The 72089-nt window shown below is 36.7% G+C and overlaps 3 protein-coding genes across 7 annotated transcripts; all 3 read left to right on the top strand.

Moving 5' to 3' along the window:
- The first annotated feature begins 13356 nt into the window (after positions 1-13356).
- Positions 13357-17672, top strand: CARD16 (caspase recruitment domain family member 16). 4 transcript variants are annotated; one of them, XM_010367038.2, is made up of 4 exons: positions 13366-13446; positions 14083-14349; positions 15517-15579; positions 17347-17501. In XM_010367038.2, the coding sequence occupies exons 1-3, from the start codon at positions 13440-13442 to the stop codon at positions 15534-15536; spliced, it is 294 nt and encodes a 97-aa protein (XP_010365340.1). In that variant the 5' UTR covers positions 13366-13439; the 3' UTR covers positions 15537-15579; positions 17347-17501. The 4 variants fall into 4 exon arrangements, with proteins under 4 accessions (XP_030773990.1, XP_010365340.1, XP_030773989.1 ...); XM_030918130.1 differs by lacking the exon at positions 15517-15579 and having other exon boundaries at positions 13357-13446; positions 13889-14349; positions 17347-17672; XM_030918129.1 differs by lacking the exon at positions 15517-15579 and having other exon boundaries at positions 13855-14349; positions 17347-17672.
- A 6318-nt stretch (positions 17673-23990) lies between these two features.
- CASP1 (caspase 1) lies at positions 23991-33989 on the top strand. The gene is made up of 10 exons (XM_010367037.2): positions 23991-24129; positions 24769-25035; positions 26113-26175; positions 27976-28091; positions 28662-28835; positions 29265-29499; positions 29891-30034; positions 32516-32625; positions 33129-33259; positions 33896-33989. The coding sequence occupies exons 1-9, from the start codon at positions 24123-24125 to the stop codon at positions 33225-33227; spliced, it is 1215 nt and encodes a 404-aa protein (XP_010365339.2). The 5' UTR covers positions 23991-24122; the 3' UTR covers positions 33228-33259; positions 33896-33989.
- A 2188-nt stretch (positions 33990-36177) lies between these two features.
- Positions 36178-64535, top strand: CASP5 (caspase 5). 2 transcript variants are annotated; one of them, XM_030917210.1, is made up of 10 exons: positions 36178-36368; positions 44301-44552; positions 46018-46269; positions 54842-54951; positions 56076-56249; positions 57806-58040; positions 59296-59439; positions 60843-60952; positions 62491-62593; positions 63986-64535. In XM_030917210.1, exons 1-9 carry the CDS (start codon positions 36362-36364, stop codon positions 62587-62589), a joined length of 1383 nt encoding a protein of 460 aa, XP_030773070.1. In that variant the 5' UTR covers positions 36178-36361; the 3' UTR covers positions 62590-62593; positions 63986-64535. The 2 variants fall into 2 exon arrangements, with proteins under 2 accessions (XP_030773070.1, XP_010365337.1); XM_010367035.2 differs by lacking the exon at positions 44301-44552 and having other exon boundaries at positions 36335-36368.
- Positions 64536-72089: the final 7554 nt, after the last annotated feature.

Here is a 72089-nt window from a genome sequence, read left to right as displayed (position 1 = left end):
GAGTTTGGAGATTTACCAAAGAACTAAAAACAGAACTATCATGTAATCAAGCAATCCCATTACTGGCTAAATTCCCAAAGGAAAATGTACTGTACTATCAATAAGACACATGCTTTCAGATGTTTGTCACAGCACTATCCACCACAGCAAAATCATAGAATCAACCCAGGTACCCATCAGTAGTGGATTGGAAAAAAAAATTGAATTGTGTTATATATCTACCATGGAATAGTACATAGACATATAAATGCAAATCTTGTTCTTTGCAGCAACATGGATGCAACTGGAGCCCATTACCATAAGCAAATTAACACAGAAACAGAAAACCAAGTACCACATGATCTGATTTATAAGTGGTAGCTAAATAGTAGGCATGTATGGACATAAAGATGGAAATAATAGACACAGGGAGCTACTAGAGGAAGGAGTGAAGGAGGTGGGCAAGAGCTGAAAAACTACATACTGGGTGCTATTCTCACTACCTCGGTGAAGGGTTAAATCATACCCCAAACCTCAGCATCACATAATACACTCTTTTAACATACCTGCATGTGTACCCCTGAATCTAAAAAAAAAAACAATTGAAATGAAAAAAACAAACAATGAAATATAAACTATTTGGTTAATTCTTATGGGAAAATGCAAGGAGCCTAGTTAAATTTTACTCATTCAGGACATGTGTTTTAGAAAAGCTGAGATAGAAAAACCAACCGATCAGGAGAAGAAAAGGATGAATAGAAGAAGGTTTGGGGGCCATGAAAAGAGAAAAGAAAAGGGGAAACCAGGCTGGGGTGTCAACCCACTGAAAGATGTTTTGTCATTTGCACTTTTTTCCCCCATGGGAAGAAACTAGAGTTCAGGACTAGAAAGCCAATTTGCTGACTGTAAGACACTTCCAGTCAATGAACCTGGAAGTTCTGAGCAGCAGCTTTACAATCTGTAATTACATGCTCCCTCTCTGCCCAGCAATAAGAAATACCTGGTGACTTCTATTTCTGGGTCTGAGGCACTTTCCGGTGCTGTGCAAAGAGACAGAGGCTGTTAACTATGGCTGGTGAGTCACGGGTCTTTTTCTGACTGGAAGCTGGGGAGTTAAGTCTTAGAAAACCCTTGATTTATTGCGTGTGTGACAGGCAGACATACTAAAAGGAAATGAGCCAATAGGGTGTATGTTGAATATTTCTCTTCTTGGTTGTGCACAGTTTGAATCACTGGACCTTGCGTAGAGACACTGAAGGAGAGTATGTTCTCTAGATGTTTTCAAGTCAGAAAAAAAGTAATTCCTTTCTTTCAGCTTCCAGTAATCAAAGAGAGAGTAAGGAAAGACAGAGTAAGTTATTTGTGTGAGAAAACTCCAGAAGTTTCTAAATGCACTCTGAAATCTTCTCTGCTTCCTCTTGATTTCAAATTCTGCTTCCTGGTTACATCAGGCATCCTCAAGCCTTTGTGCTCCAGATCACAAACCTTCTTCCCAGAATCAGATCTGAGAGCCTCTGTGTTCTCAAGGCATTGTCATCTCTTGCCTGGAATTATATTTTTGGTGTGATTAAAGTGATTCCATTTATTCCCACCTTTCTACGTAGCCCTGATACAAACAACTCTAATTTCTTGTTTTGCTATCATAGATTTTTAACTGGCCTCCCACTCTCCAAAACTCAGCCCTCAAAACCAGTTTTCACACTACTTGCAGGCCAACTGTCTCATATATAGAAGCTGAAAAAGCCTAAGAGTTGGAGTCCTGAGCTACTTAGACATTTAGTGTTCCAGCAGGGCATATTGCTTCTTTGGCTTCATTCTCCTCATTGGAAAAAGAAAAAGTTGGAATAGATCCGTGGTTTCCGCACCTTATAACATATGGGGATAATCCATAGACATATAAAGAAATCAGGTGACTACCCGTTTCTGACCCTGAATAGCTAAATCTTAAATACACTATAGAAATGTATTAACTTTTAAAGATGTGCAGACAACTCTTATGAAACTAGTTTGGCATTGGTTTTTCTGCAGGTTAACATTATTAGGAAAGTTGATCAGTTAACTCTCACTTCTCACATGCTAGGAATCTATTAATGTAATTTTCTTACTCAGGAACATGCAATGGCTCCCTATTGCCTTTTTAAAAATATATAAACTTTCAGATAGGTGTTTCTATCTATCAAAACATACTTACATTTTTCCAGTAATCCCTCTAAGGCGTAATTTCAGGTTCCTAAGAAAAAAAGCAAATATTTACTATATTTACTTCACTCGTATTTTTTTCCTTATTCCTTTGATTCTCCCTGTAGTTTAATTATCTCAGGGTTTATCTCTTACCTCACAACATTCAACTTAATCTCCTAAAATGCAGGGGGTTTTTTTTTATTTCTCTTCTTTATGATACTAATAAAGCATTTATCCAGGGAGGAGTAAGTCATATTCATAGCCATGGATATCTCTTTGGCTGGGAAGGCTGACTTCACTGGCCACTGGACTGGAGTCAGAAGATCATTAGATAATACTTAGGAGAAATCAAAAGGCACTAATAAAAAAAAAAAAAGTAAAATGGTTCAATAATTATAAACAACGACATGCAGTTGGTCTTTGTTAACTAAAACTTCTGAAAAACAGTATCCTATATATAATGTCTAAGGGCATTTCACCACTTTGTCTGGAACCAAAACTGTGGTCTTGATACATTTTGTCCTCTAAATTTTTCCATTCATTTTCATTATCCTGCAAACTTCAATTCAGTGATTATTACAATAACAAAATATTATCAGTAACAACTTTAAAAAAATACTGTATGACGGGTATTTCATGAACTCTTTCTGAATGAATACTTGAAACCAGTCAATTAAGTTTTTGCTATTATTTCCATTTTATAGTTGAAGAAGATATCTAGAAAAGGACTACAAATTTTTCTTTTGGTCAAATGTCTTTTGAGAAGAGTGACTCTAACCTGACTCTCAAACTCAACACTCTAACTTTAAGTCAGTGTTCTACAAACCTCTTCAAATGGTGGCGTTGTCTCTGATCACTCCCACTTCATTACATACTGCATACTTCCACTTACAGTAGTATTCTTTCTAAAGCACAGCTCCACTAGCTTCCTGGTTACATCAGGCACCATCACGCTTTGTGCTTCTTCCTGCAATGCTCCCTGCTGGGAGACCAGCCCCCAGTTTTCGAAGAGGAAAATTCCTACTAGCTCTTCAAGTCTCAGTGCCAAGCCCTCCCTCATCTGGACAGCTATCTTCCACCTGAGACACACTTTGCTCATGCTTTTCTTCAGCATCTGCTCCATTTAAATTCTTATTTTTTTTACAATTTTACTTATATGTATATCTATCTTTCCACTTGACTCTCAGTTTGAATGTGTAGGCACATGTTTCCAAAATGGTACCCCCATCGCTAGCATAGTACCTTTCACAAACTAATGCTCACTAAATATTTCTGAATAAATAGGAGAATGAATATGCCTTCTCTCTGCTTGAAACTTTCAATGTGTGCTTAATGCCTGTTACAAGAAATCAGACTTGCTTAGTTTTTATTAAGTATTCTTCAAGAGTGGGGCCATACTTAAATTTTATTCATTTGTTTCTACATTCACTCAGCTAGTGATTCAGTAGATAATTATTAGACTTATCTTGAAGGCCAGAAGTAATGTAGGCCTAGTTTATGGCCACCTGTCCTCACAGAGCATACAATCTAATGGTGGATGCTGAGAAGTAGGCCGGAAATCACAATTAAAAGTAAAAAAAGTATGCTACCCTAAAAAGAAACAAGGTCACCTAAGGGCATGTACCTCTGGCACTATCTCCTTTCAAAGACTCAGAGAAGATTGCGTGAAAAAGTGCCATCTAATCTTAGACTTCGAGAGTAAACAGAAAGCAGTAGGAAAACAGGAAGGAATGAGAAGGTGGGGGCTGGAAATATAGAGATCTGTAAGTAGGGGATTCCTAGAAATTAAATGATAGGGCAGAATATTTAGAATGTAATGAGCAAGGTGGGGACAGTATCAGAAGGTGAGGCTGAATAAGAAGGCCTAGGTTAGAATAAGCTGATTCTAGAGAGATTCCTATTTCATTAGACAACAGGTAAGACTCAAAATGAAATTTTTGTCTAAACTCCTGATTTCCACATTTTTTTGTGTTGCACTTCCTGGCTAATAGAAACTCTCTCTGGGCAGCAATCTGCACTATAATATTTACAATTTTGTAATACAATTATCTATTTTTTTTTTTTTTTTTTTTTTTTTTTTGAGACAGAGTCTTGCTCTGTCGTCCAGGCTGGAGTGCAGTGGCATGATCTCTGCTCACTGCAAGCTCTGCCTCCCAGGTTCACGCCATTCTCCTGTCTCAGGCTCCCGAGTAGCTGGGACTACAGGCGCCCACCACCACACCCAGCTAATTTTTTGTGTTTTTGGTAGAGACAGGGTTTCACCGTGTTAGCCAGGATGATCTCGATCTGCTGACTTCGTGATCTGCGCTCCTCGGCCTCCCAAAGTGCTGGGATTACAGGCGTGACCCACTGCACCCAGCCAAAATTATCTATATCTATATCTATCTATCTATCTATATATATATATATATATATATATATATATATATATAGAGAGAGAGAGAGAGAGAGAGAGAGAGAGAGAGAGAGATGCATAAAGGTCATTAAAAGATGACTATTAACTTAGGAAATTCTCCAAACCTGTAAACAGGAAAACATACCCCCAGACCAGGAATATATCAGGACCCTGGATGTCTTCACATTGGCAGAACTTTCTGAAATGAAAAGGAGGAATATGTGTCACTGTTTAATCTATGAAAAAATATATGCTTAGAAGGTTTGGTTTCCTTGCACACTCTTACAACTTTTTGCATCCCCAGAGATCAGGTTTTTAATCATATACTTTAGCAAGATATTTATTCTAAAATATCATTAAAAATGAATGGAAACAAATGATTGAAATAGAAAAAATACATGAAATATAACAAAACAATATAATTTGTATACAGGATAATAATACTTTACTTGTAGTTCCCATGTCTTGATTGGGTCATGTAACCAAACATAAATACTATGCCTGTCCATTCCTTTCATGAAAAGAAACCTTGTTATTGTATCTTAGTAACTTTTCTTCTAATTTGTATACATAAATCCTTTTTTCTTTTGGTGAAAGAAGGCTCAAGAGTCTCCCAGTTTCTTGCACAATATCAGTCAAAAGAGATTAATATTATATTTCACAAGGGGATAGATCAGAATGACTATTACAAACTTATCCACAAGAGATGTATTATTTTCTCACATTATAAAACACAAGGTGAAAAACTTAGTGTTGGTTTTCAGCACTCTGGAGGCAAGATGTCCACATTTATGTCAGAATCTCATACAAATATTTGTCCCTTTGACCTTGGACACAGTACTATTGTCACTAGACAACATTTCTTCCTTGAATAGCTGGTTTCACAGTTTGTTGAAAGATATCTGAAGCCTATTTCTTCTATAAAAGTTAATAATTCACTTAAAGTTTGCTTTAAAAATATCAGGATGATACAGAATTCAATATTCTGTTAAGGGTTTGGTGTATATATGTATCTGTATATGGTATGGAGTACGAAGGGACTATCATTCCAAAATGGGATGTGGTCCCAACCAGGTTTGTAGCCACATGTACCTATTAAGTACTTAACTTGTGGCTAGTGACACATGTTGAGAGCAATGTTTTGTATATATTATAATAAATATATTATTGAATTTAATTATACCTTTTGTAAATGTGACATTACAAAATTTAATATTGCACGTGGAACTCACATTGTATTTCAAATAGACAGCACTCCGAACAGGTATTTATTTAGTACACTCTTGCCCAGACACAATGGAAAGTCCACATGGATGAATGAGTTCCATACAGTAAAACCATCGGAAAAATCAAACTGATTTTCTGAATACAGGAAGGCCAAATGAAATCCTAAATAATCAAGATTTTTTTTCCAGAATGATCAGAATCTGTGATTGCATTTTGTGTGTGGGGGAGGTTAGAGGGAGATTTCTGCTTTCTTTATCAGGGAATTTCCTTTTCTTTCTCAGCATTTCCTTAAGCTGGAAGTTAAGCACAGCTATAATCTCTACATGCAAGGAAGTCTTGTTCCTAGGGTTTCTCATTCTCTCTCTGTCAACCTTCTTAGGTGATAACCTGGGTCACAGAGGCAGAAGGCATCATTCGTATTTTGTGATATCCCACAGCTCTTCCGTAAATCAAAGCTGGACCACCTGAGTCAGCAGAATCTACAAATACTCTCAAGCTTTGCCCCTGGAAGAATTCTTAAGACTGTGAAGAAAAACCTGGAGAGGTGCTGTGCTCTGTTCATGAAACGGACACAAAGAGAGAAACAATTGCTTTCATTAAATGCACTATTTTTAATGGGGTCTTGCTCTTTTGCCCGGCCTATAGTGCCATGGTGTGATCATAGCTGACTGCTATCTTGAACACATGGGCTCAAGAGATTCTGCAGCCTCAGCCTCTCAAGTAGCTAGGACGACAGATGCATACCACCATGCCAGACTGATCATTTTAATTCTTGTAGAGACATAGTATCACTATGTTGCCCAAACTGATTTCTAAATACTGGCTTCATGAGATCCACTGCCTTCACTTCCCAAAGCACTGAGATTACAGGCTGGAGCCACAGTGGCAGCTATAAATGCACAAATACTTAAAGCACTAAATGACTGGGGGTGAATGACAGATAAAGCTTTTTTATCATAGAAGCTTTCAGCAAGACTTCAAACAGATACCAATGCTCATTCAACCGATGATAAAATGTAGATTCATCATTTGTTTCATTTGATTCTTGCATGTATTTGAGATTTATTATAATTTCAGCTATAGCCACAGAATAAAAATAGTTACATGATAACATAGCTGAGTAATAATTCTTTGTACTCTGGTTGAAAAACCTAGATGTGAAGCATATTTGAAAAATATAATTAAAGCTTTAAAAAATTATAAGTTGATATTTTTTAAATAGTATAAATATAATATGGAAGGCAAACAACCTCTGCTATATTCATTTTTACTGGAGCCAATGACGTCTCTCAGTTTTTATGAAATTTGATTTGAACCTGAATATAAGAAATGTTTGAGTAGATGCAGAAGAAAAAGAATAAAAAAGGGAGTAGGAACTATTCTAGTTTCCTTAAGATTCTTGAGTAATCATTCCAGATATGTCCTGGTTCTGGCTCTGGGCTCCAGAGAGAGGAAGGCAGTGTCTTTTGATAGAGGTTAGGGAGGATGGTAGCTACATGAGGTTCTAAAAAAGCAAAATTGTGAGGCATATGGAGATTGAAAAGAGACTTAGGTAATCAAAGTGACTTCAACTCCATCTCCTGCAGATAGATCCAATAAAAAAAAAGAAAGGGCCGCAGACACCTGGCTCTCATTATATGCAATACAAAGTTTGACCATCTGACTCTAAGAAATGGGGCTCACTTTGACATCATGGGGATGAAGGAGCTATTTCAGGACCTGGGCTACCTCTGCCCCATACCTGATATTAGATATGTGATTATATGTGTAATTAACTTAGCTACAGAGTTTTATCAGTGAGGAGAGTTAATCCTAGCAACTTTGTATTATAGTAAGAACTACATGACATGATATATGTAGAAAACTAACCATAGTTCTGTTCATACTTAAATTGCTCGATAAAGATGATGATGGCAAGAATGATAGTGGTGATAATAATGATACAAATTGGTTGACCATGAAACAGGAGGAGTCAGGGACTTGATTGTAGGTATTATTTGGAAAGTATTTCCAAAAGCAGAAGTAAGGGAGTGGGGAAGGGAGATGAAAGGAAGATAATATTCCTTAAAAATGCAATAATGAATTCATTACTGCTCTGAGAAACCGGGTTCCAATCTTTCTTCAGGACCCTCTACAATTATGTAGATTCTACCTTACTAGAAGGTGGGGAATTAGAAACATTCATCAACTGACTAATGCCATTCATTGGTTGAAATTAGCCCCCAGGAGCAGGTCCTCCCTCTCCCAAAATTCTGGACCCACATCTGCACGGCTAAACAGCCCTCAGTCCTTTGATGAACATCTCCCATCTTCAAAGCAGAAAGAACCTGAGGCACAGTGGCTTGATGTGTGAAAACAACCACATGAGGGGCAGTACCCACTACAGCAGCACCAAAGTCAGGCAGGCTGAAATGATGTGTCATGTAATGACAATGATTTTTCTCAGTTCCATAGTGAAAATTAACATCACATACTACATTGCTTATGAAACTTATGTTGCATTATGTATCCCTTAAATTTCCTTTCCTTTCTTAATCAATATAGTTGTTGCATCCTTTTACCCTCCCTTCTCCCTTGAAATAGATACATTTACTCACTGTTTTGAAATCCTTGTGGAAAAATGCTATTGCTTTTCCTTACGAAAAATTTTCTCTTATGTAACTTAGATTTTCCTAGCATTACAGACATGTGAAGAATCATATTGAGATAATAGGTAACATTACATTTGTGCTGTTCAATAGGTACTATTGGTTTGCGGACATTAAATTTATACAATTGTAGATTCGCGACTGTATATGCGGGTCAGTACCTCTAAGTATTTCATTGTTGAAAGGTCAACGGTACATCTCTGTATCTTCCACCTTATATACATTTTCGCAGATTTGTGTGTCTGCCTTTTAATCTGTCCATTATTAAATATAACTAATTTTTGTATTTATACATGCTCTATTTTTATTGTTTCTCAAATTATTGCTTATTATAGAATAATTACTTTTGCTCCCTTTATTTACATCCTTCTATATTTGATATAGAATGATTTCATTCTATATTTGATCTTTGATTGGTCCAACATCTCAATGTCCTTCAAGATCTAAATTTACAGTCTCTTTTTTTCTGCTGATATATCCTTATAGTGGCTTGCCTTCTAGTGTATTTTTGTACTTCATCTCTCAGTCTAGTTTTTATTTTGAGTGGATTGAAGGAGAAGAATGGCTTCTGTTTCTGCTGCTAGGCAACACACCACATCCAAGACCATGTCTATCCCTCCTTAGAGATTTGAGTCTATCTGGCTCCAAGATGAGACTTTCTAACTTGTAGAGGTTCCATGGTTCTGTTATTTTCTATCTTGTTGGTATAGAAATCTGACACAAGGAGATCACACCCCTTCTGGCCACCTTCCTGTCCGTGCAAGGTTTTTACTGCTTCATCCTAGTTCCTTCCTACTCTTGTGCAAAGTCTTTCTATAGTCAGCACCAACTCCCAGACATTCTTATCCCTTCTTCTGTCCCCAACACTCAGTCCACTCACGACCCAGCTCCTGCTTCATATGGGACCAGCAATGCCTCCAAGAACATGTCCTATTAAATTCTGGATGTGGTGGTGCATGGAGTCTCAAGGGGGAGGCTCAGGATGAGATTTTGATTTCATAATCTGGGGTTATTCCAAGTACCAATATTTTTAAATGGTTTGACTGGTGAAACCAATATAGATGAAGTATCTATTACAGGGCCTGGGCCTTGTGAAGCACTCAATATGAAATAGTTACTTTAGAAGCATGTTAACATGACTCTCTTACCTAGGAAGCTGCAATAGTTTCCTATTGCCCATCTCATCAGTTTAAATACTTTAGTGAGGCTGTTATAAATTATCATTGTTTAGATGCATTTAACTCAGAATTTATTTCCCACTGACACAAACAAGCACCTTTTATCTACTTATCTACTTTAGATTTCCCAGTGTAGTGCCCAGCTGAAGAGCAGCACATCATATAGAGCAAGTAATGAGTGAGGTGGTGGGCTGGCTTCTCACCCAGTTCTTCAACTGGTGCTTACCAAGGCATTAAAACGATTTTTTTTACCTGATCTTCTTACCATAAAATGAAATTAATGCTTATTCAACATACTGAAGTAAAATATATGAAAAATTTAGAAGTACTTAACCAAAAAGTACATTTTTACATGACCTTGCTTCTGCTCTATAGGTTATGACTACCATAAATGAGAGGTACTGTGACATGATCTCTACACCTGCCATTGCATCCTAGAAGGTAAGAATGATTAGGAGGTCCCTCCTATACATGAGAACACAGGGGCTGAGAGATGTTAAATAACTTGTCCAAAATCTAATAGCTCATAAACAGAAGTTAACCTCAGAACCATTAGATATCCAAGTCCACACTGATAAGCTGTGCAGAAAAGAGGAAGGTTTTAGATAAAGAAAACACAAAACAACATGTTATAGTTGATCAGTGCTCTAAGTTGTATCACTCAAAATGTGCTGATAGTCCAAAAATATAAATAAGAAGAGGAGCTGGATAAGATGAAAGAGTGTATGATGTTCTAAGGTTTGGAAATGGGATGGCCAAAACCCAAGCACGGGAATTTTCTGTCTTCTGTGGCAGAGATTCTTATAGTACCTACTCTGTCATTTAAAATAATATTGCTTCCCAGACTTCACACTGAGAGAAGGATTTTAAATCAATATGCACATTTTAAATATTACTTCTAGTAGAATTGCTACATTTGTTTATTTTAAGATAATTTTCCTTATGTAATGCTATTTTCTGGATACATATTTCAGTCAATAAATTGGTTCCTGTAAGTTATCTCCCCTCTGTCTACCTATTGCCATCCAATGTGGGTGGTGGGTAATTACAGTTCAGTCACTATAAGAAGTGCTTCCTCTTACCAGAACTATGACTAATTTGTGGAGCTTGAGTGTGTCCTGAAATCAAGACATAAAATCAAGAAAATCAAGAAAACCAAGAAAAAAATTTTTTTTTCCAAATCAGTCTGTTATTACTACCACTGACCTTTTTCATTTCAAATTTTAATGTTATTTTAGTGTAATTTACAACAAATAAAATGTACCCCTTTTAAGAATATAAATTGATTATTAATTACATGAGGATATTTAGTATAATATCCCATTTAATAGACAAACCAATATTGTCACCCCAAAAAGTTTTGTCATGCCCTTTGTTCTCAATTTCCTTCCATTTCCTCCTCTGATAAGTAGTGACTGAATTTCTACAACTATACATTAGTTTTTTCTAATCTAGAACTTTATATAATTGGAGTCACAGGGTATGTGTTCCTTCCTATATGGCTTCTTTCACTCATAATGAAAGTATAAATTTTCCATTCATGTTATTGCATATATTAGTAATTTTTTCCCTTTTATGACTGAATAGTATTTCAGTGTATGTGTCTAGCACAAATTGTTTACTTATGCTCCCAAATTGGATATTGAGTTGTTTCCAGTTTTTGACATCTTCCTTTTTGAGGAAATAGGGGGCCTTGCACTCTCATGGCTCAATGTTTACATTCCCAGGACATTAGGCTCAAGGTTCATGATTCTACATCCCCATACATATGGTCTAATCATTGTTTCTGTGTCCTGGATGTCACTTTGGCATGCTTCAACTCAGTGGTTCTTGGCTCTGACTGGAGGGGAGAAACCCTTGTGTGAAACCCTTAGGTAGCAGAGAAAATAAATGAGTCAGTACATAAATTTAAAAGTAAATAAACTAAAGAGAAGTGGTGTACAGACAATGTCTGCTTTCTTCCATGTTACAATTCCTTCCAGTGGCAAGGAGCCCAAGATTTTGTTGCAATCAGATTAGGTCATCGGCAGAGTAAAGATAAAAACACCATGAAAAACACCTTAGATTAAAAGCCATGACATTGTCTTCCTACACAGTCGGTTCTACTTAACCAATGACATTTAACTCTTAGCCTAGAGCACAGGAAGTAAAACTGGTACCCCAGTCAAACCGTAAATATTTTTGTAAATCTGGTCGTTATCCTCCAAAGATAATAACATAACAGCCCAAGAAAATTTTCGGTTAAAAAAAAGATGAATGAAATGTACCATGTGCATTTTGCTATTAGTCCATCTTCCATCAAGTTTATTCATGAAATAAATTAGCCTCATTGAGTTTATTTCTGGGATAATCAATTGAGCATGTACTGACAAAGGCAGAGACCTCTTCTGGCCTTCCCTGGCTACCTCTGTGTACAATTTGCATGAGTCCTGCAATACTTTGTCTCCCACTTCTCCAATTAATTTCTTATTCTTCTCATTGCTTGGCATATTGTATCATTCTAAATATTCCAGTTACATATTGCATACCAGATTTCATGTTTATCTTTCCCTCTTGAATGTTAGAGCAAGGGGTAAAGGATCATAATATGTTTTGACTGAACCCCTGACACCGAGAACCATGTTGTCCACATATATTTGCTAAATGAATGACTGGAGGCACTGCGTGAGGATTCTAACAAAAGATAAACTTAGCTAGATAATCTGCAAATAATCATCCTTGATTATTTTTCTAAACTGAAATGTTTGTATTAATTATAGTAATATCCCTCATTATCTGCTTACCATTTGCCTGGCAATGTTCCATTCATTTTTCACATTTTATCTCAAAGCTACTCAAAACTGTGTAGGTATGTGTATGTACTATTAACAATATTATTTTACAGACAGAGGAATCAATGTATAAAGAATTTCAATATCTTGCCCAGGAAGGTGAGTTTAACATGTTAGGTTCAACATTCTGAGTTCAGAGTCTATGCTTTGGGCCTCTATGACGCAATGTCCTTCAAAAGAAAGCCATCCAAGATGAGTGAGTGGCTCATGGCTCATGCCTGTAATCCCTGCTCTTTGGAAGGCCAAGATGGGAGGATCGCTTGAGTGCTGGAATTCAAAATCAGCCAAGGAAACATAGGCAGAATCCATCTCAACAAAAAATACAAAAATTAACCAGCCCTGATGGTGCTTGCCTGTAGTTTTTAACTACTCAGGAAACTGAAGTGGGAGAATCATCTCAGCCTAGGGAGGTAGAGGCTGCAGTGAGCCATGGGCATGCCACTGCATTCCAGTCTGGGCAACAGAGTGACACCATGTATGAGAAAACAAAACAAAACAAAAAGCCATCAGGAAAGGAAGAACATTAAATAAGAAAGACTTTAATTTTGGTGAAAAATGTTTGCATTTCTTAAAGCAAAATTGCTTCACAGGAATATATATTTCCTACAAGCTTTCCCCAAAGCTGTGAGGTGCGGTCAAGGGAACAGTGGTTCACATTCTGCAAAGGTTGTGTTAATTTTTTTCCGTCAAGTTTTTGAATGAACGGGAAACTCTTCACTGTGTGAATTTAACCCTATACATACTTTCTCAATCCTGTCTTAATCTCTAAGCCCTATTCTCCTCCTACCCTGATCTATCCAAGGGCTGGTGAAAAAAAATTCCCATTGATACACTCTCTGATGCAGACTACAATTCTGATTCTTTCTCTGGGAGGAAAAATAAAGATATGCATATGCATGTGCAGTGGGTGTTTTCCAGTATGTGCACACACCCTGCCAAAAAGGAAGGCCAAGCATACTTTCAGTTTCAGCCCACACAAGAAGGGCAGGAGAGAAGAGCCATGGCTGGTGAGTCTTTTACTGTTCCAAGAACAGGTTGCTGGGAAGAAAGAGTTTTGGAAGGTGCTGGCTCTTCTGGAAACCATAGTTAGTATCTGTGGAAGTTTAGGTGAGCAGAAGTGAGGAAAAGAGGGGAGAGGGAAGAGAGGGAGGAAAGAAGGAGCTAGAAGATTCTAGCAGCCTTTAGAAAGGAAAGGCAAGCCCAGAAAGGAACTGAGGCTTTAGGGGCAGCCTGCTGTCATTTTACAATCTAAATTAAACTCTTACTTACATGTTGAAAGTCTGACAGAGGGTACAGAATTGGCACAGGAGGAGTACTAGCAGCAGGGGTTCCTAAATGGGCTATTTCTGCTTCATTACTTTATTATTCAAAGTTAAATAAACAAGGGACATAAGAGGATGATCTTCACTTTCCAGGGACTAATGTGGAAATGGTAAACTCAATCTTCAGGCCACTCCATGCACATGTATGGAGACTACTGAGGGAAACAAGTAGGACAGTGATACAGTAAGAAGATGGATTACCCAACTGTGAGGAGGGGGACCTTCCACTGATGAAATCTAAATGAGTTCACTTTCTGTTGATTACATGAGAGGAATATGAGGCTGTTTTCATGAAGTGAGAAATCCTTGTGCTCCAAACAGACAAGGTCCTGAAGGAGAAGAGAAAGCTGTTTATCCATTCCACGGGTGAAGGTACAATAAATGGTTTACTGGATGAATTATTACAGACAAGCGTGCTGAACCAGGAAGAGATGGAGAAAATAAAACGTGAAAATCCTACAGTTATGGATAAGGCCCGAGCTGTGATTGACTCTGTTATTCGCAAAGGGGCACAGGCATCCCAAATTTTCATTACATACATTTGTGAAGAAGACAGGTACCTGGCAGGGACACTGGGACTTTCAGCAGGTAAGGGTCAGTGACACATTCAAGTTCACCTAGGGCCTGTCTTCATGCCTAACATTTTTTTTTTTTTTTTTTTTTTTTTTTTTGAGGCGGAGTCTCGCTCTGTCGCCCGGACTGGAGTGCAGTGGCCGGATCTCAGCTCACTGCAAACCCCGCCTCCCGGGTTTGCGCCATTCTCCCGCCTCAGCCTCCCGAGTAGCTGGGACTACAGGCGCCCGCCACCTCGCCCGGCTAGTTTTTGTGTTTTTAGTAGAGACGGGGTTTCACTGTGTTAGCCAGGATGGTCTCGATCTCCTGACCTCGTGATCCGCCCGTCTCGGCCTCCCAAAGTGCTGGGATTACAGGCTTGAGCCACCGCGCCCGGCCCATGCCTAACATTTGATTTCTTTGCTAGTCATATTAATCTGCAGGCTATCTTCTTATCTCTGCCTTTCGGTCATATTTCTGTAGCAGGGGCCCTATTGCATGTGACTCTCCTTTGATTCTTTTCCTTCAGCCTCAGTGGCCCTCTTCTGATTAAAGTTCATTTTCTGTTCTAAGTACATGGTAGCTAATTTCCTAAAGGTCGTGAGAACTATCCAAAAAGCTTCTTACTATATATTCCAGTGTTCCTGGCAAGGCACAATATTTGTTGATTGATTTATTATTTTGTGTCCAGCGTGTCCCTAGGCACTTACGTAGTTGTTTGACATGAGTTTTAGGGTCTGTATTCAAGTACTTTTTATAAATTCTTTTCAAAATTTTGCCCTCTGAGAAGAATAAAGTATATTTAAGTGATGATGATACATTCAGGGAATACCTTCAATGATTACAGAAAAGTGAAGATTTCAACAGGACCCTTTCCTCCCGTTGCCCCCTTGCATTTTCTTTTGAGTGAGATCACCCACTTGCCTGTTACCAGGCTGCAGATCATACTGGGAGGCCTGGACTTCCACCACCTGCAGCCCTCCTGAGGCCTGATACAGTGCTCAGGAAATGAGCTTGTCCATTCTTATAATCCCTTCGACCTACAACATGGTGAGAATCGGAGTTTTGGTGCCCTTTAACATCATTTACCGTCATTTAGTCAAGGTTGTGCGAGGAATTTGTAGTGAGGAGTGGCTTACGCATTGCTGTAAAGTTTTCCAGAGATGATAAGTGGCTGTTTCAATGTTCTTCATCTTTTTATAGGTCCAATACCTGGAAATTAGCTTAGTACACAAGACTCCCAAGGAGTACTTTCTTTCTTCCCAGGTAATGTTGTTTTTAAATGAAGAGCGTTCTTGAACCCCAGCTTCCTTAACATTAATTTAGTAGAATGAGCCGTGCTTGAAGTGGCTATGGAGAATTCCCACAGATTTGCCATATAATTTTCTTTTTTAATCCATTCTGTTTTTGCAGAAGCCGTTTCCAAAGCTTTACTACTCATATTTATACTAACAAATTCTGAATTTGTATCTCAAATTCTGATTACCCAAATAAGTACCAAACTACATTATTTAAGCCTACTGAAATATTCCCCCACATCTCCCAAAGACACCTTTATCTAAACCATTTCAGAGCTGAACATGCCATTCTTCCCCACCCTGCTTCTCTTCCAGTTTTGTGTAACTTGGTTTTTGATGCCACCATCACCAGTTGTTCAAACTAGGAACCTGAAAGTCATCTTGGTCCCTTTCCTCTCGTGCACCTCCAATATTCAAGCCATGGCCAAGTTTTATGCATTCTTCTCTCAAATTTGGAAATGTCTCTCCATTCTTACTTCTATTATTTTATTAAAGAACTCTTATTCCTTAAGTGCCCCCCTTAAAATAAAAGAAACTTACATTTGAAAGCAATTTAGAGGCTAGAAATGCACATTTTTATCAAGTTCAAATATTACTCTACTGAATTTATTAAGGATGATTACCTGATGAATGTTTTCCTAAATGTTTCACAGCATGGGATACTCACTATATAACCAAATACTGCATTCTCAAAAATAACTCAAATGCATTTTTTTCAGTTTTTTTCCTATGGCTTTCACAAATCTTTACAAAGAAATCAAACATTTCTTCTACTAAATTATTATTTTATAGTTTTCTCCAACATAATCATTATAATTAGTTCTTCTCCATGTCCACACACTTCATGCTGCCTTTGTTTATCCGATTGCATAGCAGTATTTCAAATTTATTTGCAAAATTAAATATTATTATTTTGCCTTAATAATTTCTAAAAGATCCTCTGGATATTTAGAACACTCAGTTCTATCTTGAAATGAAGATCACATTAATTTCTTTAACAAGTGCATCACATTGTCAGATTGTGTTGATCTTGTGATGAAGTAAAAGCCTCAAAGATTTTCTCACATAAACTCTGTGAAAACATTTCCTCATACATTTGTGCAAGCAATGTTTAGTGCTATGAATCCATCTAGAGCACACCATGATTTTAGCATTCATCATTCTATTTTATATTTGTTCTAGTTTATGTATTCAATATTCTTGTCCTCCCATACATATACATTGTAGGAGGAGATGCTGAAGGATGGGAAAAAGGATCATTAAAAAAATGTTCCCTGTGTTTACCACTATGTCTATTAGGTAAATAAATAAAAGGATAAACACATCTTTTAAAAATTAATTAATGTTAATTAAGACTTGCTTCCGTTAAATTTTATCCTAGGGTTTGAATCTTTTGAAAACAAATCTTATTTTAACAGTTTTATATTACGGATTGACTGTTTCCTGAGTGCTTTATCATGCATGGCCTTGAAAAGTCTTCTCTCTATGTTTTTATCTAAAATGCTTGTAGAAATACTTATCCTCAAATATGAAAGTAGATACTCCCTGTAATGCATACCTAGAAATCTCTGGCTTGAAATGTGCTCCATTAGCAGCAAACACACTCAACTCTGTTAAAGATTAGATTAGGATTGTCCTCTAGGAATGTATTCCCTCTTTTGTAGCTTCATCCATAGGTGAGACTGTAAGAACAAAGAGGGATGCCACTGTTCATGATGTTCCTTGTCTCTTGCAGCTCCTCAGGCAGTGCAGGACAACCCAGCTATGTACACATCTTCAAGCGCAGAAGGCAGCATCAAGCTTTGCTTTCTAGAAGAACCTCAAAGGATATGGAAACAAAAGTCACAGAGGTGCCATGTTCAGAATATAATAATAAAGTGGAGTGAAAGATATACTTCAGGCAGTTCTGAAATTCAGTGGCTTTTTCTTAGAAGCAATTTTATTGAGCGGTTCTGGAGAATCATACTTCTGCTCCCCTTGCATAAAGGATTTCTGTATCCTAGAATCCCAGGTTTATGTAAAGAGTTACAAACTGGAACTCATAAATTATTGTAGTCTTCACCCAGTCTGTCTCTTGGAATTTATTTCCCACTGACACAAATGTCATTTATTTCCCAATGACACAAACAAGCCATTTTGTCTGCTCGTATAATCCAGATTTTCTAGTGTAGTGCCCAGCTGGAAAGAAGCACATCACATTGAATAAGTATTGAGGTGGACTCTGGCTTCTCATCCAATTCTTGTGCTTCTCATCCAAACTTGTGCTTATCAAGAATTCTCTTTGTTCCTATTCATAAAATGAAATTACTGTTTATTATTACATATTACATATTAAAATGAATTACATATTAAATTACATAATAATTAAATTAATTTATTTTAATTGAATTTAATAAATAATTAAATTAAATAATAATTAAATTACATAATAAATAAATTACATATTAAAATGAAGCATAAAAAAAATTTAGGAGCACTTTACCAAAAAGTGCATTTTAACATCACCTTGCTTCTGGGCTATAGCTTATGACTACTATATATGAGCGGTATAATGGCATGCTCTCTACACCTGGCATTGCATGTTAGAAGGTAAGAATGATTATGAGGCCCCTCCTATATACGAGATCACAGAGGATGGGAGATGTTAAATAACTTGTCTAAGATCTACACCTCATAAATAGAAGTTGACCCTAGGGCTATTAGATGCCAAAGTCCACACTGAAAAGCTGGGCAGAAAGAGAGAGGCTCTTAGACAAAGAAAAAATAGAATAGCATGTAATAGTTGATTAGTGCTGTAAGTTATATTACACAAAATGTGCTGATAGTCCAAAAACATAACTAAGAAGAGTTGGATAAACTGAAAGGGTCCATGAACTTCTACGGCTTGGAAATGGAATAGCCAAAACCCAAGCACAGGAATTTTCTGTCTTCTATGTCAGAGATTTGTCTAGTACCTACTCTGTCATTTAAAATGATATTGTTGCACAGACTTCACACTGACAAGATTTTATAACATTATGCACATTTAAAATACTACTTATAATAAAATTGCTACATTCATTTATTTTGAGATGATTTTACCTTTGTGATTATATTTTCAAGTACATATTTAAGTCAACAATTCGGTTCCTCTAAATGATATCCACTCTGTATACAATTCCCCATCCAACTTGGGTGGTTGGTAATTACAACTCAGGCACTATAAAAACCATTTCCTCTTACCAAAATTTTTACAGATTTGTGGAGTGTGTCCAGCCAGAAATCAAGAAAAAAAAATCTATTATTACAACCACTGACCATTTTTGCTTCAAAATTTTAATGTTATTTTTGTATAATTTACGTCAAAGAAAATGTACCCCCTTTAAGAATACAATTTCTCTGTTAAAGACACATGAATATTCTAGTATAATAACATCCCAATGAACAGGCAAACCGATTTCGTCACCCCAGAAAGTTTTGTCATGCCCATTGTTCTCAATCTCCTTCCACTTCCTCCTTAGATAAGGAGTGACTGAATTTCTATCACTATACATTAGTTTTTCCTAATCTAGAACTTTACATAATTGGAATCACAGGGTATGTGTTCCTTCCTCTATGGCTTCTTTCACTCATAATTGAAACATTTTTTTCATCCATGTTATTGCATATATTAGTAATTTTTCCCTTTTATGACTGAATAGCATTTCAGTGCATGTGCATAGCACAAATTGTTATTTTATGCTCCTGAATTGGATATTGGTTTGTTTCCAGTTTTTGACATCTTCATTTTTGAGGAAACAGTGGGGCCTTGGGATCCAGTGGCTCAATGTTTAGCTTTCCAGGATACGAGACTCAAGGTTCATGGCTCTACATTCCCAGATACATGGTCTAGTCATGGCTTCTGTTTCTGGGATGTCACTTTGACATGCTTCAACTCAGTGGTTCATGGCTCTGGCTGGGGGAGAAAACCTCAGGTGAAATACTTTAGTTAATAGAGAAAAAAAATGAATCATTTAAAAGTAAATGATTGGAAGATAAGTAATACACAGGCAATTTCTGCTTTCTTCCATGCTACAAATCATCCTAGTGGCAAGGAGCACAAGTTTGTGCTGCCATCTGATTAAGTCATTAGCAAAGTAAAGATAAAACACCATGAGAGGTTGGGCATAGTGGGTCACACCTATAATACCAGCACTTTGGGAGGCTGAGGTGGGCAGATTACGTGGTCAGGAGTTCAAGACTTTGGTGAACATAGTGAAACCCCGTCCCTAGTAAAAATACAAAAAATTAGACAGGTGTGGTGGTGTGTGCCTATAATCCCAGTTACTTGGGAGGCTGAGGCAGGAGAATCACATGAATCTGGGAGGTGGAGATGGCATCATTGCACTCCAGTGGGGTGACAGTACGAGACTCCATCAAAAAATAAAAAATAAAAATAAAAATAGAAAATGATGTCCTCCTACACAGTGAGTTCTAGTCAAACCCAAACACATTTAACTCTTCACCTAGAGCACAGGAAATAAAACTGGTAGCCCACATGTCAAAAGGTGAATGTTTTTCTAACTCTGGGTCTTTAATCTCCAAAAATATTAAGGTAACAACTCAAGAGAATTTTGGTAAAGAATTTGATAAACATAACATACTGTCTGCATTTTGCTATTAGCCCACCTTTCATAAAATAGATTTATAAAATAAATTGCCCACATTAAGTTTGTTTCTGGGATAAGCAATTGAACATGTGATTGCAAAGACAGAGATGTATTCTGGTCTTCCCTGGCTCCTCTGTCTACAGTTCATGAGTCCTGCAATATTTTGTCTCCTACTTTGCCAATGATTTTTTATTGTTCTCATCACTTGCTACATTTGAATATTCTGAATATTCCAGTTACATATTACATACCAGGTGTATTAGTCTGTTCTCATGCTGCTAATAAAGACATACCCAAGACTGGGTACTTTATAAAGAAAAAAAGAGGTTTAATGGACTCATAGTTCCACATGTCTTGGGAGGCCTCACAATCATGGTGGAAGGCAAAGGAGGAGCAAGGACATATCTTCCATGGCAGCAGACAAAAAGGCATGTGCAGAGGAACTCCCCTTTATAAAGCCATCAGATCTCATGAGACTTTTTCACTCTCATGAGAACAACATGGGAAAAACCCACCTCTGTGATTCAATTACCTCCCACCAGGTGCCTCCCATGACACCTGGGGATTATTACAATTTAAGGTGAGGTTTTGGTGGGGACACAGAGCCAAACTCTGTCATTCTGCCCCTGGCCTCTCCTAAATCTCATGTGCTCACATTTCAAAACCAATCCTGCCTTCCAACTGTTCCTCAAAGTCTTCACTTATTCCAGCATTAACCCAAAAGTCCAAGTCCAAAGTCTCTTCTAAGACAAGGCAAGTCCCTTCCACCTATGAGCCTGTAAAATCAAAAGCAAGTTAGTTACTTCCTAGATACAATGGGGATACAGGTGTTGAGTAAATACATACATTCCAAATGGGAGAAATTGACCAAAGGAAGGGAATACAGTCCCCATGCAAGTCTAATATCCAGTAGGGCAGCCAAACCTTAAAGCTTCAAAATGATCTTTGACTCCACGTCTTATATCCTGGTCATGCTGAGGCAAGAGTTGGGGTCCCATGGCCTTGAGCAGCTCCACCATTGTGGCTTTGCAGTGTACAGCATCCCTCCTAGCTGCTTTTATGGGCTGGCATTGAGTGCCTGTGACTATTCCAGGTGTATGGCACAAACTGTTGGTGGATCTACCATTTTGGGATCTGGAGAATGGTGGCCCTTTTCTCACAGCTCCACTAGGCAGTGCCCCAGTGAAGACTCTGTGTGGGAGCTCACACCCCACATTTCCCTTCTGTATTGCTCTACTTGAAGTTCTTCATGAGGGTCCCACCCCTGCAGAAAACTTTGGCCTGGACATCCAGGCATTTCCATATATCCTCTGAAATCTAGGCAGAGGTTCCCAAACCTCAATTCTTCACTTCTGTGCCCCCACAGGCTCCACACCTCATGGAAGCTCCAAGGCTTGGGGCTTGCACCCTTTGAAGTCACAGACCAAGCTATTTCTTGACCCCTTTTAGCCATGGCTGCAGTGGCCCAGGAAGAAGAGCACTAAGTCTTTAGGCTGCATACAGCAGAAGGGCCCTGGGCTTGCCCCATGAAAACATTTTTTTCCTCTTAGGTCTCCAGTCCTGTGATAGCACAGGCTGCCTGGAAATTCTCTGACATACTCTGGAGACATGTTCTCCATTGTCTTGGAGATTAATGTCTTGGAGATTAACATTTGGCTCCTCATTACTTCTGCAAATTTCTGCAGCTGGTTTGAATTTCTCCTCGGAAAATGGGTTTTGCTCTCCTATCACATCATCTGGCTGCAAATGTTTCAAACTTTTATGCTTTGCTTCCCTTTTAAATGTAAGTTCCAATTCCAAACCATATCTTTGCAAATACATAAAACTGAATGCTTTTAACAGCACCCAAGTCACTTCTTGAATGCTTTGCTGCTTAGAAACTTGTTCACCAGATGCCTTAAATCATCTCTCTCAAGTTCAAAGTTCCACAGATCTCTAGGGCAGGGGCAAGATGCCACCATCTCTTCACCAAAACACAGCAAGAGTCACTTTTATTCCAGTTCCCAACAAATTCCTATCTTCATCCGAGATGAGCAGCATTTGGTCAGAGCCATTCAACAAGTCTCTAGAAAGTTCCAGACTTTCTTACATTTTCATATCTTTTTCTGAGCCCTAAAAACTGTTCCAACCTCTGCATTTTACTCAGTTCCAACATTGCTTCCACACTTTTGGAGATCTTTACAGCAGCACTCCATTACTCAGTATAAATTTACTACATTAGTCATTTCTCACACTACTAACAAAGACATATTCAAGGCTGGGTAATTATATAGAACAAAAAAGAGGTTTAATAGACTCACAGTTCCACATGGCTGGGGAGGCCTCAGAATCATGACAAAAGGCAAAAGAGGAGCAAGGACATGTCTTACATGGATGCAGGCAAGAGGGTATAAGCAGGGGAATTCCCTTTTATAAAACCATCAGAACTCATGAGACATTAATTTTCAGGAGAACAGCATGGAAAAAAATAGCACCCATGATTCAATTACATCCCACCAGATACCTCCCATAACACATGAGGGTGATTGCAATTCAAGGTGAGATCTGGGTAGGGAAACAGAGACAAACCATATCACCAGCCTTCATGTTTGTCTTCCCCTCTTGAATGTGAGACCGAAGGGGAAAGGACCATGATCTGTTTTGACTGAACCTCTGGCACCTAGAGCAATGTCATCCATATATGTTTGCTAAACGAATGACTAGATGCACTGCTTGAGGACTCTAACAAAATGTAAACTTAGCTAGATAATCTGCACATAATCATCCTTGATTATTTTTCTAACCTTAAACATTTGTATTAATTATAGTAATGTCACTCATTATTTGCTTGCCATTTGCCAGGCTATGTTCCATGCATTTTCCACATTTTCTCTCACTTAATGCTCAAAACTGTGTAAGTACATACTATTAGCAAAATTATTTCACAGACAGAGGAACAATTGCATAGGGAAGTTCAATATCTTGCCAAGGAAGGGAAGTTTAAAATGCTAAGTTCAACATTCTGAGTCCACAGCCTATGCCCTGGGCCTCTATGATCCAATTTCCCTCAAAAATAAACCCTCCCGGATGGGTGGATGGCTCATGCCTGTAATCCTAGCTCTTTGGGAGACCAAGGTGGGCACAGTGCTTGAGCCCAGGAGCTGAAGACAAGCTTAGGAAACACAGGGAAACTCTGTCTCTACAAGAGATACAAATATTAGCTGGCCATGGTGGCATGTGCCAGTAATTGCAGCTACTCTGGAGGCTGATTTGGAAGAATCATCTGAGTCTGGGAAGTGGAAGCTGCAGTGAGCCAAGGTTGAGAAACTACATTCTGGCCTGCACGACAGAATGATACCCTGTATCAGAAAAGAAAAGAAAAGAAAGAAAAGAAAAGAAAAGAAAAGAAAAAAGCAATGTGAAAAGAACCTTAAATAAGAAAAGCTTTAATTCTGGTGAAAAATGTTTCCATTTCCCTTAAAGCAAAAATGTTTCACAGGGACATACACGACCCACAACTTTCCCAAGAGCTGTGAGGTGGGGTCAGGGGAACAGGGGTTCACATACTCCAAAGGTTGTGTTACTTTACTCTGTCAAGCTTTCTAATGATTGAGAAACTCTTCCTTGTGTGAATTTAACTGTACACATACTTTTTCAATCCTGTCTTATTCTCCAAGCCCCATTCCCCTCCTACCCTGATCTATCCAAGGGCTGGTGAGGAAAATTTCCCATGGATACACTACCTGATGTAGGCTACAGTTCTGATTCTTTAATGGAAAGAAAAGTAAAGACATGCATATGCATGTGCAGTGAGTGTTTCCCAATACGTGTATAGGCTCTGCCAAAAAGGAAGACGAAGCATACTTTCAGTTTCAGCCACACAAGAAGGGAGGAGAGAAAAGCCATGGCTGGTGAGTCTTTTACTTTTCCAACAACAGGTTGCTGGGAAGAAAGAGTTGTGGAAAGAGCTGGTTCTTCTGGAAACCATAATTCGTATCTGTGGAAGTTTACTTGAGCAGAAGTGAGGAAAAGAGGGGAGAGGGAGGAGAGGGAGGAGAGAAGGAACTAGAAGATTCTTGCAGCCTTTAGAAAGGAAAGGCAAGCCCAGAAAGGTACTGAGGCTTTAGGGGCAGCCTGCTGTCATTTTACAATCTAAATTAAACTCTTACTTACGTGTTGAAAGTCTGACAGAGGGTACAGAAATGGCACAGGAGGAGTACTAGCAGCAGTGGTTCCTAAATGAAATGGGCTATTTCTGCTTCATTACTTTATTATTCAGAGTTAAATAAACCAGGGACATAAGAGGATGATCTTCACTTTCCAGGGACTAATGTAAATGATAAACTCAGTCTTCAGGCCACTCCATGCACATGTATGGAGACTACTGAGGGAAACAAGTAGGACAGCGATACAGTAAGAAGATGGATTACCCAACTGTGAGGAGGGGGACATTTCACTGATGAAATCTAAATGAGGTCACTTTCTGTTGATTACATGAGAGGAATATGAGGCTGTTTTCGTGGAGTGAGAAATCTTTGTGCTCCAAACAGACAAGGTCCTGAAGGAGAAGAGAAAGCTGTTTATCCATTCCACGGGTGAAGGAACAATAAATGGCTTACTGGATGAATTATTACAGACAAGCGTGCTGAACCAGGAAGAGATGGAGAAAGTAAAACGTGAAAATGCTACAGTTATGGATAAGGCCCGAGCTGTGATTGACTCTGTTATTCACAAAGGGGCACAGGCATCCCAAATTTTCATTACATACATTTGTGAAGAAGACAGGTACCTGGCAGGGACACTGGGACTTTCAGCAGGTAAGGGTCAGTGACTCACACTCAAGTTTGCCTAGGGCCTGTCTTCATGCCTAACATTTAATTTCTTTACTAGTCCTGTTAATTTGAAGAAAACTTTCTTATCTCTGGCTTCAGGGCCATATTCCTGTAGCAGGGTCCCTATTGCATATGCTTTGACTCTCCTTTGATTCTTTTCCTTCATCCTCAGTGGCCTTCTTCTGATTAAAGTTCATTTCCTGTTCTGAGTATGTGGTAGCTCCTTTGCTGAAGCTCATGAGAACCATCTGAAAAGCTTCACACTATGTGTTCCAGTGTTCCTGGCAAGGCAAAATATTTACTTGTGGACTTACTTTTATTGAGTGCAAGGGGTCCGTAGGCACCTATGTAGTTGTAAAGCCACATGAAGCTTTAAGGTTTATAATCAAATACTTTTTATAACTTTTCCCTAAAATTTTACCCTCCCAAAAGAAAAAAAAATATATTTCAGTGATGGTGATACACAAGGAGAACACATTGGACGTATAGAAAAGTAAAGATTTCTAGTGGCCTCATTCCTCCAGTTGCCTGCTTGTATTTTCTTTGAGTAAGATCACCTGGTTGCCTGGTACCAGGGGGTGAATCATGCTGTGAGGCCTGGAAATCCGCCACTTGCAACCCTCCTCAAGCCCAGTACAGGGCTCGGGAACTGATCTGGCCAAATCTCATGACCACTTGGACCTACCTCGTGGTGAGGATGAGTTCTGGTGAATTCCCAGTCACTCATCTCTGTGGCACTTCCTAAAGCCACTTCAGAGGGAGATGTTCTTCGAAAGCAAAAGCCTTTTGTTCTAAGGGTTAGGGAAAGGTTATGCCTGTCTAAGTAGACATTGCAGATGTTTCTGTTTTCATCTATATGTAATAAACACGTATTTTTCTATCAATGCCTCTTTCATTTTCTACCTCCCACCACTCTCTAAATTAAAGAACATCTTAAACACTATTTAATGTCAGTCAGTCAGTGTTATGGGAGAAATTTTTAGTGGGGAGTGTTTTACAGATTGGGGTATAGTTTTCCAGAGACGATAAGTGACTAATTCAATATCCTTTATCTTTTCATAGATCAAACATCTGGAAATTCCCTTAATATGCAAGACTATCAAGGAGTACTTTCTTCCTTTCCAGGTAATGCTGTTTTTAAAGGAAGAGCATTCTTTGACCCCCATCTTCCTTGACATTAATTTTGTAGGATGAACCATGGGTAAATGGGATATTGGGAATTCTCATAGATAGGTCATATCATTTTCTTTTTGTAATCTTCTCTGCTTTTGTAGAAACTGTTCCCAATGCTTCACTATCCTTGTTTATATTAAAAATTCTGAATCTGTGTCTCAAAACCTGATTACCCAAATAAGTACCAAACTTCATTATTTAAGCCTACTGAAATATTCACTCCCATCTCCCAGAGACACCTTATTCTAAACTTTCCCAGAGCTAAACATGCCGTACTTCCACACCCTGCTTCTCTTCCGGCTTTGCGTAACTTGGTTATCGGTGCCACCATCACCAGTTGTTCAAAGCAGGAACTTGAAACTCATATGGGACCCTTTCTTCTCATGCAACTCTAATATTCAACCCATGGCCAAGTTTTATGCAGGCTTTTCTCAAATTTGGAACTGTCTCTCTATTTCTACTTCTGTTATTTTGTTAAAGAACTGCTATTCCCATAGTGCACTCTAAAAATAAAAGGAACTTACATTTGAAAGCAATTTAGAGGCTAGGAATGCAAATTATTTATCAAGTTCAGATATTACTCTACTGAATTTATTAAGGTAGGATATCATGAATATTTTCTTAAACGTTTCACAGCATGGGATATTCAATGTATAAATAAATACTCTATTCTTGACTATGAAAAAATAGCTCAAATAACCTAACTACTTACATTTAGTTTTTTCTATTATTTTCACACTTCTTTATGAAGGAACCCAACATTTTATCCAACAAAGATTATTCTATAATTTTCTCCAGTATATCTATTCTAATTAGTTCTTTTCCACATCAACACATTTCATGCTGCCTTTGTTTATCTAACTGATTGTATAATCGTTTTTCAAATTTGTTTTTAGAATTAAATATTATTTTTTGCCTTAATAGTTTCTAAAAGATCCTCCACATATCTAGAAAACTTGTTTCTATTTTAAAACAAAGGTTACATTAATTTCTTTAACAAGGACATCACATTGTTAAAGGGTTGTGTTGGGTTGTGTGGAACCTGTGATGAAATAAAAGCCTCAAGGATTTTCTCACATAAACTCTGTGAAAACATTTCCTCATGTGTCTGTGCAACGAATGTTTAGTGCTATGAATCCATCTAATGTGTACCTTGATTTTAACATTTATCATTGTATCTTCATTCTAGTTCATATATTCAATATTAATGTCATTTCATATGTATACATAGAAGGAAGAGATCCTGAAGGACAGAATAAAGATTCATTAAAAAATATTCCTTGTGCTTACTACCATGTATATTAAGTAAATAAATAAAAATATAAACATATTCTAAAAAATATTTTAGTAGATTTAATTAAGACCTGCTCCCACTAAATTTTATCTTAGGGTTTGAATATTTTGAAAGAAGTTTATATTCTAACTATTTTATCTCACACATTGTTTTCTGAGTGTTTTATCAGGCACAGACTTGAAATTTTCCCTTTCTATGTTAGTATCTAAAATGTTTGTAGAAAGGCTGATCCTGAAATATGAAAGAAGATACTTGTAATGCATACCCGGAAATCTCTGGCTTGAAATGTGCTCCATTAGGAGCAAACTCACTCAGCTGTGTTAATGATGTAGCTCAGGATTGTCCTCCTCAGAGTGCATTTCCTCTTCTGTTGATTTCATCCGTAGGTGAGGCTGTAAGATACACAAAGCAGAACAAACAGGGATGCCACTGTTCATGATGTTCTTTGTCTCTTGCAGCTTCTCAGGCAATGCAGGACAACCCAGCTATGCCCACATCCTCAGGCTCAAAAGGGAATGTCAAGCTTTGCTCCCAAGAAGAAGCTCAAAGGATATGGAAAGAAAAGCCGGCAGAGGTGCCATGCTCAGAACACAAGGATAGAGTGGGGTGACAGATACACTTGAGGCAGTTCTGAAATGCAGTGGCTTATTCTTAGAGACAACTTCATTGAGCAGTTCTGGCAGTTCTGCCATCAGCGATGGTAGCTATTGAATGCTTTTTATGAGTGGGCATTATTCTAAGCATTTTGCACATGATAATACATAATCTTTTACCTTAAACATAACCCGTTTTAGAGATCAAGAAGCTAAGACATGGTATTGTTAAATATTTTTCTCAAAGAAAAACAATCAGAAATTGGAACAATCAGCTTTAGAATTCAGTATTTTTGCTTCAAAGCTCGTGCATCTTTCAAAATCCTACCTATCAAGAACAATGAAGTCAGCAGCTCAGCTGCCATGCGGTCATTTGCAATGTTCATGCATACTCCTGAAGCGGTATTCAATTCTGTTCCCCCTTTTCAATGTATGGTTCGTGGGGTTTGGTATTTTGATAGGACTAAGGAAAGGGAAGCTGTCATAAACCAACAATGGAAATATTTAATTGGAGAGAACAAGGCTGTTCATTCAAATTACATTTCCTACAGATTTATCCAATAATGGTCAAGTCAGGCCGCACACGTCTTGCTCTCATTATCTGCAATGAAGAATTTGACACTCTTTCTAGAAGAACTGGAGCTGAGGTTGACATCACAGGCATGACAATGCTGCTACAAAATCTGGGGTACAGCGTAGATGTGAAAAAAAATCTCACAGCTTCGGTAAGTTCTATTATACAACAGAAACAATGGTCATGCCCTTCATATAACGAAATAATATTAGAAAGCTTGGATATAAGACCAAGAAATGTAATCTCTTGATAATCTAAAATACAAACTTGCCTTGAGAGAGTGCTGGATACTACATGGTCCCTTGTAACATAAAAGTCATTCAGCACAAGCCTGGTATAACTGAATTGGGAAATGTTTTATTGACTCAGTAATGCTACTGTCTCTCTACAAGATAACTCCTTGGATGACTTCCTATAACACTTTCCTTCACCTTTCTTGAAATTAAGACTATTTTTTTTGGCACCCCATTGTTTGTCATGGAATCCCTTAAGAAACTTCTTAAGTATTTATTTATTGACTTTCCAAGGTACCATGATAGTTAATTACAGAGTTGAAAATCAGTAATATGGTCTCTTTCAGGAAATGACTACGGAGCTGGTGGCATTTGCACACCGCCCAGAGCACAAGACCTCTGACAGCACGTTCCTGGTGTTCATGTCTCATGGTATTCAGGAAGGCATATGTGGGAAGAAATACTCTGAGCAAGTCCCAGATGTATTACAACTCAATGCAATCTTTACAACGTTGAATACCAGGAACTGCCCAAGTTTGAAGGACAAACCGAAGGTGATCATCATCCAGGCCTGCCGTGGTGGTGAGTGCTGATGCCTTTGAGAACACCAGACATTTCGAATACTATGTTACTCCGTATGCATCCAGGAATTTTTGGTTTCTTTTTGTTTGTCTTTTAATGTCAAATAACACGTACTGTCAGTATTCCAGATTGCAGCTTCTGTGAATTGGATGGCTGGTCGGTAGATATTTGTTCTATATTCAAGCTTGAGACTTTGATGTTTGGAAATTTTTACAATTTGTTCGATGGTTAGAAAAGATAAATATTGTTGAAAAGATTGTAACTGAAATGTATGTGTGTATTTGCATGTGAATTAATGATGGAGCGAACACATTAATAAATATCATTGAACAGAGGCTAGGAGGAAATCAGCCATTGATAGGTAGTAACAAATCAAATTGTGTCTTTCCAGAGAACCATGGTGTGGTGTGGTTAAAAGATTCAGCAGGAGTTTCTGGAAACATATCTTTACCAACTACAGAAGAGTTTGAGGATGATGCTATTAAGAAAGCCCACATAGAGAAGGATTTTATTGCTTTCTGCTCTTCCACACCAGGTACAGGTTTCTACACAGGACATCTTTGTTGGGGCTATCAATACAAAAAGTGACAGTCACCCACTAGAGGTGATGATTAGCAACTCAAGACCAACTCAAGCTTTGTTCCACGTTATACACACAATTCCCTTTATCCAAGAGATCAATTTTACATGTCTATTTAATGCATTACTAATTAGAGAATTCATCTATGTTTCAAAATATTTTTGGCAATTTGAGCGATAACAGAGAATTAAATGGAAGACAGTATGTGCTGTAGTACATTAGAATCTGCCTCTGCATAGAAAATTCCACCATGTTGAGGTCATTCATTCATCCAATTTGCCCAGACATCAAATACTTATAGGAGAAGAGTAGTAGCAAGGTTCTGAAAAGTAGAAGAACAAGCAAGGCACTTTAGGACTCTAAATTTAAGTGGGTTTTACCTGGAAGCATGAAGCATATAAGACAGAATATATTTGAATGTTTCTAAATGTATGCTTTGGAGTAAGAATCTTGCTATTATTGACTGACCCAGACATTTAGTACTTTGTAAAACAACTCCACTAGTTCCTCCTTGGGATTTCCTTGAATTGCTCACTAATATGTGAATATAAATATTATTTTTCTAAGGATTTAATAAATTAATATGTTTGGAATATTGGGAATGACATAAAATAAAGCACACATTAAAGAACTGCTATTATTTAAAATGTATTTATTTGATAACTTAATTCAGTTACTTTTCTAAGTGAGGTTTAGATAAAAATTATTTAAATCCTTTCATTCACCATGTTTGACAGTTTCCTGAGAGGACTCGCATTCACTTGGTCACCTCTGGCCCAAAGGCCCTGCCTCTGCTCAAATAGTTAAGTTTTCTAAAATATTTTCTAAAATGAGATATCTTCTTTCAGAAGAAGCTTGGTTCTATATTGTGCTGAACATGCCCTGATGTAGAACTCAATAATTTTTTCCCAATGATCAGAAGCAATGACAGCACCTAAAAACACCATACATTTTCAGCCTGAGTACATATAGTAGAGTTTAACATTAGACAGAACTGTTACTTAGTATCTTTTGATCCCAGCCTTCCACATGACATTCACCGCTCTCTAAGTAGCTCTTTGTAGGCCCCCGGTTTCTCATCATCAATCTGGCTGATTTATGTGTCTTTCTTTTCTTTCACTTTCCTTACTCCTCCCTTCCAGATGACTATCAGAAACTCCAATTTAGTTATCTATAACTTCCATGTTAAACCTATCTCCACATTCTGCTGTGCCAATCCCAACCACATCATAGTGATCTCCTGAAGAAAAATAATTATCTACTTCCTTAATTTCACAAAACATTTGCAGAGACATCTGTCTCCACCATATCTTTCACTTACTTCCTTTTACTAGAACAAGTCTCAGTTAAAGCCTTCATTTAGCTGAGATAGCTGTGTTTCTAAATAGAATTTTATTATCAATATATACTTTATGACCATTATAACTGGCTAAAATGTGTCATTAAAGAATGTGTCTGGGCTGGGCGCGGTGGCTCAAGCCTGTAATCCCAGCACTTTGGGAGGCCGAGACGGGCGGATCACGAAGTCAGGAGTTCGAGACCATCCTGGCTAACACGGTGAAACCCTGTCTCTACTAAAAAAAAATACAAAAAAAGCTAGCCGGCCGAGGTGGCTGGCGCCTGTAGTCCCAGCTACTTGGGAGGCTGAGGCAGGAGAATGGCGTAAACCCGGGAGGCGGAGCTTGCAGTGAGCTGAGATCCGGCCACTGCACTCCAGCCCGGGCGACAGAGCGAGACTCCGTCTCAAAAAAAAAAAAAAAAGAATGTGTCTGTCATTATATACAGAGTTATTGCTGCTGCTTTTCTCTTATGCCTTCCTTTGTATAATTTTATGCCTTCATTACTTCTGTGTCTACTATGTAGTAAATTAATATTGCTTTTCTTTAATATTTCTCTTCTTCATAAGAACTTTTCCCCCCAAAATAATACACTAATTTCCTTATCTACTCCTTCCAGATTTCTACTTTTGTTCTGTTTTATGATTTTTATAGTTAACTTTTTGTGTGTAAATATCTTACTGTCAATGTTATTTAATTTTGATTAATTTTTTATGAAGTATATAAATTGAGAATTTGTTAATATTATTACCTGTAGACTGAGTATTGCATATCCTGGGTTATCTCAAACACTTGTGTGACCTCAGATACCACTTGTGTATGGAATTATTACCATCCCCTGTACAGCTGAGTCTATTAAATATCAGAATGCATAATTAACTTAAATCACAGTCAGTAATACCACTTTGGAAATGTACATTTAGATATTTTGTTTCCAAATCCCAATCACTCCCCTCTATTTTTCCCATTCTGCCTTTTCCTTATTTGCTACTAAATTTATGATTTCAAACATCACTCAGCTGGAGTAGAAATATTAGGGTTTCTTCTCTTTCTTCAGGCAAGAGCTAGTCTTGAGATTTGAAATGTGCTTTATCAACAGATAATGTTTCTTGGAGACATCCCACAAAGGGCTCTGTTTTTATTATAAGACTCATTGAACATATACAAGAATATGCTTGTTCCTGTGATGTGGAGGAAATTTTCCGCAAGGTAGGACTCTAGAGGATGCTATTTTCACTCTACTTCCCTGAATGCTTGACTATTGCAATTGGAAGCATAGAAAGCAGATCCAGACATGTTTATCTTCCAATAATACCCTTTTTTTCCAAAAGAGTTTTGGAGTTCTTTGGAGAGTGGACAAACCTGGGAGCCAGATCCAACCTGTAATGACCCACGGCCTTGAGAAAACAATCATTTAGTTTCACCCTCTCCTGCGCTTCAGAGACAAATGAATGGACTCTAATTACCTGTGTCTCTCATGGTTATTAGATCCAGCAGCAGATTTAAAATGCCCTGAGGAGGGTCCTTCAATGCTTACATACATATATGGCTATACTTGTTGCAGATGGAAGTACTTTTTGTTTTTGTCACTTATTTTGCTATATTTGTTGTAGTTCTTTGGCACAACTCAAGAAGCTCTTGAAAAAAAGAAACTCAGCAAACAAACAAACAAACAAACAAAAACGTGCTACAGACTTTTCTTACTCTTTTAGGTTCGACTTTCATTTGAGCAGCCAGGTGGTAGAGTGCAGATGCCCACCACTGAAAGAGTGACTTTGACAAGATGTTTCTACCTCTTCCCAGGACATTAAAATAAGGAAACTGTATGAATGTCTGTGGGCAGGTACATGTGTATGGTCGGGAGTGTGGGAAGGCTGAGGAAAGGGTACTGACAGTCCATTTTAGTCAAGAACTCTAGGTCTACAGGCTCAGAATCCTTAATCCAAAAATTTGAATTTTGAAATGCTCTAAAATCCAACACTGTGTGAGCGCCTGCATGATATTCAAAGGAAATGTTTACTGAAACATTTCAAATTATAGGTTTTTGGATTAGGGATGCTAAACCAGTAAGTATACTGCTGAATTCCAATATACAAAAATATCTGAAATTTGAAATACTTCTGGTAGCATGCATTTCGGATAAGGGATAATCAAACCATAATATGATATATAGAAAATACTGAAGTAATGCCTTTCTTCTGGTCAGTGCAGAGCACGTTCCTCTTCTCCCAAAGTTTTTCATTTAGACCCCTTCTGAGATTCAGCTGACTTTGGTCCACAAGTGGCTGTAAGACTATGAACCCTCACTTTTAGATGTTTCTCTCCTTCACCTCAGCAGGGTATATTTAAGGCATGTGGTCTTTCCTTTTAAAATTGTGTATGTTCCCATTGGTGGTATAACTTTATAACTTGCATGTCTTTAACAGAATGCTTTCCTATGTTTATTTATTTATTTATTTTTTGTTTCTTTTTCTCATAGGAAGTGAAGAGATCCTTCTGTAAAGGTTTTTGGAATTATGTCTGCTGAATAATAAACTTTTTTTGAGCTAATAAATCTGTTAGAAAAATGAAAACTTGTCCTCAGTTTTCTCCCACACTGAAGAAACAGGGATTGGAACTTAGAGCGACTAAGGAATTTGGAGTGTTCGACTTAATCTGTCAGACCCGAACTGGCTATTGGCACCTTTCTTTCCCAGAACTTGAAGTAAAATAAAATATAAAAATTTTAAAAAAGGAAAATCAGACTTACAAACATAGCAATGTTATTAATTACTTTCTTGAACAAAAATTTATTTTGTGCCATTTTTAAAAATAGTAAAATAATTTGCTGGGCTTTCTGCCTTGGGGATGCAATGTAAGTTACAGCAGGTGTCTGACTTCAAATAATTTAGAGTTCAGCAGGAGAGATGGGGGAAAACAGCTAGTTTTGACAGTGACAGTGTAGTGTGATAAGAAACTTTTCCCAAATCCCACAGTTTACTACTGACCAATCCATGAACAGAACTTGCATGTTTCTACCCTTTGCAAAAGTATTTAAGACAAAGAAATCAACACTAGACCCTCAGTAGTTCACAGACTCCTTGAAAAGGTAGGACAGCCATCCAAAATGAAGCACTTGGCAAATGGCTCATGACACCCTGAAGAAAATCTGTAGGATGCATGGTGTGCACAATGAAGTCCTGGTATGGTGCAGAGAAAATGAGTTTGGGGTGAAATCATTCACTCAGTGATGTTAAGATTTAGGGATGATTTGAAGAACTACCCCTCTACTCACAAATATGAATTTTTTCTAGTGTTAAACATATTAAATGAGAGTTAATTTCTGACTTTTTAAAAACCTTCATAGTTGAACACGTTACAGTCTCTCTCTCTCTCTCTCTCTCTTCTTTTTTGCCTTTTATTAACTGTTTTTCTGGGCATATTTCTTCTGTACTATCATGCATATTCTACTACAACCTGTGACTACACTGTGATCTGTCTTTGCTCAGAGAATATCAAAAAGCAGAAGTGAATTGTCACCCTCAGTAAAAATTAACCATTAAAGCAGTTTTAGTCAGTTGAAGAACAGCATTCCAGGAACTAGTTAAGAGGATTCCTTCAGAACTATCTCTAATTAAAGGGTAAGATGACAGGGAGATGGGGAGGAGAAGACTCCATCATGATTCCTCAGCACAGTTTAAGCAAGAAATACATGTATTGAGTAAACAATCCTTTCCTTATTTCTTTTTGTTGTTGTTGTTGATTTTGTTGAGTATCAGTTGGTTGTAGGTATGTGGCTTTATTTTGGGGTTCTCTATTGTGTTCCCTCGAGCTATGTGTCTGTATTTTGTACCAGTACCTTCCTGTTGTGGTTACTGCAGACTTCTAGCATAACTTGAAGTCCAGTAATGTGATACATCCATCTTTGTGAAAAGCAGTTTGGAGATTTACCAAAGAAGGAATAAAAGAACTATCATTTGTCCAAGCATCCCATTACTGACTGAATCCTCAAGGGAAAATATACTGTTCTATCACAAAGACATGCGCTTTCATGTTTGCCACAGCACTATTCACCATAGCCAAAATCATAGAATCAACCCAGGTGCCCATCAATGGTGAGCTGGATTTAAAAAATGTGGTACACACTTACTATGGAACATTACACAGCCATAAAAATTAAATCCTGCCCTTTGCAGCAACATGGATGCAACTGGAGGCCATTATTCTAAGCAAATTAATGCAGAAACAGGAAATCAAATATCATATAATCTCACTTGTAAGTTCTAGCTAAATACTGTGTACACATGGACATAAAGATGGGAATAACAGGCACGGGGAGCTACTAGAGGGAGGAGTAAAGGAAGAGGGCAAGAACTGAAAAACTATGTACTGAGTGCTATTCTCACTACCTAGGTGATAGGTTAAATTGTACCACAAACCTCTGCATCACATAATATACTCTTGTAACAAGCTTGCATATGTACCCCTGAAACGCAAATAAAAATTGAAATGAAAAATAAAGAAACCCAAGCCATACAAAATATTTGGTTAATTCTTATGGGAAGATGCAAGGAAACTAGTTAGATTTTGCTCATTCAGGACATGTGTTTTTAGATGAGTAGAGGTAGAAAAACTGACAGATCAGAAGAGAAGGATGAATAGAAGAAGATGTGGGGCTATGGAGAGAGAAAAGGAAAAAGAAAACCAGGCTGAAGTTTCAACCCACAGAACAATATTTTGTTATTTGTACTTTTTTCCCCAGGGGAGAATCTAGAGTTCAAGACTGGAAAGCCAATTTGCTGACTACAGGGCACTTTCCAGTAATGAAACTGGAAGTTCCCAGAAGCAACTTTGTAATCTGTGATCATATATTCCCACTCCCTGCAATAAGGAAATACCTGGTGTCTTTTAATTCTGAGTCCGAGTCACTTTCCAGTGCTCTACGAAGAGACAGAGGCTGTTAGCTATGGCTGGTGAGTCTGGGGTCCTTTTCTGACTAGCAGCTGGGGACTCAGGTCTTAGAAAAACCTTGATTTATTGCTGTGTGACAGGCAGAAATACCAAAAGGAAAATCAACAATAGTGTGCATACTGAATCTTTCTCTTATTGGTGGTATGTAGTTTGAATCATGAGACCCTGTGTTAGAGACACTGAAGAAGAGTATATGTTCTCTAGATGTTTTCAAGCCAGAAAAAAACTAATTCCTTTCCTCCAGCTTCTGTTAATCAAAGAGAGGGTAAGGGAAGACAGAGTAAGTTATTTGTGTGAGAAAACTCCAGAAATTTCTAAATGCGCTCTGAAATCTTCTCTGCTTCCTTTTGATTCCAAATTAATCCTCCAGACTAGGAACCTTCTCCCCATAATCAGATCTGAGAGCCTCTGTGTTCTTAACGTGTTGTCATCTCTTATCTCGAATTACGTTATTGGTCTGTTTAATGTGATTACATTTTCTCCATGTGTCTGTGTGGTTATGGTACTAACTATTATAATGTAATATTTCTTAGGTTGCTATCATAGACTTTTAACTGGCTTCCCACTCCCAAAAACTTAACCCTTCAGTCCATACTGTACACTAATTTCAGGCCAATTGGCTTACACACAGAAGCTGAAAAAGCCTATGAGTTGGAGTCTTGGGCTACTTAAGCAGATACTATTCCAGCAGTTCATGTTGCTTCTTTGGCTTCATTCTCCTCATTGGAAAAAGGAAGAAACTGGAATAGATCGGTGTTTTCTAAACCTTATAACATATATGAATAATCTGTAGTCACATTTAAAAATCAGATTACCACCGCCTTCCCAACCCTGAATAGCTCAATCTTTACAGTCTAGAGACATTTATTAACCTTTAAAGATCTGCCGACAATTCTTATGAAGCTAGCCTGGCATAGGTTCTTCTGCAGGTTAGCATTATTAGCACAGCTGGTGTCAGTTAAATCTCACCTCTCATATGCTAGGGATCTATTAATGTAATTTTCTTACTCAGCAGCATACATTGACTCCCTATTGCCTTTTTAAAAATATCTAAACTTTCAGATAGGTGTTTCTGTCTTTCAAAATATACTTATTCATTTTTCCAGTAATCACTCTGAGGCACGATTTTTAAGTTCATAAGAAAAAAAAAAAGCAAATATTGACTGTATTTTACTTCACTTGTACTTCCTTGCTGTTGAGTTTCTTTCTTCCTTTGATTCTCCCGTAGCTTAATTATCTCCAAGGTTTATGTCTCACCTCACAACATTTAAGTGAAACTCCTAAAATGCAGGAATTGCTCGCTTTTAAAATTTTTTTTGTGTATTTGATGATATTAAAAAGCAGTTGGCCAGGGAGGAGTAAGTCAAATTCATAGCCATGGCTACCTCTTGGACCGGGCAGGCTGACTTTACTGGTCATAGCCTGGAGTCAGGAGAATCATTAAATAATAGATAGGAGAAATTGAAGGGTGCTAATCAAAAACAAGCTAAGTGGGTCAATAATTATAAATAACCATATGTAGTTGGTCTTTGTTAACTAAAACTAGTGAAAAACAGTACCCTATGTAAAATGTGTAAGAACATCACATCACTTTGCCCAGGACCAAAACTGCTCTCGATGAATTTGGCCTCTAAATTATTCCATTTGTTTTTATTATCACTGCAACTTCAATTCAGTGCTTATTAAAATAACAAAAAATAATCAATAAAAACTGTTTTTTAAAAAAATCCTGTGTGATAGGTATCTCATGCACTTTCTCTGACTGAATGTTTAAAAAAGTCAGTTAAGTCTGTGCTATTATTGCCATTTTATAGTTGAGGAAGATGTCTAGAAAAGGACTATGAAATTTTCTTTTGGTCTAATGTCTCTTGAGAAGAGTGACTCTAGGCTGGCCTGACTCTTAAACTCGACACTCTAACGTTCTGTCAATTTTCTGCAAACAAACATCTTCAGATGGGGGCCGTATCTCTGATCATGCCCACTTCAGTCCTGACTGCATACTTCAATACTTTCTAAAGCCCAGCTCTCCCAGCTTCCTGATTACTTTAGACACCCTAAAATATTTGTGTTTCTTCCCACACTGCTCTCTGTTAGGAGACCAGCCCTCACTTGTCCAAGGGGCAAATTCCTCCTAGTCTTTCAGGTCTCTGTGCCAAGCCCTCCCTTCTCTGGACAGCTATCTTCTACCTGAGACACAATGTGCTCATGCTTTTTTTTGAGCATCTGCTCATTATTTAAACTCTTATAATATTTTTCATTTTACTTATTTGCATATCTATCTTTCCACTTGACTGTAAGCTTGAACGTGTAAGAATATTTCCTCAAAATGGTACCCTCACCACTAGCAGAATATTTTTAACAAACTTTTGCTCACTAAATTTTCCAGAATGAATATGCGTTTCTTCTGCTTGAAACTTCCAGTGTGTGCTTATTGTCTATTAAATAAAATCAAACTTACTTACTTTTTATTAAATATTCTTCAAGAGTTGGGCCATACCTAAAATTTATTCATTTGTTTCTACGTTCACTCAACTAGTGATTCATTCGATAATTATTAGACTTCCCTTGAATGCCAGAAGTAGTGCAGGCCTAGCTTATGGTCACCTGCCCTCACAGAGCATAAAATCTAATGGTGGATGCTGAGAATTAGGCTGGAAATCACAATTAAAGGTAGAAAAGTATGCTACCCTAAAGAGAAACAAGGTGCCCTAGGGACATGTACCTCTGACATTGTCTCCCCTCAGAGAATCAGAGGATTGCCTGAAAAAAAAAAAAGTCATTTGGTCTTAGACTTGGAGAATAAACAGAAAGCATAGGAGAATAGGAAGCAAGGAGAAGGTAGGAGACTGGACCAGACATTAAAAGAGGGGCAGAATATTTTAATTGTAATGAGCAAGGTGGGGACAGTATCAGAAGATGAGGCTGAAGGAGAAGGCCTAGGTTAGAATAAGCTGAGAGGTTTCATGGCCAAATCTAGATATTGGAACACTCTTCATTGTGAATAATAGAATAGAAGGGACAAAAAGAAGGTTTAGAAGGTTCTTGGTGTGATTAAGAAAGAAAGGGTGTTGGCCTGAATAGAAGTAATGAACAATTAGAATTAAGAGTAGTGGTCAGATTCTGAAAATGTTTAGTAAATAAAATCAGTGCAGTGTGAACTGAGTTGGGGAATAAGACATAAAGAAGGCAGAAGAAGTTTAATATCATAACGTTTTGCTGCCTTCCTGCACTTGGAAGTTAGGTATTATTTTGTACTATATGGAGGAGAAAATGAAGGATGGAAATAGAAGAAAATTAGCAGTTCAATTTTAAAAGTTCAATTGAATGAGGTTGTGGGATAATTTTAAGTGATGTCTCATTGTTGGACATATGGGTTTCCATATGGGATCCACATCTGGGCTGATGAATAAATTTGAGTAATTTATTTATTATTTTAAACTTATAATTGATGCTATGAGAATTTATAGATTATGAAAAGAGGATCTCAAGTCAAACGTCTTGAATTGTTTTTTATGAAAATTATTTTATTTATTTAATTGGAAAATAAATATTTTATATACTTATGTACAAATGATGTTTGAAATATATATTGTAGAATCCCTAAAGAGCTAAATAACATATGCATTACCTCATATGCTTATCTTTTTTTGTGATCACAGCACTTAAAATTTACACTGTCAAACAATTTTCAAGAATACATCACTAACTATAGTCACTATGCAGTGCAATAGATTTCTTAAACTTATTTCTCCTATCTAATTGAAATGTTGTTTCCTTTGATCAACATCTCCCCAAACTTCCTGTCTTCTCCTAATCACCAGCATTCTACCTTCTGCTTTTATGAGTTTAACTTTTTTAGAGTCTACACATCAGTGAGATCATATAGTATTTGTTTTTTGGTGCCCATCTTGTCTTATTTTATTTAATATAATAATATCCATGTTCATCAATGTTGTCACAAATGACAGGATTTCTTTCGTTTCTCTAAAGCTGAATACGGTTGCATTACGATATTTTCTCCATCCATTCATCCATCTACAGATACTTAGGTTGATTTTATATTTTGCCTATTGTGAATAACGCTGCAATTACAATGGAAGTGTATATGTCTTTTCAACATACTTACTTAATGTTTAAAATACATACTAAATATTTGGATTGCTACATCATTTTTAACATTTTTACTTCATTTTAATTTTTAACTTTTTGAGGAGCTTCCTATTGTTTTTCATTATGACTGTACTAATTTATATTTTCACCAACAGTGTACTAGAGTTTCTTTTTCTCTACGTCATTTCCAACACTTGTTATCTTTTTTATATATATATAATATCGATTGTAATCATTCTAGCAGGTGTGAGGCAATATCTCATTGTGGTATTAATCTCCCTGATGATCAGAGATGTTGAGCATTTTGTATATACCTGCTGTCCATTTATGTATCTTCATTTGAAAAATGTCTATTTTGGTCCTTGGCTCATTTTGTAATATTTATTTTCTTCCTATTGAATTGTGTTTCTTATATATTTTGAATATTAATACTTATCAGATATATGGATTCAAATATTTACTCCTATTCTGTTGGTTGTCTCTTCACACTGTTGTTTCCTTGGCTTTGCAAAAGCTTTTTAGTGTGATGTAATCTCATATCTTAATTTTGCTTTCTTTTCCCATGTTTTTGGTGTTATATCCAAAAATCACTGTCTATACCAATGTCATTAAGCTTTCCCATGTTTTTGTGTAGTAATTTCATAGTTTCAATTATTAGGCTTATGTTTCTAATTCATTTTGAGTTGATTTTTGTATATGATGACAGATAAGGGCCCAATTTCACTCTTCTGCTCTTGGATATTTAATTTTCCCAACATCATTTATTGAAGAAAATGTCCTTAGCCTATTGTGTGTTCTTGAAACTTTGTCAAAAATAAATTTACTGTAAATAACTGGGTTTATTTCTGGCCTTTTTGTTCTATTCCATTGCTCTCTGTGTTTGTTTATATGCCAGTACTATGTTTGATTATTATAGCTTTGCACTGTGTTTTAAAGTCAGGTTGTGTGCTGCCTCCAGTTTTGTTCTTTACTCAAGAATGCTTTAGCTATTTGAATTTTTTCATAATTCCATATAAATTTTAAGGATGATTTTTCTATTTCTGTAAAAAATGCCATTGGAGGTTTAATAGGAATTGTATTGAATTCATAGATTTCTTGGGTAGTATAGACATAATAATATTTTCCAATTCATGAACACAGGGTATTTTTCCATTTTTGTGAATCTCATTCAGTTTCTTCTGGCAATGTTTTATAGTTATGAGTATATACGTCTTTAACTTTTTGGTTATATTTATTCCTTATTATTTCATGAAATTTTTTTATAGCCATTATAAATAAGGTTTTTATTATCCAATTTTTTAGTTTGTTGTTATTATAAAAATGATACTAATTTTTGCATGTTGTTTTTGTATCCTTCAAACTTACTGCATTTGTGTATTAGTTCTAACAGATTTTTGGTGGAGCATTTAGGGTTTTCTTAATATATGTAAGATCATGTCATTCATAAACAGGACACATTAACTTCTTCCTCTCCTATTTTGATGTCTTTAAATTCTTTCTGTTGTTTAATTCTTCTGGTTAGGATTTCTAGAATAGAAGTGGTGAAAATATGTACATTTGTCCTCTTTCTAATCTGTGAAGAAAAGTTTTTATCTTTTCACCACTGAGTATGATGCTAGCTGTGTGTTTGTCATATGTGGCATTTATTGTGTTGTAAACCTCTTTAGGTTAATTGCTTATCATATTTCTCTACATATTCATTCAGTCAATACTATATTAGTTTACTAAGCATGCCAATAAGTTAAACAGAACTTCAGAACTCAGACAGAGTAGACATTCCATAAACTAACCTGCATACTCTTTGCAAATCTTCACATTCTCTGTTCCGACACCTACCTAGCATTTAAAACCAACGTTTTTGTCTTGTCTTCTAAGAAGCCTCTGTAAACTCTCCTCCTGGAATTTTCTCATCTTTTCTGAATTCCTTAAGCATCTTATCTGTGTTCTCTTAAGAAGCTCTTCATCAACTGTCATGTAATGTAGTTTGATGACTTAAGAGTTGGGGCTCTGGATTCTGAAAACTTGTACTTCTGTTCCTACTCCGGAGTTACTATATACTTTGTTTTCTTTCCACAAGATTACACTCAATTTCTTAAGTAACTTATCTATATATGTTTCCTTTTCCATATAAAAGAGCTTAATATACATTTTGCTTGGGGTTTTTGTGAAATTTCAGTAAAGCACTTGACCTCATGGGAGTTCAACATATATTAACTATTATTACTGAAAGCCTGTCATGGTTAACTCTATGGAATGTGGTGTAAAAGTAGGATTTGAACCCTAATTCATGTGATTTAGGGCAACCTATTATTTAAATGATTTATAAAATTGATAAAATAATACATATTCTACTGGTTTATTGTGAGAGTCCAGTATACTACTATTTGTAAGGTACTTAGAAGAGAGATTTAGAAATAACAATGATAATTACTGATGTGATATAATAATAATAATGATAATTACTGATTTATTGTTTCAGTATAATAATGATAATTACTGATTTATTATGAGTCTAATAATAATGATAATTACTGATTTATGAAATCATTTTAATAATGATAATTACTGATACTATTAATAATTGTGATAATTACTCATATGATATAATGATAATGATGATTGTCATTGCTTTATATGAATTCATTTTCAATCACAAAAAATACATAGGAGATGTTACATTTATTATATGCTATTAGGTAACTTTTTCTCTTGTTTTGTAACTTCCGTATGTCTTTCTAATAATGGTTGGTTCATTATTGACATATGAACTCAAGATAACCTGGAAAATGAGTCTGGTGTTTCTGGGCCAAAATTTTGTTCAACGTCCTGACATGTTTTCTTTAGAAAATGTATTTTGTGTGAAAGCTATCCTTATATCTACATGAACTAGATAACAATCTTCATAGAGTTAACTGAGAAGAGAGGAGATATCTGGCTTTTCCACATACAATCTGCTTAAATCATATCTCTTGTATTGAAATAAATGATTTATTACTTTGATATATATACGTATATATCATACATATATAAGTGTGTGTGTGTGTGTGTGTGTGTGTGTATATATATATATATATATATATATATATATATATATATATTTCCTGGTAAAAATTTGAATTATGCCAAGGAGTAATACACTAACTCAGTGTCATATTAATCTGCCATAATATTTGTTAAATATTTTCAACTCTAAATTTTGGTTTGAAAAAAGACGCTAAAGAATTAGGTATCTAGATGCATTTACCCGCTGAATGATTAAGTTGGATGTTTACTTATGTATTCAGCAAGCAGATTAAGTACTTTTAAGCATTTTGAGTAGAAAATTCTTAATTAGCACTATTGGGTATAGCTTGTGTGTTAAAAAATGCAAATTCAAAGATATAGTTATTTCACCAAGGAAGCTAAATACAGAGAAAAGGAAAGATCCTACAGTCTAGTAGGAATAATATACAATCTAGACAAGAGAATGGACTGTCCTGGATGCACACATTTCAGGTAGATCATCATGAGCTTTGAGCAAGAGAAAGAGAAATCTGAATACAGTGGATGATCAGGAAATTAGCCTTAGGCCCAACACCGCAGAAAGGAAAAAGACAAGCTATAAAAACCAAACTTAAATGGCAATGAATTGTTAAACACAGGCTGGTAGGAATTTGATGGGCCAGAGAATGCTACAGGTACAAAGAAATAGTGAGTATTTGTTGAAGACATGGTAAGACAGAAGGTATTTTCAAGGGTGTTTCACATACAGAGTTTTGTCTAAAGCAAGGGCAAAACTCTTTAAGCTATGCCCATATTTGAAGGAGTCTTTATATTCTTGACAGAAGACAGCTGCAAAAAAAAACGCCATAAGAATTTAGAAGCTCTGTTGAAATATGTCCTTTGGAGTACATCAGGTAACTTGGTGAAAAAAAGATTTCCCGAATTGAAGGAAGAGGAAAAGAAAAAACATCGTGATGCCAAAATTGAAGACAGGCCTCTCGTCGTGACAAACCACATGCTAAAGAACAACGCGGCTGGACAAACATCTGTGCAGACCCTACCTACTATGAATCAAAAGTCGACCAGTGTAAAAAGTAAGACTGGATATTTTACAATGGATATCTCCAATGTTTTAGAATTTATTCAATTCTATGACCCATGCAGTGACTTCTGTGATCCCCCTATACTTCCTTTATGAAACTATCATTTTCACTAAACCTATAATTTTTCTTTCAGGGACTACCTTGTCTTTTGTGGGGTGGGATCCAGTTTCCAATTGGCTAGAAGGCTGAGTCCTTGGGTTCAGACTGTGCATGGAAATAATTAATAGTAGAGGATTGTAGTAAGACATACTCAAACCTAAACCTAGATTGTGTCATTAATAATCTATGTGGCTTCCTGCATGTATCTTAACTTCTCTTGCTCCCGAATCATCAGTCTTACTACCTATGAAATGAGGACAATTTCAGTACTTTCTCACAAGACTGTGGAAGGTTAGAAACATTGTGCTGGTAGGCATCAACATGCCAGCAACTCCCAAGATGTTAGCTGTCATCCAGAACTCTCCTCTGAGCTCCAGACTCATTTAGCTCTAGATGCATTTTCAACAATTCTGCTCCAGTGTTTCATTGGCTTTATTAAACTAATTTTTACCTAAGAATTAAACACTTTTTCTTCTAAACAAATTTTTTCCAACTTTAACCCCTTTCCATTTTAGTAAAAGAAACTAATATATATCAAATTTCTCCCACCAGAATGCAACTGGTTGCTTTACCAATGACTGGCAGTAATTAGTAGAGGGACAGGCACAACAATTTATCACTGATATCTGTATTTTCCAATAAAATTTCAAATTAAGCTAAGGTGTAGTGATTAACCTGATGTCACATAAATTCACCATGCTAGATTGGTTGTCATATTATTTTCAATTTCAAATTTTGATTGAGGAAAAGATGCTAAAAAATTAGGACTGTAGATGTAGTCATCCATTTGTTCATTAAGTCATGTATTCAGCAAGCATGCTAAGTACTTTTAAGCGTTTTGAGCACAAAGATGTTAATGAGCACAAAGATGTGGGTGTAGGATGTGTGCTAAAAATACAAATTAAAAGGTATAGTGTTTTCCCCAAGGAAACTAAATACAACAAAGAGGTAAGATTGTATAGTTTAGTAGTATTTACAGTCTAGACAAGAGCATGGAGTGTCCTGGGAGTGTGCCTTTCAGGTAAATCATCATCATCATGAACTGGGAACAAGAGAAAGAGAAATATGAAAACAGCAGGTGACCAGGAAGTTAGCATTATGCCCAATGCCACAGAAGGGAGAAGAAAAGCTATAAAAACAAAGTTAAGAGGAAATGAATTGCTAAGCACAGTCTGGTATGAATTTGATGAGTGAGAGAACTCTACAGGTGCAAAAATAAGGGTGTGTTATTCGTTGGGGACATGGTAAAATAGAATGTATTTTCAGAAGAGTTTCATATTACAGAGTTATGTCTTAGGTGAGGGCAGAACTCTTTAAGCTGTGCCCATAGTTAAAGGAGTCTTTCTCTTTCTGACAGAAGACAATCGCAAAAAAGAAACACTTAAGGTGTTGGAATACCTGGGCAAAGATATGCTTCATGGTGTTTTTAATTATTTGGCAAAACACAATGTTCTGACATTGAAGGAAGAGGAAAAGAAAAAATATTACGATGCCAAAATTGAAGACAAGGCCCTGATCTTGGTAGACTCTATGCGAAAGAATCGTGTGGCTCATCAAAGGTTTACGCAAACCCTTCTCAATATGGACCAAAGGATCACCAGTATAAAACGTAAGGCTGCATCTAACACAATAAATATGTTAAATTTTCCAGAATATATTCAACTCCAAGGCCCATGCAGTGTTGTCTGTGATCCTCCTACACTTTCATTTCTAAACTCTCATTTTCAGTAAACATGTCATCGCCCTGTTAGAGACCACCTTGTCTTTTATGGGATGGAAACAAATTTCCAATTAGCCAAAAATCTGTGTCCTTGTGTTTAGACTGTGCACAGAAATAGTTAATAGGGGAGATTTTTTAGTAGGAGATACTTAAACCTAAACTTAGATTCTGTCACAAAGTGAACTATGCAGCTTCAGGCAAGTTTCTTAACCTTCCATTCTCCCTAGTCATCAGTCTCACCACCTGTGAAATGTGGACAATTTCTGTACTTTCTCACTAGACTGTCTACAGCTAGAAACATTGTAATGCCAGGCACCACATGCCAACAACTTCCAAGATATTAGCTCTCATAACTCTCTCATCTGACCTCCAGACTCATTTAGCTCTAGTGGCATATTCAACAATTCTGCTCCAGTGTTTCACTGGCATCACAAAATGAATACAGCTAAAATTAAACGCTTTGTTTTCCAGAATAAACGTGCTCCACTTTTAACCCTTTTCCGCTTCAGTAAAACGAAGTAATATGCACCAAATTTCTGCTACCAGAATGTAACTGGTTTCTTCACCAATTAATAAGAGTAATTAATGGAGATCCTGGCACATAGCAGATACCTAATTAATGTGTGATGAATAAACAAATGAAGTATATGCATGCAATAAAGAGTACTTTCTTAATTATTATTTGGGCATCACAAATTAGAATTTTCCGGTGCTTACTCATTTCTGTGAGTTACAAAATTATGAACAGGGAACTACTATAAAATGTTAAATTTTATAACATTTCAAAACCTTTGACACAGATTGAATTATCAGAATTATTAGAGCCTAAATATTCTCAGATCAATGTTTCCCAGGGATGGACTCAATTTGCCATAGACTTTAAACTGAAATCTTCAGCCCTGAACTATTACAGTTTACCAATAATCATACATGATCATGAACACAAAGCAACATAAATTCTTCAAACGTCACTATACAAAATAAACTCCCCTTCTCTATGGGGAAAGTTTCCCCTCAACAGAAACCACATGCTAGTATAGTTGTCCAAGATTTTAGGCAAGGATGCATTCTTATTAGTATTTAAACTGGTCTTTTGCAAGTATTTTCCCTTTCCTCAAACCTGGAATGGCAGGGGGAAAAACATTCGTTTTAAAAAATCAGAGATAGTGGATATTAGCCCTTTGTCAGATGAGTAGGTTGCAAAAATTTTCTCCCATTCTGTAGGTTGCCTGTTCACTCTGATGGTAGTTTCTTTTGCTGTGCAAAAGCTCTTTAGTTTAATTAGATCCCATTTGTCAATTTTTGCTTTTGCTGCCGTTGCTTTTGGTGTTTTAGACATGAAGTCCTTGCCCATGCCTATGTCCTGAATGGTACTACCTAGATTTTCTTCTAGGGTTTTTATGGTATTAGGTCTAACATTTAAGTCTCTAATCCATCTTGAATTAATCTTCGTATAAGGGGTAAGGAAAGGATCCAGTTTCAGCTTTCTACTTATGGCTAGCCAATTTTCCCAGCACCATTTATTAAATAGGGAATCCTTTCCCCATTTCTTGTTTCTCTCAGGTTTGTCAAAGATCAGATGGCTGTAGATGTGCGGTATTATTTCTGAGGACTCTGTTCTGTTCCATTGGTCTATAGCTCTGTTTTGCTACCAGTACCATGCTGTTTTGGTTACTGTAGCCTTGTAGTATAGTTTGAAGTCAGGTAGCGTGACGCCTCCAGCTTTGTCCTTTTGACTTAGGATTGTCTTGGCAATGCGGGCTCTTTTTTGGTTCCATATGAACTTTAAAGCAGTTTTTTCCAATTCTGTGAAGAAAGTCATTGGTAGCTTAATGGGGATGGCATTGAATCTATAAATAACCTTGGGGAGTATGGCCATTTTCACGATATTGATTCTTCCTATCCATGAGCATGGTATGTTCTTCCATTTGTTTGTGTCCTCTTTTATTTCACTGAGCAGTGGTTTGTAGTTCTCCTTGAAGAGGTCCTTTACATCCCTTGTAAGCTGGATTCCTAGGTATTTTATTCTCTTTGAAGCAATTGTGAATGGAAGTTCATTCCTGATTTGGCTCTCTGGATAGATAACCAAGTAGTGAGATTGCTGGATCAAATGATAGTTCTGTTTTTAGCTCTTTGAGAAATCTCCACACTGTTTGCCACGGAGGTTGTACTAATTTATATTCCCACCAATGGCATATGAGGGTTCCTCTTTCTCCACATCCTTGCCAGCATCTGTTATTGCATGTCTTTTTGTATAAGCCATTTTAACTGAGGTGAGATAATATTACACTGTTGTTTTAATTTTTGTTTCTCTGCTGACTAATGGTGTTGAATATATTTTTTTATGTTTGTTAGACACTTGTATGTATGCTTTGAAAAATGTCTGTTCAGGTCCTTTGCCCACTTTTTGATAGAGTCTTTGTTTTTCTTGTTGAGTTGTTTTAGTTTCTTGTAGATTCTGGATTATTAGTCCATTGTTGAATACATAGTTTGCAAGCAAAAAAAAAAAAATCAGAGATAATGCAGCAAAAAGGAATCATATTTGTAGCAATAAGGGCTTCAAAATGATTTTAGCAATCCCAGATATCATATATGATGAGCACTAAACTATAAACTGAAATAGCCTATCTGATCAGCAGAGGCTGTGGCGGGAAGGAGGCAGCTGCAAATCCCTGCAGCAGGGGTCCAGTGGCTCCCTGCACTCTTGTCTGCATTTGGATTCTCCAGAAAGATCGATCCCAGAGCACTTTGAGTACACTAGCCCAGCATACCAGGAAGCTGGGTGTGCTGGGCTATTAGGAGAGGTACAGGCCTTGGACAGGTCTTTGGATATGGTTATAATTCTGAGGGTTTCCAGCAGAGCACTGGATTCTGGAGTGCAGGATAAGAAGAATCCTAGCTATTGGTGTGTTATTTAACCAACTGTTATATGTACACACACACACACACACACACATATAGTACACATAAATATACACACACACATATATATACACATACACACACTATATACCAATGGTGTGATTTAGTCAGAGAGATAACCATGTAAGTCCCTACGTACTGTGGGAAATTGCTTTTCTGATCCTGTACCACTCCACCACTCCCTTTCTTGTGTCAATGTAAAGAGATTCCTGAGCAGATTCCTGAGAGATTCCTGTTTCATTAGATAACAGATAAGACTCAAATTGAAATTTTTATCTAAACTCCTGATTTCCACATTACTTCTTGTTGCCCTCCCAGGCTAATAGAAACTCTCTTTGGAAGCAGATTGTACTATAATATTTACTATTTTGTAATAAAATAGTATTTTTATACTAATTCTACTACTGGATATAAGATAGAATTTCTGTCTAATTTCTAATTTTACTGGAAAACACCTGTTCTACACACAGACACATAAAAGTCATTAGGCGACGACTGTTAAGTTGGAAGTTCTCCAAGCCTTTAAACAGGAAAACATACCCTCAGACCAGGAATATCCCAGGACCCTGGATGTCTTCACATTGGCAGAATTTTCTGAAACGAGAAGAAAAAGCATCTGTCACTGTTGAATCTATGAAAAAGTAGATGCTTAGAAGGTTTGGTTTCCTTACACATTTATAACTTATTGTATTCCCAGAACTCAGGCTTTTATCATACACTTTACCAAGATATTTACTTTAAAATATTATTAAAAATGAACAGAAACAAATGATAGAAATATAAAAAAATACATGAAATATTACAAAACATTGCAAATTTTATACAGCATAATATCACTTTACTCATGATTCCTATGTCTTGGTTGCATCACTTAACCAAACATAAAAATATGCCCATCCATTCCTTTTATGAAAAGAAATCTTCTTATTAGATCTTAGTAAACTTTTCTTCTAGTTTGTATATGTAAATTCCTTTTTCTTTTCCAGAAGGAGGGCTTAATAATCTCCCATGTTTTCGCACAATATCGGTTAAAAGAGATCAATATTACATTTCACAAGGGGATAGATCAGAATTACTCAGAAGCAAACTTATCTAAAAGAGAAGTATTATTGCCTCACATTATAAAATATGAGTTGGACGGTGTTGGCTGCTCCAGCAGTTTAGAGACAAGATGTCCAGAGTTATGTCAGAATCTCATACAAATATTTGTCCCTTTGACCTTGGACACAGTACTATTGTCACTAGACAACATTTCTTCATAAATAGGTGATTTCACAATTTGTTGAAAGATAACTGAAGTCTATTTCTTCTAGAAAAATTAGTAATTAACATAAAGTTTGCTTAAAAAATACCAGGATGGGCCGGGCGCGGTGGCTCAAGCCTGTAATCCCAGCACTTTGGGAGGCCGAGACGGGCGGATCACAAGGTCAGGAGATCGAGACCATCCTGGCTAACACAGTGAAACCCCGTCTCTATTAAAAATACAAAAAAAACTAGCCGGGCGAGGTGGCGGGCTCCTGTAGTCCCAGCTACTCGGGAGGCTGAGGCAGGAGAATGGCGTAAACCCGAGAGGCGGAGCTTGCAGTGAGCTGAGATCCGGCCACTGCACTCCAGTCCGGGCGACAGAGCGAGACTTCGCCTCAAAAAAAAAAAAAAAAAAAAAAAAAAAAAAAAAAAAAAATACCAGGATGGTACAGAATTCAATATTCTGTTAAGTGTTTGCTGTATGCATATATCTGTACGTAGTGTGAACTAGGAGGGGACTATCACTCCAAAATGTGATGTTGTTCCATCCAGTTTTGTAGCCACCAGACAGATGTAGCTATTAAGTACTTAACTTGTGGCTAGTGACACATGTTGAAATAATAATATTTTGGATATATTATTTAAATAAATACATTATTAAAATTATTTTTACCTTTTGTAAATGTGATATTAGAAAATTTAATATTGCACATGGAACACACATTGTATTTCAAATAGATAGCACTCTGACAAGTATTAGCACACTCTTGCCCAGACACAGCAAAAAGTCCAAATAAATGAATGAGAACCCTAGGGTAAAACCACTGGAAAAATCAAACTGTTTTTCTGAATGTAGAAAAGCCAAATTTAACTCTAAATATCAAGAGTTTTTCTCCAGAATAATCAGAATCTATAACTGCATTTTTTTTCTTGGTGAGGTTGGGGGAGATCTGCTTTCTCTATCAGGGAATTCCCACAAAACATTTCCTTAAGCTGGAAATTAGGTACAGCTATAATCCCTACATACAAAGAAGTCTTTTTCCTAAGATTTCTCTCTCTCTCTCTCAAAGTTCTTAGGCGATAAATTGGGTCACAGGGGCAAAAACCATAATTTATATATATATATGTATATATATATATATATGTGTGTGTATTTATTTATTTATTATTATATTTTAAGTTCTAGGGTACATGTGCACAACCTGCAGGTTTTTTACATATGTATACATGTGCCATGTTGGTGCTGCACTCATTAACTCACCATTTACATTAGGCATATCTCCTAATGCTGTCCCTCCTCCCTCCCCCCACCCCATGACAGGCCCCAATGTGTGATGTTCCCCTTCCTGTGTCCAAGTGATCTCATTGTTCAATTCTCACCTATGAGTGAGAGCATGCGGTATTTGGATTTTTGTCCTTGTGATAGCTTACAGAGAATGAGGTTTCTAGCTGCATCCATGTCCCTACAAAGGACATGAACTCATCCTTTTTTATGACCGCACAGTATTCCATCGTGTATATGTGCCACAGTTTTTTTTAATCCAGTCTATCATTGATGGACATTTGGCTTGGTTACAAGTCTTTGCTATTGTGAATAGTGGCACAATAAACATATGTATGCATGTGTCTTTATAATAGCATGATTTATAATCCTTTGGGTATATACCCAGTAATGGGAAGGCAGGGTCAAATAGTATTTCTAGTTCTAGATCCTTGAGGAATCGCCACACTGTCTTTTGCAATGGTTGAACTAGTTTACAGTCCCACCAACAGTGTAAAAGTGTTCCTATTTCTCCACATCCTCTCCAGCACCTGTTGTTTCCTGACTTTTTAATGATTGCCATTCTAACTGGCATGAGATGGTATCTCATTGTGGTTTTGATCTGCATTTCTCTGATGGTCAGTGATGATGAGCATTTTTTCATGTGTCTGTTGGCTGCATAAATGTCATCTTTTGAGAAGTGTCTGTTCATATCCTTCGCCCACTTTTTGATGGGGTTGTTTTTTTCTTGTAAATTTGTTTGAGCTTTTTGTAGGTTCTGGATATTAACCCTTTATCAGATGAGTAGATTGCAAAAGTTCTCTCCCATTCTGTAGGTTGCCTGTTCACTCTGATGGTAGTTTCTTTTGCTGTGCAGAAGCTCTTTAGTTTAATTGGATCCCATTTGTCAATTTTGGCTTTTGTTGCCATTGTTTTTGGTGTTTTAGACATGAAGTCCTTGCGCATGCCTATGTCCTGAATGGTATTGCCTAGGTTTTCTTCTAGGGTTTCTATGGTTTTAGGTCTAACATTTAAGTCTCTAATCCATCTTGAATTAATTTTTGTATAAGGTGTAAGGAAGGGATCCAGTTTCAGCTTTCTACATGTGGCTAGCCAATTTTCCCAGCACCATTTATTAAATAGGGAATTCTTTCTCCATTTCTTGTTTTTATCAGGGTTGTCAAAGATCAGATGGCTATAGATGTGTGGTATTATTTCTGAGTGCTCTATTCTGTTCCACTGGTCTATATCTCTGTTTTGGTACCAGTACCATGCTGTTTTGGTTACTGTAGACTTGTAGTATAGTTTGAAGTCAGGTAGTGTGGTGCCTCCAGCTTTGTTCTTTTGGCTTAGGATTGTCTTGGCAATGCAGGCTCTTTTTTGGTTTCCATATGAACTTGAAAGTATTTTTTTTCCAATTCTGTGAAGAAAGTCATTGGTAGCTTAATGGGGATGGCATTGCATCTATAAATTACCTTGGGCAGTATGGCCATTTTCATGATATTGATTCTTTCTATCCATGAGCATGGAATGTTCTTCCATTTGTTTGTATCCTCTTTTATTTCATTGAGCAGTGGTTTGTAGTTCTCCTTGAAGAGGTCCTTCACATCCCTTGTAAGTTGGATTCCTAGGTGTTTTATTCTGTTTGAAGCTATTGTGAATGGGAGTTCACTCATGATTTGGCTCTCTGTCTGTTATTGGTGTATAAGAATGCTTATGATTTTTGCTGATTGATTTCGTATCCTGAGACTTTACTGAAGTTGCTTATCAGCTTAAGGAGATTTTGGGCTGAGACAATGGGGTTTTCTAAATATACGCTCATGTCAACTGCAAACAGGGACAATTTGAGTTCCTCATTTCCTAACTGGATACCCTTTATTTTTTTCTCCTGCCTGATTGCCCTAGCCAGAACTTCCAACACTATGTTGAATAGGAGTGGTAAGAGAGGGCATCCCTGTCTTGTGCCAGTTTTCAAAGGGAATGCTTCCAGTTTTTGCCCATTCAGTATGATATTGGCAGGGGGTTTGTAATAAATAGCTCTTATTATTTTGAGGTACGTTCCATCAATACCTAATTTATCGAGAGTTTTTAGTTTGAAGGGCTATTGAATTTTGTCGAAGGCTTTTTCTGCATCTATTGAGATAATCATGTGGTTTTTGTCTTTGGTTCTGTTTATATGCTGGATTATGTTTATTGATTTGTGTTTGTTGAACCAGCCTTGCATCCAAGGGATGAAGCCCACTTGATCATGGTGGATAAGCTTTTTGATGTGCTGCTGGATTCGGTTTGCCAGTATTTTACTGAGGATTTTTGCATCAATGTTCATCAGGGATACTGGTCTAAAATTCTTTTTTTTTGTTGTTGTGTCTCTGCCAGGCTTTGGTATCAGGATGATGCTGGGCTCATAAAATGAGTTAGGGAGGATTCCCTCTTTTTCTATTGATTGGAATAGTTTCAGAAGGAATGGTACCAACTCCTCCTTGTACTTCTGGTGGAATTCAGCTGTGCATCTGTCTGGTCCTGGCCTTTTTTTGGTTGGTAGGCTGTTAATTATTGCCTCAATTTCAGAGCCTGTCATTGGTCTATTAAGGGATTCACCTTCTTCCTGGTTTAGTCTTGGGAGAGTGTATGTGTCCAGGAATTTATCCATTTCTTCTAGATTTTCTAGCTTATTTGCGTAGAGGTGTTTATAGTATTCTCTGATGGTAGTTTATATTTCTGTGGGATAGGTGGTGATATCCCCTTTATCATTTTTTATTGCATCTATTTGATTCTTCTCTCTTTTCTTCTTTATTAGTCTTGCTAGCAATCTATCAATTTTGTTGATCTTTTCAAAAAAAACAGTTCCTGGATTCATTGATTTTTTGAAGGGTATTTTTGTGTTTCTATCTCCTTCAGTTCTGTTCTGATCTTCATCATTTCTTGCCTTCTGCTAGCTTTTGAATGTGTTTGCTCTTGCGTCTCTAGTTCTTCTAATTGTGATGTTAGGGTGTCAATTTTAGATCTTAATTTATATTTTGTGATATCCCACAGCACTTCTGCAAATCGAGGCTGGACCACCTGAGTTAGCAGAATCTACAAATACTCTCATACTTTGTCCTCATGAAGAATTCCTGAGACGGTGTAAAGAAAACCATGATGAGGTGCTGTGCTCTCTGCATGAAATGGGGGAAAAGAGAGAAATAATTGCTTTCATTAAATGCACATTTTTAAAAATGGGGTCTTGCTCTGTTGCCCAGCCTGGAGTGCCATGGTGTGATCATAGCTGACTGCTGTCTTGAACACATTGGCTCAAGAGTTTCTCCAGCCTCAGCCTCCCAAGTAATTAGGACTACAGATGCACACTACCATGCCAGGCTGATTTTTTTTTTTTTTTTTTTTTGTAGAGATATAGTCTCACTATGTCACCCAGTCTGTTCTCCAGATCCTGTCTTCATGAGCCTTGACCTCCCAAAGTGCTGGGATTACAGGCTGGAGCCACAGTACCAGCCATAAATGCAGAAATACATAAAGCAGTAAATGATGAGGGGATGGTGACAGTGGTGACCTTTATGATAGATGCTTTCAGCAGGCAAGGATTCATATGGCTTCAAACAGATACCAATGCTCTTTCAACCCATGATAAAATGTAGCTTCCTCATTTTTATCATTTATTGATTTTTGTATCTATTTGGGATTTACTACCATTTCAGATATAGCCACAAAATAAAAACGTTTATAAGATAACATGACTGAATAGTAATTGTTTGTACTCTAGTTGAAAAGCCTAGACATAAAATATGTTTGAAAAGTATAATTAAATCTTGAAAATCATTGTAAGTTTATGTTTTTAAAATAGTACCAAATATTAGTCATAATACAGAAGGCAAAGAATATTTGCTATATTCATTTTTACTGGAGCCAATGACAACGTTTCTTGGTTTATATGAAATTTGATTTGAACCTGAATATAAGAAATGTTTGAGTAGGTGGAGAAGAAAAAGGAGAAGGAAGGGGGTAGGAATTATTCAGTTTCCTCAAGATTCTTGAGTGATCATTCCAGATATGTCCCGGTTCTTGCTCTGGGCTCTAGAGAGAGGAAAGCTAAATAATAATTCCAGATATGTCCTGGTTCTTGGTCTGGGCTCTTGAGAGAGAGGGGAAGGCAGTGTCTTCTGATAGAGTTTAGAGAAGGGGGCAGCTGCATGAAAAAAGCAAAATAATGAGGCATATGGAGGTTGAAAAGAGACTCAGGTAATCAAAGTCGCTTAATCTCCATCTCCTGCAGATCTATCCAATAAAAAAGCGAGAGGACCGCAAACGCCTGGCTCTCATCATATGCAATACAAAGTTTGATCATCTGCCACCAAGGACTGGGGCTCACTTTGACATCCTGGGGATGAAAGAGCTGCTTCAGGGCCTGGGCTACAATGTGGTTGACAAAAAGAATCTCACAGCCAGGGTAAGAACCCCTAAGCCATCTCACACTCACCCATAGGCAACATATATTCTTCTAATAATTAGTTAGCTTTATAGAAGTTCAACAAGGTTAACAACCTCTGGGTTCGTGTGTGTATGTGCGCGTGCATACATGCGCACATGCACTAGCAAATTGAACTTTTGAATACATAAATCTGTGTCTCTTCTGAGCCTCAAATACCCTCAACTCCATAAAACTAGACAAAATATGATTGGCATGTATTTTCACAATTATTATTGAGTTCCAGTAAGATCAGGTGATTGGAATGTAGCCCCAAGATTTCACAGAAAATCACAGAGTAATGCGTTTTTGGCATGAGTGCACTTTTTTTCTTTTTGAGATGGAGTCTTACTCTGTCACCCAGACTGGAGTGCAGCAGCATGATCTTGACTCACTGCAACATCCACCTTTCAGGTTCAAGCCATTCTCCTGCCTCAGCTTCCCGAGTAGCTGGGACTACAGGCGCGTGCCACCACGCCCAGCTAATTTTCTGTATTTTTAACAGAGATTAAAATAAAATAAAAAACGGGGTTTCTCCGTGTTAGCCAAGATAGTCTCAATCTCCTGACCTCGTGATCTACCCACCTCGATCTCCCAAAGTGTTGGGATTACAGGCGTGAGTCACCACACACGGCACAGGAGTGCACTCTTAAAACAAATATTAAATCCAAACTTTGGGGCCAAGAGCTTTTCCTGACGCTGTGGATAAGTCTGTAAATGATACAAGAAGCTTCAAATTTACAAGGATCTAGGTTAGAGTGGAGGTAAAATCTCACAATATAAGCAAAACCGGACCAATTTCAGAGAATGAGTGTGTGTATATGTCTGTATAAGAATAAGAAGAGAATCCAAAATAAGCAAAAAGAAAACAAAAAGGAAACATGAGAGGGAATGTTGGATGGGGTGTGACGTTTTTGGGTTGGTCCTGAAAAGCCTCTGTGGGGAGAGAACACAGGAGTTGGACTGAACTACCAAAAGGAATGATATGGCTCTAGGAAGATGTGAATGCAGTGCCTTCCAAGTAGGGGGAGCTACCTGTGAAAGAGCTGAGCTGAAAATGAAACTGGCACATGTGAGGCACAAGAGAAGACCAGTATGACTAGAGATTGAAGCAGAACAGACAATGTAATGGTGAGAATGGTCAGGCAATAAGATTGATTTTATTCTAAGCAACGTACATTGGATTTTACAAGGACAGTGGTGTGATGCATTTATAACACATGACTCTTGTTAGGAAAGGAGAGACAAGATTGAGATTTAAAAAAAAGTAATATAAGTAACATATAAAAATATACAGTATATTAAGAAGACAGTGCATGGTGCGTCAGAAAAAGTAGGAACCCACAGCCCTGCTACGAAGGAAAAAAAAAAAAACAAAAAAACAAAACCATAAAACAGCTGTCATGACTGAGTAAGCAATATGTGAAGCACCATGACCCGGAGGTCACATATGTTGCTTGTTTCACTCATGGGAAATCTAGGACGTCCTATTCATTGTGATGCTTCTCTGACTGAAGTTAGACATTGCTCTTTTACAGGATATGGAGTCAGCGCTGAGGGCATTTGCTGCCCGACCAGAGCACAAGTCCTCCGACAGCACGTTCCTGGTGCTCATGTCTCATGGCATCCTGGAGGGAATCTGCGGAACTGCACATGATGAGAAAAACCCAGATGTGCTGCTTTATGACACCGTCTTCCAGATATTCAACAACCGAAACTGCCTCAGTCTGAAGGACAAACCCAAGGTCATCATTGTCCAGGCCTGCAGAGGCAGTGAGTGCTGGGACTGAACATCTAACAGTTACGAAGGTGTATGCTGAGGATTGTGATGTTTGGTTTATATTTAGGGGAAACAGTCTTAGACCCCATCCAGTGCAAATAAAGTACAATGAATTCTACAGAACCTCTACCTAAGGGTCTGGTAGAATGAGAAATTGTCTCATCAGCGAAGAAATTTCTGTACAATTTTATCCACAGTAAGCGGTGAAGGAGATCATCAGAATCCCTAAATCAAAGTTAAACAGAAATACTGAAACTTTGGAATGGAATCATTTTCATGATAGCTTGCTTTGTAAATGTTTTACAGACATTTGGACATTGTGTGGTTTCTGAAGAATTTGTACTTGAAACTGAAGTTATCATGTGAGACACGCACCCTATTTATTCATAACCGTTGAAAGGAAAATGAGTAGGGAGTTAAGGAAACTTGAGGGGTTTAAGTCAATCTTCTCTCTCTCTCTTTTTACTCTTGACTTCCAATTGCCTCATGACTATTGGGATGTATGTTTTGTTTTTTAAGAAAGCAGCAATAACTTAACTGAAAACTGGTAATGACATGATAAATTCACTGTTAATTGACACTTTGTTGAATGACACTAGAGACGAAGCAGAGAGAGAGAGTGTGTGTGTGTGTGTGTGTTTGCATGTGTGTAGGTCTGTATATATGTATTAAATTAGTTAGAAAGAACACTGAAAAATAACAAGGTGGGCAATTGTGATAGCCATGAAGGGAGGCACAGCAGTGTATAAAAAGTTGATGTCTCTTGAACCAACCCAAATGCCCATCAATGATAGACTGGATATAGAAAATGTGGTACATATATCCCATGGAATACAGTGTAGTCATAAAAAGGAATGAGATCGTGTCCTTTGCAGGAGCATGAATGAAGCTGGAAGCCATCATCCTCAGCAAATTAATGCAGGAACAGAAAACCAAACACCGCATGTTCTCACTTATAAGTGAGGGTTGAACAGTGAGAATACATGGATACAGGGAAGGGGACATCACACACCGGGGCCTGTCAGGAGGTCGGGGGAAGGGGTAGGAGAGCCTTAAGGCAAATACTTAATGCACGTGGGCTTAAAACCTATATGATAGGTTGATAGGTGCAGCAAACCACAATGGTACACGTATAACTATGTAACAAACCTACACATTCTGCATTTCTATTCTGGAACTTAACGTAACATAAAAGACAAAAAAAAGAAAAAAGAAAAGAAAGTTGATGTCTCTTTGATGTCTCTACAGAAAGACGTGGGGAACACTGGGTCAGAGACTCTCCAGCACCCTCGGCAGTCATCTCTTCACAGTCACCTGAGAACCTGGAGGAAGATTCTGTTTGCAGAGTCCACGTGGAGAAGGACTTCATTGCTTTCTGTTCTTCAACACCACGTATGTGTCTTTTAGCAACAGTAAAAAATGTGGGGGTTCTGAGGACACCTTTGAATGATCCTATTAAATCAAGATAGGCCCTAGGCAACAATGAGTTGAGAGAATGGTGTGTGCTCTCTATATATTTTGCATGATTTTATGTGTGCTGTGAGAACAGATTCCTTCCCCCTCCCACACACACATTTTAAGAAATTGTAGTTTTATTATAAGTGTTACACTTTACAGTCAAAGATATGTCAAATATTATAAAGCAATACAATACAAGTAACCGCATTCACCACACACCATGTAAACATAAATGATGGATTCTGTTTTTTTTTTTTATCAAATCCATTTAATATTTTGAATATAAGTTTTATGGATCCTAGTACTGGCTGTCTTTCCAAATGAGCAACTTCAAGCCCTCTTCTACATACATTCCACTTGATCCTACAAAGAGCAATGTTTTTGAGTGTCCAGATAAAAATGTGAATGCCCTTTAAAAAAAGTAGGAAATGTTAGGGTGGGGCTAATTGTGTCTAATCACAGGAAACAGTGGTTTGCATTTCACCTCCAGGTAATCATCCAAAAGGTCTTTACATTTTACTCTTTCCAAGTTGTAAATTTTTAAGTCTTGTTTTTAAGCCACTTTATGGAGGCATAACTGACATACAAAAACCGTACATATTTAATGTATGCAACTTAATAAGTTTGGAGATTAGTACACACCCTTCAAATCATCACCCAAATCTATGCTGTAAATATCTCTGTCTCCTCCAAAAGATTCCTCCAGCTCTCTATTTTTTTGTTATCATCATTCTGCAAGGGTGTGATAAGGATAATTTATATAAGATCTACTCTTTTTACAAATTTTTAAGTGTATAAGACAGGATTATTTACTATTGGCACCACATTATACAGTATTTTTCTGTGATATTTTAATCTTCTGTAACTGAAACTTTGGATGTGCTCATCTATTTTGTTTATTGTATGGTAAAAGACATCATGGTGCAATCTGTAAACAATCTTGGAACCAGAAAGCAATTTTTTGTTGCTTCCTCACTGAATCTTTATTCATACTTCTGGGCTTCTATTCTTTCCTTTGTAAAGTGGAACAATTCCAGTTATTTCTCAAGACCCCTTTTCTAAGCAAAGTGAATGAACATAATGTCCATAATAGAAAGTCAGTTCCAAGAATCAAAATACAATCACTATGCAATCTCTTGTAATGTTTATAAGCTGTCTTTTTTGTTCAACCTTTGCCAGCTTTTCTGTTTCCTCTGTGTGAAACCTAAGTAAATGTTAGGTTATAAGGGATTTCCATAAATCTATCAAGTAAATTCCCAAGCTATACAAAAACAAAAATATAAACAAAAACATAGTGAAAGTCGTAGCCCAAGGTATATCAGTCTGTATCATCATAGATAACGTGTCCTGGAGAGACCGCACAAGGGGCTCCATCTTCATCACGGAACTTATCACATGCTTCCAGAAATATTCTTGGTGCTACCACCTAATGAAAATATTTCAGAAGGTAAGCTTCCATTTCCTTTTCTAGTCATTTATTTATTTGCTCAGAAAGAATTTATCATTATTCACTAATCGAATGAAAATGACACACTTCTTCAGGCAAGCAAAAGTAGAACGGCACCTGATTTCTGTCATTCAAGTGTTTAAAATCTGGTTTAGAGAAAGAAATTGTCAATATATCCCAGAAGAAGAGCAAAGTAAAACAAAATAATATCAGCTGTAAGCTTCATGTTTTGGGTTATAAGTTATTAAAATTCAGAGAATAGAAAATATTTTTAAATAATTTTGATTAATTTACTAAATGAATAAAAACTGGATGGAGGTGATGGACTTCATCCTGATAACAAAGGGGTAAATGAGGTTTGCATGGCTTAAGACTACCTAGGACTCACACTTTTGTGAGAGATATGGATACTAGAAATATGGGCTGACAAAAAAATGTGTAATTACACATTGTGGTAGAATTCATAAAGGCATGTAAGAGGGAATAAAAAAGAAATCACTCTTTCCATGGAAAAGGGCAGAAGGGAAGGTTTACTATTCCTTGCCCAACCTGGGACATTCCTTATTCCCCGTCCTTCCTACTTGATTTTCTCCACAGTTCTTACCTCCTCCCACTAAGCATATATTAATAGTTTATTTATGTGTCTGTTTTTTACCTGTGTTTACTCATTAACATGCAAACTTCAGGAAGGCGGGGATTTGCTCAGCACCTCAATATGCCTGACATATAGCAGACATTCAGTTAATATATACTGAATAAATAGATGCATAAATGAATAGATAAATATTCCTTCTCTTTTTAAGGGAAAATAGGATTGGTATCAACACAGGAAAGTGGTTGTTTCTAAATTAAAAATTGTAGAAAACAGTAAAACTCTTGTGGGAAGAAGAATATATACCACTGGCATTTAAAGAAGATTGTACCATAAATTGAGACAGGGTTTCTGTGGATAGAGAACTGGGAAGTTAAGTCCTTTTGGATGATTAGGAATTAGACATTGTACTTTTGAGGGTATTCCTGGAAAAAGACTAGAAATACTGGATTTACGGTAAGCAGGATCTCATTGATCAGTCCTTGCATAAGATTTCAGAGGTTGGCTTGGTGGTGTCGGCATGAAAGTTGTTCAGTGTTCAGGCCTTAAAGCAAGATTCTGGGATTTAATTCTCCTTAAATTGAAGAATCAGCCTTGGTGAGGGTTGAAAGTATTAAGTCTTCCATATCCAGTTCTCATGAGCATATCTCAAGGGATATTCAATTGATTTCCACATCTGTAGGTCAAAAATGGAAAATAGAGAAAATGGAGGTTGAAAAGCCTTGACTAGGCATGCAGTGTTTATTTTGATGTAAAGTGTACAGTCTGACATGGGGTGTCAATTCTAAGAGGTAGGGTAGCAGTGTTAAGGAGTTGGAATATCCATGGGCTTGGTCCTATCAACCCTGGAAGCTGTCTTCATTCCAGGTATTTCCTGGTTCATGGTGCAAGGTGCTTTCTGAGAATCCAAAATCCCTCATGTCTCATCTACTGTTTTTTCTTTTAGGTACAGAAATCATTTGAAATTCCAAAGGATAAAGCCCAGATGCCCACCATAGAACGAGTATCCTTGACAAGAGATTTCTACCTCTTTCCTGGCAATTGAAAATGTAAGTATTGAGAGTTGTTGGAGGGTGAAATAAATGAAAGAGCTATATCGGTGGTGAAGTTCAATGACCAGTGACAGCTGACTACTTGTATGGTCAAGTTAGAGTTCTTTATTGATGCAGTCTGGTGAGAATTTATGTGCTCTTTTTTATTCTACTTATATGCATTTAGTTTCCCCCAACTATATAATCAATCAAGGAGGTAAGGAAAATTGCAGCAAAATGTAATACACAATGAAAGTCCTAGGTTAGTAATTATTAAAATAGTAATGTATAAATGTTACCATTATTGATTATATTCATCGATCTCTCATACACTCCCTCTCTTTGTCTCTCTCTCTGTTTCTCTCCCACCTACCACACTTAGTTACCAACATTGCATCAGACCTTGAACAAAACAGAGTAAACACAGGAGCTAACTATGGGGAAAGCAGGGCTTTGGTCCTCTGAGTGCATGTATCACATTACTGTTGTTGACTTTCTCCTTAGTTCAGCTAAAGATGGGGTCCTTGTCACACGACCATGAGAAATTAGAGTCACAGACAATCTGAAAGGTGAGGAGGGCAGGGTTTATTGTGTGAAAAGGAAAAAAAATGGGAAACGTACCCTTCACAGAGCCAGAATCCTGCTAGTGCCCTTTCTGCCTTGCAGTCTGAATACCAGATACCACCCAGGAAGAGGAGGGGCCAGGCTTCTCCCTGCTGCAAATGGCATGAACTTCCCAAGGCTCCACCCCAGTGCACATTCTTCCCAGTGCACAGGCTGGTGGGAGGTTCTGCCAGGGAGTGCTTTTTACTTGGCTCTCTCATTACTGACATTCAGCCACAGTTATTGGACAGTAGAAAATACATGCTCAACTGTAGGTATTTTATTCAGGAAACCTTCCTTGAAATAATGAAATTGGAATAAAGAATGGACAGAGTTGGAGAGTGAACCATGTGGTTCTTATGCAGGAGTGGTGTTCCAGCACAGAATACAAGGGCAAATGCCCTGAGGTAGATAAATGCTAAACATGTTTAAAAAGAACTACAATGAGACAGTGTGACCAAAAGAGAATACAAGTGAGGGAAATGACAGAGACAAATTAGGAGAAACAGTGAGGAGCCTCATCACATTGTGCTTGAACATCACATGGTAATTCTTTAAAAAAATATTATCTGAGTAGATAGGAAAACCTTCCAGTGCTTTGTAAAAGAGAAGTGACATAATTTAATTCAGGTTTTACAAAGATACTCCTAAGTACTTTTTGCTAAACAGTCACAGAGGTCACAGATGGAAGTCGAGGGAAATGGCAAAAGCATATGGCAGAAGATGGAAGAAGAATCATAATGAGGGATGGGATGAAGGGAGTGAGGGATAACCATCTTGACCTTCTGTCCTTTCTCTCTTCTGCAGGAAACCACAGGCAGCCCAGCCCTCCTCTGGCAACACCAAAGAGCACCTTTACCTGTATAGCTTGCATATTCAACATTTGGTGTTTTGATAAAAGTAAAGATGGTATCTTTTTAGATTGTATGAACTGTATATTTTTAGATTCTCTAACAGACAATCTAATTTCCATGAAAATGGTGGACAAGTGGAAATGAAGTGGAAGAAGCTAACTGGATTTTCGAGTTTTATGGCTAATGCTACATCTATACTTGGCTGATGAAGACGACTGACTGTGACTTACCGCCAACAATAGGATGAAAGAAGATGGTATCTAAAAGTATAAGAAAGATACCACCTCATACCCATTAGAATGACTCCCACCAAAACATACAAACAAACAGAAAATAACAGGTGTTTGTGGGGATGTAGAATAATTGGAACCCTGTGCTCTGTTGGTGAGAATGTCAAATGGCACCACGGTGGAAAACAGTATGGAAGTTCCTCACAAAAGTAAAGCTAGAATTATCATAGGATCCAAACTCCACCTTTGGGTACATACCTAAAACAATTGAAAGCAGGGTCTCAAATATATATTTATACACCCATGTTCATGGCAACGTTGCTCATGTTATCTAAAATGTGGAAGTAACAAAAGTATCCATGGACTGAAAAATTGATAAGTAAAATATCGTATATAGATACACTAAAATGTAATTTAGCATAGAAAAGAGGGAAGTTCTGACGTATGCTAAAATATACAGGAACTTTGAGGACATTATGCTAGGTAAAATAAGCCATTCACACACACAAAAATACAATATGATCACACTTATATGAGGCACCTAGATTATCAGATTCACAGAGACAGAAAGTAGAATGGTGATTGCCAGGTGCTAGGGCAGGAGAAAATGAAGAGTCATTTAATGGTTATAAAGTTTCATATTTACAAGATAGAAAGAATTCTGGAGGTAGATGGGTGATTGTTGTGCAAAATTATGAATGTATTTAATACTATTTGGCTGTACACTTAAAATCGTTAAGCTTGTAATTTTGTTATGATGTTTTACTATGATAAAAATTGTGAAAATATAATGATACAATTGAAAGTGAGAAGGTATGAGAACAACGTTAATCAACTTACATAGAGAAAATTTTAGCTACTGAGCAACATTGATGAAAGAAGAAATTATGGTTAAATATATTATTAATTGTTTCACAATTAATAAAATGTTTGAACATCATGACATCATCAAATATTAGGTAGAATAGACTAGATATGTGGCAATGTAAGTGAGCTGCATCTCATTTTTCATATGAGGCAGTCAATGGCATTGTTTATGTTCTATATATCAGGAAACACAGAGCTGTAAGGGTCATTATTGAAAATTCCAAATGTTACTGCCAAACAAAACAAAACAAAAATAACTGAAGGAAATTACATCTAGTATGTGGGACTGAAGGTGGGAAGAGTTGTACTGGGAAATATGATTTTTATTGTATTCTTTTCTGTACTACAGACTGTCTCATGAATGTATTACTTGGACAAAACGTTTAAAATTATATTGAATTGACACTTTTAATAATTTATAGATGTCCAAAAATCAGATAGTATTGAATTTTAATGTGTTGGATTTTTAAAGGGTTTGTCATATGTTGTGAAGCAAAAATTAAACAAATGGAGCAAATTGTTGATAATATAATAATATGATACTGGTGCTATAAGGAAAAAAGGTATAGGTAAATATGTATCTGCCAGTTATTTATTTCTGGGTATCAAAACACCCAAAACCTCAGTAGTTTAATGCAATAAGCATTTATTATTGTTCACAAGATTACCAGTTAGCTAAGTAGTTCTTGACTCTGCTGAGATTATCCATGTGTCTGAGATCACCTGTGCATGGGGTAGGCATCTTTACTGAAGGACTGGGATCTCTCATATGTTTGGAACGCACGTGGCTGGAAGCTGGTCTAGAATGACCTTGGCTGGGGCAACTAGCCTCTTTTCCACATGATGTGTCTTATCAGCTAGCAATGTAGCTCAGGCTCATCCTAATTTAGTTTCAGGTGTCCACGAGGAAGAAGAGCACCAGGCTTTGTAAAGCCTGAGCTGGGAATTGCACCAGATCCTTCTACTGCATTATGTTGGCCAAAACCAAATCATAAGACTAGTTCAGGGTTGAAGCAAAGGGCAAGGATACTAGGAAGCCAATGATTAAGGAAATCAATAGAATCAGTAATGTATTAAGTATTTTACAAAAGCATAGAAAAAATTCAGAAAGATGCAAGCTAAACGTGTAACTGTGGTTACCTTGTGTCAAATTAAAGAGTGTGGATAATCCTTTTCCACTTTATAAACTTTTCTGTTGTTTAATTTTAGTGGCAAACCTATATTTATTATTCAAAAATGATTTAAGTATCAGTCTTTTGCATATTTAATGAACAAAAATACCCAAGTGAGTGTGATAGATAAACAATACCCCAATAGACAAATGAACAGAACTGGAGAGAGAAGAAAAGAGATAACTTATGTGACTTTTTGAAATAGTGAACGGAGTATCACTGGCAGCCTTAAGTCAGACTCTGTCCCCTCACCTTCCAAATTTATACTTCCAGGGTTGTGCAGGCATCAGTGGAGTGAGAACTCCCAGCAATTTAGAGGCTAGTGGTGGTACAATGAAAAATAAGAGTTTAATTTGAATTATTAACGGTGTTAAAAATTGACAGGAAAACAGAACACAGAGACTTATGTTTGCGTGTAAGTGTGCATGCTTTCATTGTGATCGATTTGTTATATCCAAAAGAAAATTTTATAAGGGGGAGGAAAAATCATTGAGATTTTTCTCAATTGAGAGTGCGAGATGATAAGACAAATTTGGGAAAGAAAATTGTATGGTTGCAGTGTAAAAGTTAAATTATGGTTTGAAAAGATTAGATGAACGGATGAAACGTGCAAGAGTAATTATTTGTCCTGGGGACAGTGTAAATTATTTTAGAATATTATTAAACAGGGGCATTATCTATAGTCAGATTTATAGTTAAGAAAGATGGCTTGCAGAATGGACAGCAGGTTGAATGGCATACAAGAAGTCAAATTTGCCTGTGTTACAATTCTTTGCCAAGATTCCTAAAACTAAGGTTGGATAGAATTAGAATTCATAACTAGGAATCAAAGTAAAAATGAATTGGGTTCAAATAATATTTGTACTTTTTTCTGTTAGTCTTTCATTTCCAAACGACTTCTCTTTCCCTCCATTCATTTATGTGGCTATCTTCCATTGGAGATAATAATAATCAGTAATGTCACCCAAAGAGAAAAGAATAATTTGACTCAAAAGGGGAACATTAGACTTAAAAATATTTAATATATAAACACTCTCTTATCTGCCTTGAAGGGCAGGCATTTTCTGAAATAAAGACAAGAAATTAGTGAAACTATTTTCCTTTACTCAGAAGAAGGATCCACCGCATTCCTTGTTTCCCTAACTTCCAGTGAAAGAGAAATAAATAGTGTTGACATATACTCACATTAGCAAGTATTTACACTTATTTTGAAAGTTTTAAAGACATGGTCCCTGTAATCTTTTGCCTTGTAGTCTTTTGATCCATAATCCCACCCCACCAGCATTTTTAGTTGGAGAATATGTATAACAACAGAGAAAAGTATGAAATGCTTTTTAACTTTTAATTTTTGTGTTATTACAAATAATGAATGCATTTATGAGATATATGAGATATATTGATACAGGCATGCAGTGCACAATAATCACATCATGAAAAAGTAGGATATTTATACCCTCAAACATTTATTCTTTGTGTTTTAATCAAATTATCCCCTTTTAGTTATTTTTTAATGTGCAATTAAATTATTTTGACTGTAGTCACTTGCTGTACCCTCAATTACTAGGTCTTATGCATTCATTCATTCTAACTTTTTGTACCTATTAACCATTCCTACCTCCTACAACCCTCCACTACCTTTCCAGCTTCTGGTAATCAACTTTATACTCTCTATACTTGTAAGTTAAATTGTTTTTATTTTTAGATTCCACAAATACATGAAAACATGCGAGGTTTGTCTTTCTCTGGCTGGCTTATTTTACTTAATATAATGATTTCCCATTCCACCTGTGTTGTTGCAAATGACAGAATCTCAGTCTTTCTTATGGCTGAATAGTACTGCATTGTGTATATGTACCACATTTTATTTATCCATGCGTTTGTTGATGGACACTTACATTGCTTCCAAATCTTAGTTGATGTAAAAACAGCGCTGCAAAAAATATGGGAGTGTGGATGTCTGTTCAATATGCTGATTTTCTTTTTTTTTGGCTACATACCCCAAAGTGGAATTGCTGGGTTATATGGTAGCTTTATCTTAAATTTTTTTGAGGAGGCTCCAAACTGTTCTTCATAGTGGTTGCCCTAATTTATATTCTCAACAGTGTATGAAAGTTTCCTTTTCTCCGCATCTTCACCAGCACTGGTTATTGCCTATCATTTGGATAAAAGTCATTTTAACTGGGGTGAGATGATGTCTCATTGGGAGTTTTGATTTGCATTTCTCTAATGATCAATGGTGCTGAACATCTTTTCATAAGCCTGTTTGTTATTTTTATGTTTTCTTTTGAGAAATATCTATCCAAATATTTTACACATTTTTAAATTAGATCAACAGATTTTTTACCTATAGAGTTGTTTCAGCTCCTTATAAATTTTGGTTATGAATCCCTCTTAATTTGGAGAGTTTGCAAATATTTTCTCCCATTCTGTTGGTTGTCTTTCCCTTTGATTATTTTCTTTATTCCACATATGCTTTTTAATATGATGTGATTCTATTTGTCTATTTTTGCTTTTGTTGCTTGTGCTTGTGGGGTATTACTCAAAAAATTTTTGCCCACACCAATGTCCTAATAGTTTCCCTAATGTTTTATTTTAGTAGTTTCATAATTTGAGGTCTTAGATTTAAATCTTTCATCTGTTTTGATTTGTTTTTGGATGTGGCAAGAGATAAGGGTGTAGTTTCATTCTTCTGCAAATGGATATCCTGTTTTCCCAGCGCCATTTATTGCAAAGGCTATCTTTTCCCCAGGGTCTTGACACCTTTGTCAAAAATGAGTTCACTATAGGTGTGTAAATTTGCTTCTGTGTTCTCTATTTTGTTCCATTGGTCTATGCATCTGTTTTTATGTCAGGACCATGCTGTTTTAATTACTATAGTTCTGTAGTATAATTTGAAATTATGTAATGTGATTCCTCTAGTTTTGTTCCATTTGCTCAGGATAGCTTTGGCTATTCTGGGTCTTTTGCAGTTCAATATAAACCTTAGAGTTATTTTTTTCTATTTCTGGAAAGAATGTTGTTGGACATTCTTTTTATTGGACAGAGATGGCATTTGGACAAAGATGGCATTCAGTCTGTAGGTTGCTTTGGGTAGTACGGATATTTTAACAATATTAGCTCTTTCCATTCGTGAGCATGGAATATCATTTTATTTTTTGTGTCTTCTTCAATTTCTTTCATCAATGTATTATAGTTTTCATTGTAGAGATCTTTCCCTTGTTTGGTGAGGGTAAATCCTAGGCATTTATTTATGGCTGCTATAAATGGGATTACTGTTTAAATTTCTTTTTCAAATTGTTTAGTGTTTGCATGTAGAAATGTTACAGATTTTGTATATTGATTTTATATACTGAAACTTTACCAAATTTGTTTATCTGTTCCAATAGTTTTCTGGTTGAGTCTTTAGGATTTCCAAATAAGAAGAAAATATAATCTGCAAACAAAGATAATTTGACTTCTTTCTTTTTAATTTAAATGCCTTTTATTTTATTATCTGGTCTCATTTCTCTAGTTGGGACTTTAAGTGCTATGTTGAATAACAGCGGTGAAAGTGAGCATCTTTGTCATGTTCCAGATCTGAGAGGAGAAGCTATAAGTTTTTCTCCACTCAGTATGATATTAACTGTGGGTCTGTGATATATGGATTTTATTATGTTGTAGTATGTTCCTCCTGTACCCAGTTTCTTTAGGATTTTTATCATGAAAGTAAATTAAATTGTATCAAATGTTTTTTCAGCATCAATGGTAATAATCTGATGGATTTTGTCCTTCATCTTATTGATACAATGCATCACATTTATTGATTTGACTATATTGAATCACCTTTGCATTCCTGGGATAAATCTGCCTTGGTCATAATGAATGATTCTTTAATGTATTGTTGAATTTGGTGTGCTAGTATTTTGTTGAGTATTTTCGTATCAATATTCATCAGATATATTGGCTTTTTGTTTTCTTTTTCTTTTTAGATATGTCTTTGTCTGGTTTTGGTATCAGGGTAATACTGCTTCATATAATGAGTGTAGAAATATTCCCTCCTCCTCTATGTTTCTGAACAGTTGAGTAGGATTGATATAAGGTCTTCCTTAAATGTTTGGTAACATTCTGCAGTGAAACCAATAACTCACAAGATTTCCTTTGCTGGGGTACTTTTTATTACAGCTTCAATCTTGTTACTTGCCATTAACTTGTTCAGGTTTCGAATCTCTTTATGGTTCAATCTCAATTGACAGGTTGTATGTGTCTAGAAATTTATCAATTTCTTCTAGATTTTCTATTTACTGGTGTATAGTTACTCCTAGTAACCACCAAAGATCCTTTGAATTTCTGTATCATCAGTTGTAATTTATCTTCTGACTCTTGTATTTATTGGGGTCATCTCTCTTTTAGTGTTAATCCAGCTAAAGATTTGACATTGTTGTTTGTCTTTCCAAAACAGCAACTTTTTATTTCATTGATTTTATTTTTTTCTTCTTCATTGATTTTATTTTTTTCTTCATTCCAAATTTATTTACGTCTGCTCTGATATTTAGCATTTCTTTTCTGTGAATTTTGAGTTTGGCTTACTCTTGCTGTTCTAGTTATTTAAGATGCATTGTTAGGTTATTCAGTTCAAGTTTTTCTTTCTTTCTTTTTTTTTTTTTTTTTGATGTAGGCACTTACAGAAATTCAAAGCACTTATAGCTCAGAATTTCCCTCTTAGTAATTCTTTTACTGTATCACATAGGTTTTAGTATGTAGTGTTTCTATTATCATTTGTTTCAAAAAAAATTTCCATTTCCTTTCTAATTTCTTTGTTGACCCACTGGTCTTTCAGAAACATATTGTTTAACTTCCATGTGTCTGTATGGTTTCCAAAATTCCTCTTGTTGTTGATTTCTAGTTTTATTTTATTGTGCTCAGAGGAGATGCTTGATAATTTATTTCAATTTTTTTGAAAACTTAAAATGTGTTTGGTTACCTAACATATGGCCTATTCTTGAAAATGATCCTTGTGCTTAGGAGAACAATATGTGTTCTGCAGCCATCAAATGAAGTGTCCTGTAGGTATACCAGTTGCTCTATAGTGCAGATGAAGTCTAATTTTTTGTTGTTGTGGAGTTTCTGTCTGAGAGATCTGTCAAATGCTGAAAATAGGGTGTTGAAGTCACCAGCTATTTTCGCATTGAAGTCTATCTCTGTATTTAGCTCCAATATGACTTACTTTATATATCCAGGTGCTACAGTGTTGTGTACATATATATTTACAATCATTATATTCCATTGCTAGGTTGACCTCTTTATCATTATATAATGACCTTCTTTGTGATTCCTTACAGTTTTTGTCTTGAAATCTATTTTGTCTGACATAAGTGTAGTTACTCCTCTTCCTTTTGGTTTCCACTGGTATGAAATATATTTTTTCATCTTTTTATTTTCAGTCCATGTGAAGTGTGTTTCTTGTAGGCAATAGATCATTGAGTCTTATATCTTCATATATTCAGCCACTTTATGTTTTTATGGTAAGGAATGTAGTCCAGTCACACTCAGCGTTATTCTTGATAAGTAAAGAATTACTCCTGCCATTTTTTAAATTTGTTATCTGCTTGTTTTATGGTCTTATCTTCCTTTTTTCCTTTCTTCTTGTACTACTTTTAGCAAAGTTGACCTTCTCTTGTAGTATGATTTAATTTTTTGCTTTTTATTTTTTGTGTATCCATTGTATGGATGCCATAAGGCCTGCAAATACTATCTTATAACTCATTATTTTAAACGGATAACAGCTTAATACTAATTGCATAAACAAACA

The sequence above is a fragment of the Rhinopithecus roxellana genome, chromosome 15 (assembly GCF_007565055.1).
Source record: "Rhinopithecus roxellana isolate Shanxi Qingling chromosome 15, ASM756505v1, whole genome shotgun sequence".
NCBI lineage: Eukaryota > Metazoa > Chordata > Mammalia > Primates > Cercopithecidae > Rhinopithecus > Rhinopithecus roxellana.
This window is presented reverse-complemented; position numbering and strand designations above follow the sequence as displayed.

Coding starts and splice junctions, on each gene's coding strand:
- CASP1 (XM_010367037.2), top strand. Junction 28,836..29,264: donor AAAAAAATCTCACAGCTTCG/GTAAGTTCTATT, acceptor GGTCTCTTTCAG/GAAATGACTACGGAGCTGGT. Junction 29,500..29,890: donor CATCCAGGCCTGCCGTGGTG/GTGAGTGCTGAT, acceptor GTGTCTTTCCAG/AGAACCATGGTGTGGTGTGG.
- CASP5 (XM_030917210.1), top strand. Junction 54,952..56,075: donor GTAAAGAAAACCATGATGAG/GTGCTGTGCTCT, acceptor CATCTCCTGCAG/ATCTATCCAATAAAAAAGCG. Junction 59,440..60,842: donor TTTCTGTTCTTCAACACCAC/GTATGTGTCTTT, acceptor GTATCATCATAG/ATAACGTGTCCTGGAGAGAC.
- CARD16 (XM_030918128.1), top strand. Junction 14,350..17,346: donor GACACTGGGACTTTCAGCAG/GTAAGGGTCAGT, acceptor TGTCTCTTGCAG/CTCCTCAGGCAGTGCAGGAC.